Below are 72,089 nucleotides of genomic sequence, written 5' to 3' on the forward strand. Positions count from 1 at the left end.
TCCTTAGGGAGATGGGGAAGGCTAAGTGGCTAACCCCCAAAGTTTGGATAGTTAGCAAACTGAGGTATCGTCTCCTCCCAATCGGACCCCTTCGGTACGCCACTGATTATTTCCATAGAGCATTAAACACTATTCTAACAAAAATTTGGTTTCTTAAAGGGACATGTGTCATAACAGGTGGAATGATTAAAAAGTAAAATGTTTTTCCACTTCCGCAACAGCCATTTCCATAAATTCGCTACGACTGCCCAACTTGTTCTTGAAATTGTGCAGTCAAACCTAAGGACGAATTCATTAGCTCTCTTTAGTAGGAGCGCTGGGAAGCATTGTAGAAGTGAGAGATAAAAAACAGTAAACAAGAGGGCCACGTTAAGTTATAGAAAGGCCTATACAACACCTTCAACCCTTTTCCAGTATAAAACGGTTCTAAAAACCAGTAAGATGTTAGCACGTGCTTCTAGAAGGTTGTGGGAGAATGATAATATTTCTCAGTATCGTTGCCTAGGGAAAGTATCATTTCTCCAACAACAAAATACCCATTACTCCAACTGCTGATTTGTCCAACTGTTCATTACATCAACTCGTCTTGAGGAGTTGCTGTAACGATCAGTTGGAGAAATAACATAACACCAACTCCTCATTTCTCCAACTGTAAATTTTTTGTAGAAATTTTAGTGTATAAAATATCTGAAATACAACTACAAATAGTTCAATATGTACAAATTTACTGTTGACTAGTTGGCGAAATGAAGTGTCAGTGTGTCACACTTGAAGGAATTTCGTTCCGAAACAAATGGGCTGTGGAATATGAAAATGAGTTGCATAGTTTTAGTTTACAGTTTAAATTATGTTTACTTAACCTTTTTAATATCAGACTAGAAAATAATTATGAGTTATTAATAGGTTTAATTGAAGACCAAATAGGGTTTTAAAATTTTTGTCCAAAATCGAAACCCTAATACGTTTTAAATCATACCTTTGTCAGTACTGAAACGTTTAAATGTAAGACATTTGTAGATTTGGACTAATGGAATCCTCTTATAATGTTTAAAATACACCATAAACATAGCCAGGAAAGACCATTAATGGCTGATTTTAAAATATAAAAGTTTCACTTAAAACCATTTTCCGGTCATTAAATGGAAGGATGGTTTATTACTAGACCAACGAAGGGCTGTTTTCAAACTAATTTATGAACATATGGTTTAAATAAAAACTGATATCTAAAATATCTATACGCGTTTTGGTTTAGATCGAGTACATTAAACGACTTGGATAAGACCATTGATGGTATACAAATGGTTTATCTTTATGTCTTGAATAGTTGCAAAGTAAGGCTGAAAATTTTCTTTCGATTACATTTATAGAACATTCCTTTGTTATAAAATATACTTTGTGATTGACGTTTATAGTATTACAGCAAATTGACCAAAATATGTAGTATTAAATCTAACCATTTTATTAAGAGGAACATAATATAAAACAAATCGGCATTATTGGCGCCCGATATAAGCTTCTTTAGAAATTTATTTACTTAAGAATGGTATTTTGTTTCCTGAAGCCCAACAAAACCATATGCTATAAAACAAAATGTTCGAACAAGTGCTGTTAGGTACTCTATATTAAATATAAAGAACACAGAAAAGAGGGCGGCAAAAGCGGATATAAAATCAAACGCTTCTACAAGTTTTCTCCCATCCACGAAAATTTCTAAATCCTCGGAATTTAAAACGTTGTCCTGAATACACCATTACTGGCCCATTTATAATTCTGCTCAGTTCATCCTTTTTCCAAATGAATTTTTTGTAGTTTTCTTTCAATGTCCAAGTATCAATAAGAGTGACAGGGCCTGTTTCAAACCTTTAAAGGTTGTGATAACATATTATAATTTTTTTTTCAAATATTAAAATGCACATGATTTGTTGGCTTTGGGAATCAGGTTTGGAGGTCACCTCTGTCATAATTTCCGACCTTATTTAAATAGTCTCTTTTTTGTTGAAATCCTATATATTTTCGCCATAAAAGGTAAGTCCTTGCAATTTCTCTTCTAAATTTAACAGAATTGATTTAACTTTCTCTTTAGAGTATACATTCCGTATATAAGCAAGAGCAGGGTATTTTTGTAATATTACTTCTAAACTTTCTTTAAGAATTAATGATCTGCGATGAGAAAATTAAAGTTAGAAGAAGCTAGACAAAGAGAAATTGTTCTGAAAAATAAAATTTAAGATATAAAAACTAACCAATAGTATTTCGAATACCAAATAATTCGACGTATTTGTTTTTGAAATAACTAAATAGTTTGCATATTTGTCAAAAAAAACTAAAAAAGTAATTGAAATTACTGTTAATTTTACTTGCAATAGTAAAATACTAAACCAAATGTATAATTTATATTTTATTTTATTTAATAAATTTAAACTATAATACTAAAGTTTTTCAAAAAAAACTTTTACAAACAAAATTTAAAATACACATTTTTAAAATTTAACTACACCAGCTCCAAGTCAGCTAGCGACTTTTTTTTTAAGTAACTACTAACTACAATTAAAATCAAAGGATCTGCTATATTTTTCATGCTTTGAAAACAATTCATTAAAATCTCGAGTTTTTAAATATATGTAAAACACGAAGGAGCAGATCTTTTATCACAAATTTTCAAAAATTATATTTAATTTAGTTTATAATAATATAGGGAACTCAAAAATTAAAAAACGAAAAATCAAAAAAATTACTTACTTCAACCTTTCTCCCAGTTATTAGTTTCGTTTTAGTTTTACTTTGCTATTCTAGAAAATTCCAAAATTCCTTTAGAGTTTATCAGTAAAACCACTTACTTTAAGTATTTTTTTAATCCGTTCGGTCTAATAGTAGATTACGCACCTATAATCCATGATGTTTTCATTTAAATTCAAATTATAACGAATTGAAAGTTTGAAGAAAATATTAATTTAGTTTGTAAATGAAATCCTAAGGGCTCTTAATACGTTTTGAACTTCCAAAATAAATTAATGTACTAAGTTACGTTTAAAAGAACCTTTTGTAACAATTCCGATATGTAAATATAGGTAAAAGAATTGAAAAAATACTTAATTATCCACTCTAAAGTCCATTTTTCAGGTATTAGTAAGTATTTCATACAAATTAACTTCTAAGTTTGAAAAAAAAAATAGATTATATAGTGAATAAAAAATCCTTTTAAAGTACTTTGAAGGACTCTTTATACGTTTTGAACGTTTTGAACTTCTAAAATAAATTAATGTACTAAGTTACGTTTAAAAGAACCTTTTGTAACAATTCCAATATATATATATATATATATACAGGGTCTTTTTTTTTGCTCGGAAAAGTGTTTTTTTTCAAAAACTATTTATAGTACCGATTTCAAATTTGGAAGGTCAATTCTCTATACCGGGGGACATCAGTTTGAGAAATTTGAGCGTTTTCGGTAATGTTTTTCACCAATTTTGAAAAATTATTTTTCGACCACTAGGTGCGAGATAAAAAAATTCTATTATAAAGTTGTAGGCCGTCATCGAAAACCCTTAAAAATTGTTCACTCGACGAAAAACAACTTATTTATCAGTGAAAATTCGAGCTTGAAAAATTTACAAGTTGGTGAAGCCAAATTACGATTGTTTGAAACGATAATTGAAAAGGGAACAAGTCTAATACAAACGTAGTAGAGTTTTCACACTTGAAAAAATGTACACGTTTGGTTTTTAAATGCAGATATTTTATTCACATAAATTTTTACAAAACATTTTCAATAATATCACCATTGGCTGCAACACAGGTTTGTGCGCGGACAATTAAGTTCTCAAACGCTTTCTCTACCATTTCTGGTGTGACGTCTCGGCAAGCACTGATTATTCGTCTAATGAGTTCCTCCCTAGTTTCAATGGGCGTGGCGTATACCTTTGCTTTAACGAATCCCCAGAGAAAATAATCCAGCGGTGTTAGGTCAGGTGACCTTGCTGGCCAATGCACTGGACCATTTCTCCCTATCCACCTTTCAGGAAACTCGTTGTTGAGGTGCTCAGTTACTTGCCGGGAAAAATGCGGAGGGGCGCCATCTTGCTGAAACCACAACTGACGTCTTTCAGCCAATGGAAGGTCGTCGATTGCGTCACTCAGTTCGTTCTGTAGAAAATGTAAATACCTTTGGCCGTTGAGGTTCGTCGGCAGGAAAAAGGGACCAATCAAACGGTTTCCAACAAGTCCAACCCAAACATTGACCCGTTCAAATTGAACCAGGTGATGATATTCAAAACCCCAATGTGGGTTGATGTCAGACCAAAGATGGCTGTTTTGATGATTAAAGGGCCCATCTCTAGAAAATGACGCTTCGTCGGAGAACAAAACATGGCGCAAAAATTGTCTATCTTCTTGGACAGCATTTAGTAACCAGTTGATAAATTCATAACGTCTTTGATGGTCTCCGTCAATTAGTGGAGCGTAGCTCTGTATGGGTGATAGCGATTCTTACGAAGAATTTTCCACACACGATTTGCAGAACAACCCAAATCAGCAGCGGCGTTAGCGCAACTGTGACGAGGATATGCCACAAAGTACGCGAGTACATTGTTCTCGAAGTCTAAATCCGGTTGACCCAATCCGCGAAACCTAGGTTGCAAGTTACCAAATTGATTGAAATCGTGAATTGCTCGTCTTACTGTATTTACAGATGGTGCTCCATTTGGATGTCTTTCTGCGAAGATTTCAGTCACTCTTCTAAGGTTTTGCGCTGCTTCTCCATAGTAAATGGCAACTATCTCGGTACGCTCAGCTACTGAATAACGAGGCATTGTTCGAAATATTATCAAACACTGATAATAATCTCCCAAAGTTTTCCTTTAAATACCCAATGCATGTTTAGGATTGACCTATAGCCTCGTGTTTTTTAAATCCGGTCGTTTTTTTAACCAAAGTTTCAACTGGATTAGGTAATTCGGTTTCAATTATCGTTTCAAACAATCGTAATTTGGCTTCACCAACTTGTAAATTTTTCAAGCTCGAATTTTCACTGATAAATAAATTGTTTTTCGTCGAGTGAACAATTTTTAAGGGTTTTCGATGACGGCCTACAACTTTATAATAGAAATTTTTTATCTCGCACCTAGTGGTCGAAAAATAATTTTTCAAAATTGGTGAAAAACATTACCGAAAACGCTCAAATTTCTCAAACTGATGTCCCCCGGTATAGAGAATTGACCTTCCAAATTTGAAATCGGTACTATAAATAGTTTTTGAAAAAAAACACTTTTCCGAGCAAAAAAAAAGACCCTGTATAAAAATAACCGTGATAAATAGTAAAACCCACTAATTTTTCAATAAATACATTTCAGATACACAAATTAATTAAATAAAAGTATTTAAATAAGAATTGCTTCACTAAATTATGCATTTGTACTTTAAATAATACCTGAATTTGAAATTAAATTAGAATAATTATATTGTTTAACGTCTTTCATTTTTAAAAATGTAGTAGAAAATGAAAGATATTTTAATTAAAACATTTCTTAATTTCTTTATTACCTAAAAATATTTACAATACTTACAAATTTTTATATTGTTTAACTTCTTTCATTTTTAAAAATGTAATTGCTTGACTTAAATAAAGCGTGAAAATTATTAGTTTCAAATGATATTTACAAATCTTATCAACTCTAAAGTCCAAAGTCAGCGTAAATTAGAATGGAAATCGGCACCGGTAACGGTTTGGCAAATTTTAATTATAATCTCAGGTTACGGTTTTTTACAAGATGCAAGTGATTAGCGTTGTTATTAAGCTCCGAGGTATCCAAAATCAAAAAGCAGGCTTTAATTTTCTATTTTTGTTTGAAAATAACCAAAACTATGCAGTTTTTTTTAAAAGAATCTCACAAATTATACTAACTTTTAACAAAATATCCCCAATTATAATAACTTTTAACCAGGGATAAAAATGAAACTATTCAAAATATCTACAAAACTCAATTTTCGTAAATAGACAATAGTTTTAAAATTAAGTTGGCTTATGGCAAAAATTAGAATAATTTAGGAAATTCTGTTAAAAATTAGTAATTTTAATATTTTTATATTTTTATATTTTTTATTTTATTTGATTTTATTTTATATTTTATTTTATTTCATATTTTTATTTTATATTTTATATAACAGGTCTTAAGCCAATCAATGACATACAATATTATCCCTTTACTTCTCTGCTCCCTTCCAACTATCTTGCAATATTTTCAATCCAATTGTATTTGGTTTTATATCTTTAACTTTATTTCTCAGTACAATTTCCCTTTGACAAGCTTCTTCTAACTTCAATTCCCACTTTTTTAAATGCTTTTCCATTTCGTCCAAATGCTCTTTTATTTCTTGCATATATAACCACGTCCTATTATACTCTTCCACTATTTCACTAACTTCCTCGAATGAATGGAAATCCATATGACTATAAGTAACAGAACACAATAAATATAAAACGTCCAGCAATGTTAAAAGTTAGGTCACCAGAAAGACCCTTTCCTCTTGTTGTTTCTATTTCAGTGGAAACGAAACTTGGACTTCAAGACGCCCGCGTCTTTTACGTTTATATGGATTATTCATGACCGTTCAATTTTGATTTTATAAATGGACACGTATAGTAGGGAGCTGGATCAAGAGTGTGGGGGATAAAAAAATTTAATCTAGGTGAAAAAATTATTATAAATAAATACCGATTCAATATACGAACGAAACTTAATTATTAATATAATTAAACTCATTTATAAATTTTATAAATTAACTTGAAATATCGTAAAGCCAATAAAAATAATATAAATTTCCTACAAATCACCCATTTTAGGGATAAAAATGAAACGATTCCAAATACGTACAAAACTCAATTTTCATAAATAGACAATAGTTTTGAAATTAAGTTGGCTTATGTTAAAAATTAGAATAATTTAGGAAATTCGGTTAAAAATTAGTACAATTAGGGAAAATTGGTTAAAAGTTGGTATAATTTGGATACTTGTTAATGTTACTTATAACTATGCCTATGTATAACATTTCCATTGAAAAAATTCAATGAGACCTTGTTTCACGCGGAACATACATTAAGCGGACCCAAAAATGCCAAAATGCTTATAATCCTTGCGCTATTGAAAAGGTTACCAAGGAAACAAAATCTCGTGATCGCGAGACACGAGCTAAACTTGAGATGGATGGAAAAAAAATAAGGCTCTTCGTTTTTCCAAAATAGACCAAAAGTACCCTTAAAACAACCAAAGTCACCATTTTCGGCCCTATGTACCCCATTTCGGACCAAAAGTACCCCAAACTGGACCTATTAGCTTTATTGTCATGTTAAACTCCCATAGAGATTCCCCTAAAAAGAAAAAAACTTGCGGTCGAATTTTGGTTACATGAATTATTTCGGAGAGGGAATCCATGTTTTAAATTCAAATTAACCGCGCCCCCGGGCAATCCGCGCCTCCCAGGTAATCCACGCACGCGCGCGCGAACACTATCTTCCCGCCTAGGTTATCAAGTATCATACAACTTACATAATTTCAACTTATTTCGTACGATAAAATGCGATCGAGATATTCGTTTTAAGAAATACTCGTGAGATAGGTTCAAGTGCCAAGCGTACTACAATGATATTAAAATGAAGTTTAAAAATATTTCCATTCTACTTTAACAACGAATATTCCATGACGTCAAAACACTCTTAAATTCAAATTAACCGCGTCCCCCGGGTAATCCGCGCGCTATCTCCCAGGTTATCACTTTTTACATCATTTCATCTTATTCCGTATGATAAAACGCGATAAGATATACGTTCAAGTGTCACTCGAGATAAGCGTAGATAAATAAACAAGTTGGCCTGGATATAATATGTTGATATATGAGAAAACAAATCGTCGCGAGATATACCCTAAATACATTGACTTTTCGACGATTTTACCCCCATTTCACCCTTTAAATCCTGGATCCTTGATCCTCGATCCTAGGATCGGAGCCTCGCCCTTACTTTCCTTCTACTCATTTAATTTCAAGGATATTAGATTCATACCTGAGCCAAGTAAGAAATTACAAAGAATGAACAAATACCTAATGTGGATAGAGCGAGGTGGAAGGTTGGATAGTTTTAATGTTGAAAGCATAAGGCCTGATTCCTACATCGGCTACGCCAAGCCCCGTCTCACTACGTTTTCTAGCGTTCTTGCTTATCAATGTTAATAAATAAAAGCACTAATAAAGGTTGCCTATTCCGGGAGTTTTGAAATTCGCGTCGTCTGCTTGTCGGCTTACCTAAAATACGAGTGACGTCACTGGGAGACCCTAGAGGCTAAAAGTGGGAAGCGTTTGGAAACAGCGTTGCTATAGAGCTGATTATAAATGGAAACACCGCTCGAATATGTTCCGATCATTTTACGGAAGATGATTATTTTCATGACTTGAAAGCGGAGTTACTTGGAATAGAAGAACGAAAGGTTTTGAAAGAAGGTGCATTGCCTACAAGAAATATTTTAATTACTATTACAAGAACCGTTTTATTTCGTATTAATTAGGTTGAGTAAAGGAAAAAACATACAGTCAAAGGTAGGTCCCCACCTTGGCTACGCCACTGTAATGTTATGTTTTGTACTATCTAAAGTTGAAATGTTCTTATTTTTTTATTAATAAAAGGTGGTTAATAGGAAGGTCTACTTTTGTTCTTGGGAAAAGCTCAATATTAATAATTTAATTTAACACAAAACACGCAATTGGTCATTTGTCAATTACTTAATTATAATATGTTTGCTAAACTCTAATTAAAGGTTTGTTTTAAAAAATATAAAATAAAAATTTTGTTACTAAAAATATTAGAAATGACTATTGATCAAACTACAATTCCAAAGAGTAGCAACTCGAACCTGGCACAGTTTGTCCAATGACATCCGGGAAAAGGCTATTCAGCTATCTATCCCTCAATTTTGTTCGCTAGTTTCGGAATTCTTATTTGCTAATTGGCTCCTTCAAATTTCTTAGTTTAGTTAATTTATTTGTTTTTTTTTTATTTTAAAATTTTAATTTAATTTCAATATAGCTTTGATAATGTTGACTTAAACTTATATTACGGTGATGTGTACCATCCTAGTAATCACCCTGTAAAAGCTTTGCCTCCGTGCTTGCATGCTATGGTTTTTCTTTGCGAATTAAATTAAGTTATTAAATGTAGTTAAATATAAAGATTCAGATCCCAACAATCATTAAATAACTAAAGACTTTAATAATAAAAATTACTAGGGAGCTACATAAATACATGCTTAAATCATTTAATTTGTTTTAAAAATCTTTATTAACAAGCTGGAATCGTCACTGTTTTGGCCTAGGCTAACTACCTCTTGAAATCTTTAAACCAAATGAAAATATATGTAGAATTTATTTAAATGACATTTTTGGATTACTTACTTAAGTTTACATAATTTAGTTATCATAAAATGGTCAAATGGATAATAATTACGTTTAATTAGTAAAACGCGTCAAATATAAGGCGGCAAGACAATATTACAGCATTGATTCCAATGGGAAAATCTAAGCAGCCGATGCCGCTAGCCAATGACAATTTATTTCGCTCAGTAGGCCCCCTTGCTTGCTAATGATATTTCGAGAGAAATAACGTCAGGTTTGTTTACATGGGCTCGAGATACGCGGGAACCCCGAAATTGATGCTCAGAGTTCAGTGGACTTGAAGAACTTTGAGGGGGGAGGCACTTTCAACTCCTCTTTAAATACCTGGCTCCTTGTTTCCCCGCATCGCTCAAATGTTTGTGAGAGGTGAATGAAAACTGGCACTGTCTGGTAGATCGCCAAATGAAGAGCTTCCACTTGCAAGATAATTTGAAAATATACTTCTAATGTTTATTCTTTATTTTAATAATATGAAAGTGGAAAAAATAATTTAATATGTCGCTTTTAACTATGTAAGTATTAAAAATTGAAGCTGATCAAAGTTTAAAGGAAAGGAATGTTTTATAAAATACGATGAAATGTCTGTTTCGTGAGTTATTTAAAAATGAAGTAAAATTGGGCTTTTACTAGAAACTTGAATGAAAGAATAAATATATTTATAAATAGCGTTAAGTTATGCCAATAAAACAGCGTATATAGAAAACTAGGTGGGAAGCTCGTTTGGTTCCCTGCTAGTATTTTTTGCCTGTAACAGTTGAACTAAAATTTAAAATTAAATGTGCGCGTATAATTTCTAAAATTATATGGAAATAAACTGCACGAGGTCTCTCGGCCATTACATGTTATCTAAAAAGAGAGACAAACAAAACCGTTGAAGCACAACTCAGCAACTAAAACCAACCGACTTGAAGATAATATTGAACGTTGACGTAACGAGGTGAAAAATAAGGCAAGAGTCAAATTAACTAGGAGAAATCCCAGTTTTTGGTGCAGTTAAAGAGATGGTGAAACTCCGATATAACCTACTTTCTATCGATTCCTCTTCTATAATTCCTTTCAAAAACGATCGTCATTCAATATTATAGATTAAATTCGAATTTTTATAAATTAATAACTTCGGCGAAATCGACCAAGAAAATGGCTACCATTTTTTACCCGAAATAGTCATGTATTTCAAAAAGGGTGGCGATTTGTTGTAGCGGCCAATGAATGCGCCCCAATAATCCGCGAACGACAGCCAATGAACGGCGAGTTTCTCGGGGTCATGGTTTATTTCTATATCTGTGGTCTGTACCATAGAGATAGAAAAGAAATAGAGGGAAGATTACCGCGTTAAAACACGCCTGTTTTTGACCGGGAAAATTCATCCCCCACGCATGTATGAAAGCGGAGATGGGCAGAACTTGCAACGCCATCTATCCTTCCTTTGTTTACATCAAATGACAGTTGATGTTCCAAAAGGCATAATGTAGTTCATTTCACCGCGCGTCGATGGCGCCACGTAATCTGCCCATCTCATGGCTTCCTACATTGGCGAAAAGGGGGTCGGCACTCGCGGTCAGCTTCGCCAGATACAATAGTGCCTCTATGGTCTGTACATACATATCCGGCTGTTTCGGAAATTGTTTGCTTTGCGTTTGATTCCCGGACACATTTCATATTAAAATCGATTTAAAGTTAACATTGAGGCACTTTGTATAGAGAAGAGCTGCTGGTAACCTTCCGTGCCATTTTCCAACGTTTTAAAAGGTATTTGCTTGCTAAGTCTCTCTTATCTATCCTTCAAGACCAAGGCTTATTATTTATTTTGCCTTGTTTTGCAGTTTCACCAGTAAAATTTTAAAATTTATTATTATTATTATTATTTTATTTTTTGTTGCAGATTACTGCAATAAATAAATAATACATAATAATAATAATAATAATAATACATTTTAAAAATTTTATGTTAAATTTGTAGAGAAGAAAATAAATATCAATATGGATACCTTTGTGGGCAAAATTGGATCAAAGATTTTGTGTTAAAAATTGGAGGAGTAGTGGACTGTGATTTGAAAGGCGGAATGACGTCATTATGTTGTTCACAGGAATATTTTTTAATACTTTAAATGAATTTGACAAATTAATCAACAATAAAAATAATATATATATACTAATGATTGGGTTCCAGCCTCAAATTTAAGAGTTTGCTCAACTCATTTTACAGCAAATTGCTATAATACTAGAAAACCTGACTCTCCATTTAAACGACACTTCCTGAAGAGAAATGCTGTTTCATCTGTACTAGACCCTAAAGAATTTAAAAAAGAAAGGTTAATGGAACCACCTTTAGCAATGAAAGTGTCAGAAATTGACGAAGAATTTTCAAGTGGTAGTAGAACAGGAAGTTCTTCCTTTACTGAGCCTTTATCTGAAATCGCAGGTGTGTCAAATGAAGAAGTGGTTTTTAAAGGGGATCCTCTATTAATGTACACTTACGCTTCAAATGTGCTTAATATTGTTAATATGCCGATGTATAACATTTCCATTGAAAAAATTCAATGAGACCTTGTTTCACGCGGAACATACATTAAGCGGACCCAAAAATGCAAAAATGCTTATAATCCTTGCGCTATTGAAAAGGTTACCAAGGAAACAAAATCTCGTGATCGCGAGACACGAGCTAAACTTGAGATGGATGGAAAAAAAATAAGGCTCTTCGTTTTTCCAACTGCTTTTCTGATGTACCCAAAAATGGACCAAAATAGACCAAAAGTACCCTTAAAACAACCAAAGTCACCATTTTCGGCCCTATGTACCCCATTTCGGACCAAAAGTACCCCAAACTGGACCTATTAGCTTTATTGTCATGTTAAACTCCCATAGAGATTCCCCTAAAAAGAAAAAAACTTGCGGTCCAATTTTGGTTACATGAATTATTTCGGAGAGGGAATCCATGTTTTAAATTCAAATTAACCGCGCCCCCGGGCAATCCGCGCCTCCCAGGTAATCCACGCACGCGCGCGCGAACACTATCTTCCCGCCTAGGTTATCAAGTATCATACAACTTTATATATTTTTATATTTTTTATTTTATTTGATTTTATTTTATATTTTATTTTATTTCATATTTTTATTTTATATTTTATATAACAGGTCTTAAGCCAATCAATGACATACAATATTATCCCTTTACTTCTCTGCTCCCTTCCAACTATCTTGCAATATTTTCAATCCAATTGTATTTGGTTTTATATCTTTAACTTTATTTCTCAGTACAATTTCCCTTTGACAAGCTTCTTCTAACTTCAATTCCCACTTTTTTAAATGCTTTTCCATTTCGTCCAAATGCTCTTTTATTTCTTGCATATATAACCACGTCCTATTATACTCTTCCACTATTTCACTAACTTCCTCGAATGAATGGAAATCCATATGACTATAAGTAACAGAACACAATAAATATAAAACGTCCAGCAATGTTAAAAGTTAGGTCACCAGAAAGACCCTTTCCTCTTGTTGTTTCTATTTCAGTGGAAACGAAACTTGGACTTCAAGACGCCCGCGTCTTTTACGTTTATATGGATTATTCATGACCGTTCAATTTTGATTTTATAAATGGACACGTATAGTAGGGAGCTGGATCAAGAGTGTGGGGGATAAAAAAATTTAATCTAGGTGAAAAAATTATTATAAATAAATACCGATTCAATATACGAACGAAACTTAATTATTAATATAATTAAACTCATTTATAAATTTTATAAATTAACTTGAAATATCGTAAAGCCAATAAAAATAATATAAATTTCCTACAAATCACCCATTTTAGGGATAAAAATGAAACGATTCCAAATACGTACAAAACTCAATTTTCATAAATAGACAATAGTTTTGAAATTAAGTTGGCTTATGTTAAAAATTAGAATAATTTAGGAAATTCGGTTAAAAATTAGTACAATTAGGGAAAATTGGTTAAAAGTTGGTATAATTTGGATACTTGTTAATGTTACTTATAACTATGCCTATGTATAACATTTCCATTGAAAAAATTCAATGAGACCTTGTTTCACGCGGAACATACATTAAGCGGACCCAAAAATGCCAAAATGCTTATAATCCTTGCGCTATTGAAAAGGTTACCAAGGAAACAAAATCTCGTGATCGCGAGACACGAGCTAAACTTGAGATGGATGGAAAAAAAATAAGGCTCTTCGTTTTTCCAAAATAGACCAAAAGTACCCTTAAAACAACCAAAGTCACCATTTTCGGCCCTATGTACCCCATTTCGGACCAAAAGTACCCCAAACTGGACCTATTAGCTTTATTGTCATGTTAAACTCCCATAGAGATTCCCCTAAAAAGAAAAAAACTTGCGGTCGAATTTTGGTTACATGAATTATTTCGGAGAGGGAATCCATGTTTTAAATTCAAATTAACCGCGCCCCCGGGCAATCCGCGCCTCCCAGGTAATCCACGCACGCGCGCGCGAACACTATCTTCCCGCCTAGGTTATCAAGTATCATACAACTTACATAATTTCAACTTATTTCGTACGATAAAATGCGATCGAGATATTCGTTTTAAGAAATACTCGTGAGATAGGTTCAAGTGCCAAGCGTACTACAATGATATTAAAATGAAGTTTAAAAATATTTCCATTCTACTTTAACAACGAATATTCCATGACGTCAAAACACTCTTAAATTCAAATTAACCGCGTCCCCCGGGTAATCCGCGCGCTATCTCCCAGGTTATCACTTTTTACATCATTTCATCTTATTCCGTATGATAAAACGCGATAAGATATACGTTCAAGTGTCACTCGAGATAAGCGTAGATAAATAAACAAGTTGGCCTGGATATAATATGTTGATATATGAGAAAACAAATCGTCGCGAGATATACCCTAAATACATTGACTTTTCGACGATTTTACCCCCATTTCACCCCTTAAATCCTGGATCCTCGATCCTCGATCCTAGGATCGGAGCCTCGCCCTTACTTTCCTTCTACTTAAATGTAGCAGGATATCGCGAATCACTCCTACAGCTACCATAAACACATATTTTTCTTCCCATTTCTAAATGTAACGTTTATATCCATTTTTCAAACAAATGTTAAAAACGAAACTCTAAAACAAAATACTAAATTTACAAGGCTTAGTTCCGAATTGCTATTAGCGAGTCACGACCATCTTTGTTGTTAACATGACGTCCGCGTTTTCCCGAGAGGCTGAAAGAAATCGCGCCCGCAAAAACGGACAAATAGATACTCTCTAACAGCAGAAAAAAAGCTAGAAGGGGGGAGTTACTTTCAACTCCTCTTTAGATAGAAACTACATGGAAACGCCAAACCGGACAAAATTATTACTTCACACTATAGTATACTTTTTTACTATCTCATACTTTTGTCTCACAAGCTAGCATACTTTACGCAAACGAGCATACTTTGTACCCGCGAACTGTCATTCTTGACATTCGCAAACATTTATACTTCTAACGCGGGAACTTGTATACTTTATACTTGCAAACGTTTATACTTTGTACGTGCGAACTTTTATACTTGACACTCTCAAACGTGTATATTCGTACGCGCTAACTAGCATACTTGCGATGCTCAAACATGTTTACTTCATACGCGCACACTTCTGCGCAAGAATTGAGTGGAGCGTTTTCGCCGACTTTCCCCGTCATTCGCTGGTGCGTTATTTGAATCTAACCACTTTACGAGCGGATTTCAAATTTCTGCGGCTTCAATATCCAGAGCCAAAGGAGGATAAAATATTACATGTAATGTTTTGCTAAATAAAACTAATAATAAATAAAAACATTATCCCAATGAACTAGAAAAGTATTTAATATTACGAAAACGTTCGGTTTACCGATTTTTTTACAAAAACTTTAAAATATTTTAAAAAATTAAGCGAATCTTCTTACAAAATTTTCTTAGTAAGTCCCACTTAAAAAATAATTTGAAATTCAGTTTTGGGTACCCTAAGCTTGACCAAAATCGGGACTAGATATAATTACGAATTCCATTGTGGCTCGAAAATCGTCAAGTATTGTGTACAATTGGTAGGTTCAAAATTAACCGGCAAATATTTGCGGTAGGAAAACTACTCGGTTTAAACCAGTTTTCACTATTACCATGTAGAAAAGGAATTCTGGGTTGTGGATCGAAACTTAAAGGGGCTCTCTATCGGCGCCTGTGCAGAAAAGGAGTAGTTTTCCAAATTAAACTTCACTTAGACCATTTTCAATGTCAACTAGATAATTTAAAAATAACTATAAGTGACTTGTTCAACTTGATATTTGTTACTGCCTTTTTCTGAAGAGCTACATTTAATAATAGAAAAAGTTGTTCAAAAACTTCAGGAGAAACCGATAAGGTATCTAATACTCCCAAGGTGCGCAAACCTCTTTTAAACTCTATAATATTTTGAATTTTTTTGGCTTAACTCGTATTTTTATGAAATCTCTAATAATTCCCGAGATTAACATCAATCATTTTGTCAGCATTCTCTATTAGTTCATCTATATTTTGAGAATTTTCTTCTTCTTGTACTCTTTCTCGAAAATCATTATCTGATATATCTGATGTTGGCTTGACCAAATTAGGATTATGGAAGAGACATTCATATAATACTATTTCTAAGGCAGCGGTTCCGTGGAAGCTAGGAGCAACAAACGCAGCACCCCACACAAGGAGAACGCAACCCGTCAAAAGTCGTGGATTTTCTTGTATACGAAGGGGAAAATTCGGAAATTGTCTTTCCCCCGCCCGTAAAACGTTCAGCGTAAAGGCTGGTGACGCCCGTCCAATGAAATTCGTACACAACCCTTCGTTAGCGTGTTTAAAGGCTAGCTGAGTCTTTTTGATAAGTAAAAACAATTAGTTGGGGTTCCACCAGAATTGGGTGGATAATTTAGGGTTCCAAAGCAAATAAAATTGGAACTTCTGTTCTACGGCACTGCGGCCCCCATGAACCAAAGCTAGTGAAATGCACAAACACGACAAGAAATAGGAGTTTTCTATTTTGGTTGCATAGTTCATTGCGATAGCTCTAGCATACTGAGGACCCTCAAAGGCTTTGCTGGCTAAAACTTCGGTTACGAATAATCGGAAGAATTCATGGTACGGCTCCCCCTTTCTGCCGCTCCTTCACAATTGTTTAAGTCATTATTAAACGTAACATTTACGATAGCCAATGGATTGAAAGATTTTCGTGCAAAAGTGAATTTGGTAACATCTAGAACCTTTTCACGTGAAATACAAGAAAATGTAATATCATTTATATCTATATTATTTTGCAAGTTGTGGATGGCTTTGGCAATAGTTAAAAATTAGTTTTTGGCAACATCGCCTCGGATTCATTCTGGATATACATAGAATTATTTTCAGTTACTTCCGTTTTTTCTGCACGTGTTGGGGTTGATGGTGAATAACTATAGTCGTTTTCCAGCGGTAAAACCAAGAGACATAGAAGAAAAAGAGTCTGCCTCGAAAGCTCTTCCCGAGCTTCCACCACAGGTTTCCTAAAAAATTCTAACTTCACCAACGTCCCTCTTACGCCCTATACTAGCGGGAAAAAATATCGCTACAATAGCGACCCTATTAGTAATTCGGCCATTCGGGCGAATTCACGAAACTTCGTCTGCTTTAGTTAACGAGTTTCCAAACTCAGGCTTAAATACGTTATTATCGTTTTTTATTATACTTTTACGTGAAATAAATTTTAAAATGTCGGGAAAGAAAAGTAGGGTGAAGTTGACCAATAAGTCAACGCAGTACAATGCTTTTGCAAAGCTTAAAGATGTTCGGGAAATTGGTGTTCAGTGCCTTATCGAGAGACATGTTAAGAATCAATCAACACAGTACAATGATTATGTAAAGTATAAAGGTGTTCAGGATACCCATGAAATTGGTATTCAATGCTTTATCGATGTTGAAAGCCCAAATCAACAACCTTGCTGAATCTTATCTTTAATCAAGATCCAAGAGTAGTGAATGAAATCCAAACAAGATTAAATGGTGTTAATAGAGAAACACAAACAGAAATTTTTGGATTCGTGGGATGATATCAACCAATTTTCTGCTAGTTTAAATCCACGAAAGCGGAAGATTTCAAGAGTTATAGAAACAGTCAATGACGGCCCTCTTACAAAAAAATAGCGGTTGAGGAAGCTGAGAAATCATCATTAACAGGAGCTACGTTTCCTTCAGCCATCTCAGCGATTTCATATTTTATTGGTTCCTTAAATCAAGATAAATTTTGTTTTCATTTGTACGTTAACTGGTCATAAAAGTTGTCTTTTTCTTTCTTGGTAAGAAATAACAACAACTCTTCTTAAAAGTCACGACTCTCATTTGGAGCACCTTGAGATTATACCACAAAAGGAAATATTGATGGTTTCAAATTATCACGTAATACCAATAGTGTTCGTACGGGGACATCGACCCCGATCCCGACCCCGAAAAACCCCGAAATTTTTCCCCGACCCCGGTACCGAGGATCAAAAATAAAGTCGGGGGTGTTATTTTTCGGGGTTAATATTCGGGAATGTATGTTTGAAGTTTGAGCTTTGGATTTGGAGCCTATTTATTCCCCTATATACTTTTTTATATTTGACTTTATCTCCCTCGCCCCATGTTTTTCGCGTAATGAAAATAGCCCTATTATAAAAGGCGACCTTTGGGAGTTGTGAGCTTGTAATTCGTTTAAGTTGAATTTGGCGAGTTCGCGTCTCCAGTGAGTCCAGTCTCGTCGGAGTCGTCGTTTAGTCATTTTATAAAGCAAGTAATATTTTTTTTAAATGCCTAAGCAATCGGTTATCAATTTTTTTTAATACTGTAACTAGGCAGTTGTAAGTCTGTAATAAATAATATAGAACTTTTTATTTGGTAATTTTTTTTTACTATAAACCTTTTTCCACGAAATAATTTTGTTCTTTTAGTTATAAATAAGCCAGTATAGATGTTTCAGGCGGTGGCCTACTGGCCTTACCTTATCCAAACTTTTTTATCAGGGATAGGTTAACCTTGACCCCGACCCCGACTCAATTTTGACCCCGTACGAACGGTTAATATTTTCATCAAATGGGAAGTTACTAGTTACAAGACTTTTCCGAAAGTCAATGGAAATGGATTATTTCAATTTTGAAACTGGAACTTTAATTACTGATGTTGTAACCAACTCTATGTCTCTCTTAAATAACCACTATACATTTTGTACAGGAGTACCAAAGGTACAGAAGCTCGTTAATAATGTCTTCTTATATGTAATTTATATTGTCTAAACTGATAAAATTTTTATGCTTTGTAACAGGAGGAATGCAATCTTATGGAAAATGTAAAGAACGTCAAAAAGTATGACTACCCGTTTGAGCGGAATGCTTAGCTTGGTTCATACCACCAGTCACAACTCCAAAGATGAAGATCCAATCTAAACTATACCAATGCTCCAATTGCCGAAGTTTAAATAAGTAAATAAATATTCAAAACCTCCAATTCCCCAAGGCCATAAATATTATTTTTTTTTCTTCAGTTATATACGCAGTCTTAAAAGAAACGAGAACAGGTGACTCCAAACACCAAACTGAAGAGGCAGTCTGTGGAATCAAAATGCAGATTTAGCATTTTGACTCCAAAATCTAAAAGAATGCGTGTGCTTAAAAACAAACTAAACTGCTCGTCGCTAGTTCGTAAAGTAAGGCAACTTGGAAAGAGACTGACTGAAACCAATTTAGAATTATCTAAAGACCAGGATAAGCAAATGACTGACATCGTAGCTGAAATTAACTCTAAGGGCAAAAATGATTTAGAACACATTTTCACTGCCGCAATGAAAAAAAAAACAAGCTAATTGGGAAAAAAAAGCATGGGAAACAAATAGTTGAAAATGAATTTTTAAATGACTAGGTGAAGACTACCAAAGGATCTTGTGGAAACAAATGGAGTCCACTCACATATAGGATTGCGTTAAGCGTATTTTATCGATCACCTGCGGCTTAGGAGGCACTTTCATCCTTTGACGTAAGTTACCAAGTATACATACTTTGAGGAGGAAAGTTAGTAAAATAAACATTAAACCAGGACTGAATCTTGTGCACCTAAAAAAAAGAGTCCCAACGTTTTGATACATTCGTCAAAGACCATCCAGAACATAATAATCCACCCAAAGAAGGGGCCTTGATCTTCGATGAAGTAAAAAAAAATAGGAAAATTAATATGGAATTCAAGGAACGGTGAGTTCGTAGGTTGCGCTATGGATCCCGACGAATACGCTTCTTTGGAAGACTTGTTCAAGGCCAAAAAGGTTTCAGAAATTTTAGAAGCAGAGTACTCTTTACAATACCTTTGACGGTGCGCCTTTTCATATTAATGGTCCTTATTTTTTGTTTGCAAACCCAGTTTCGCATTCTAGTATTTCAAGCACTTTAATTAAGACTGCCATTGCATTCCATACAATCGCTTTCAAAATAGGTATCTTAGTATGTGATGGTGGAAGCAGTAACATGGCTGTTTTAAGAGAAAGTTTGGGCATTGATCAAGCGCTTGAACCCTCTGTCACTGATGATTAATCCTTCAATTTCAAATTCCATACAAGAATTCCTAATTGGAATACACCTGGATCCAAAGAAAATATATATTGGATGTTTTTCCCCACCCACCAGTTAAAAAACATGATTAATGCCCTCAATCACTCCCAGGATGACGACACAAAGAATTTTACAAAAGACGATATCCGCTTCGGGTGGAAGCAAATAAAGGATATGAAAAAAGGGAAGATCATTGGAGAGATTCGCAAGAGCTTGTGCAAGTCAAGGGTCTAAACCAGTCTTACATAGACAGGGATTCTTGGACCAAGTTGAACACGACTCCAGCTAGAATAATGCAGAAGACTGAAGTTTTAGGAGAGCTATTTAAGTATGCGAATCCCATGTTTGAAGACCAGCCTGTCGATAGACTACAAGTCATGGCTTGCTATGATTATTTACAGGCATGTCATCAAATATTTGAAGAAGGTTTGCTATCCCAAAAACCAGTGAACAACATCAATTCTGCACCTGTGAAATCAATGTTAAAAGGGTTGATATATTTTGAAAATTGGGCTAGAGAGAATATCAGACAAGGAGAAAAGGCCTACCAACAAAAAGTTTTTGCCATGGCAAACTTTTGAACTCCTAAGAATTGCTATATATGGATTTATTGATTATGCCGTTGATTTTACTGAAAGACATCTAACTAAATATTTATACCCTGTTAGAATTAGAAACCCTCTTCAGTCAAATGAAGTATGTTGTCGCTGGAAAACTTACAAGTTTAAACTATCAAAATGCTAGAAGAACTTTGTTAATCAAGGGACGCACTAAAACAGCCCAAAATGCAGAAGCTTCATATCTCAAAGTGTGACTTGATGTTTGTGAGAAATAAAGCCAAGCCTTTGCTTAAAAACTATTTTTCTTTGAAAAACTGTCCTAAAATCATCTAGCTGAGTAGCAGTAAATTCCTTTTCAGTGACTACTGGAATTCGGCTAACAATATCGTAAAATTGTATTTTTAAATCTTCATTACTCTTTACATGACTAGTTGTTTCCTCTATAAGATAAGATTAATTAGAAAAATTGTGCTTATATTAAAAAATATATATATTTTAGTTACTTATAGTTTGAATAGGATTAGCTCCAACCGACCAAATTTTGTATTGGTCAACAACCATTTTACAAATTTGTTGAAACGTAGGGCAAAAGTGTTGGGTAACAAATGAATAAACCCCCTTTATTAATCTGATTAATAACTTCGAAGAGACAGAGCTATTTTGTATTGAATATGAGCACGACTCCTTTGCTTCTCCGTTAACGGTTTCTTGCCCTTCTTTAATTTGCTAATGACATTCATCCCTTTTTTGTTTACAGACCAAATCTGTGCCAATACACCACCTAAAATTCTGTTCATTGTGTATAAGCGGTCAGTTTTATGTGTCTTAATTTGAATTTCTTCGCTGCCCAACTGTTAATATCCAAATCATATGGCCTTTTATTTAAAATAAAAATTTTCCTTTGTTCATCATTCAAACTTTGTTGTAAAACAGCATTACGGGATACTTTTGCTTTCTCGTCAATTAACCGATACCCAATCCATTGTAATACATTTGATAGTTCACTCGAGTAATCAATATCACACACAACAACAGGGTCTGGCTGGCCATTTTCATTGAAAATCAATTTACTTATCCACCGAGTCCATGCAAAAAGAAAACTTGTATATCCTCTGCGATCATCTTCATGCTTGGATTTTAACAAGTTATACTGAGAACTCATATCTTCTAATATTTCTTTTAGGCATCCGTTGTCTCTTATGCAATTTATTGCCTGTTTTCTTAATCCAGTTTCATCCGTTGTAAAGAAATCCTCCATCTCATAATCTTTCAATATGATTTTCCCAGCCAATTTCAATAGTTTCCATTTCAATTGGTTTTTAAAATTTTCAGTACTTATAATATTAAATAATGCACTAAGCCTTGGTAAATTGCAACTAAGCCATGGTAAAAACGTGTTTGCTAAGTTGCAACTATGCAAGGAGTATAATTTCAGCAGCACCATTTTTTTCAGCCGAATAACGCATTTTCAAAGTGCTACGCCCGTCAAATTTCTAGTAATCTAGCGCCCCCCCCCATGGGGAAAAGAACTTAGGGAGTAGTTGGAAGTTTTCACGGCACGAGGTACGAATCGTAACATTTTAAGAAATAAAATCTTAAATTCCAATAAAGTTATAAGCTTACTTCTAAGAAATAACAATGCATAAAAATATTGTACAGATTTGCTTACTTTCGAGGGCCTGGTGGTTTATTTGGGAACAATTTATCTATTTCATTTCTAACAACCTCTTCCGGCCATTCTTTTCGAAAATTTGCTGACGAAACGACTTTTCTTTTCTTTGCTTCTGGGATCCTTTTTAATTTTATTGCTAGTCAGCAAAATTACAGTCATTTCAAATTTAAAAGCTGAAAAAAGGTTAAAAAAATGAATAAAATGATCTGAAATACAAACTTAAAAGTGACTTACTCTTTCTTTGATTTTCTAGTTTTGTAAAATGAATGCGAGGCGGTCGCGTTTGAAGTCCTATTCTTCTTGAAATGTTTCACCCTTCAGTAAGGAGACATTCGTGTACTATCACAGTCTTTCTCCGGGTAGGCGGAGACAAACTTCCGAACATCATGATACAAGGACTTTATCCGTGGCTACACGTACTCTTTCAACACGAATCTTAAAGTGGTTTTGGCGGTTACCCACTGCACCTTTTCTCCAGCGGAACAAATTGGCCCAAATAAAAATAAATACCTACCAAATCTATTTTTAGTCACCTTGATAATAAGGAAAAGGCTACGTTAGTATTGTTAACACTCGAGTTTTAAAATGAATACTGTTTAACTTGTTGAAGAAAACCAAATAATTTATTTTTCCATTGTATTCGACGCGATAGTCGTTAAAGTTTTCAAGACTAAAAATATATAAAGTTCCTTTTTCTAAAGGCATTCCAAAGATATCAAGAAATCCACCACCTGGGAGTCATTACCCGTTTGTTTTTAGAATAACGATAAGAGTTTCTTATAAATCGTCAAAACAGTAACGCAAAATTAGATAGGACAAAATATGTTAGAAAAATGTTCACTAATTTTTCTTTTACTTAATTTTTTTTTTAAATATCGGTCCTTAAACTCGTTTTATTAAATTAACGATTCTCAGTCGATCATTTTTTGGAAGTAATGAAGTATCTCTAATTTGTATGTAGCTTTTGATCACGTAGAAGTATTAATATTGGGTTATATTTATTTATTCGTAATACCGTGGTAACGAAAATTAAAGATTTGATAATGTAAATTCGGTTAAAATGATGACTGGCATAATATTCTTGTAATTAGATTTAAATCATTATCAGTTATCTTATTTAAAATCCTTTTGAGATTTGGTGGACACTTATATACTAGTTACCTTATAACAGGATAATATCTGCCATTAGGACTGGTATCATAAATTGAAATTCACGGTATGTAATCGACCACTAAAATTCGTCGGTGCTTTTAGCATAATTAAGAGCTGCGAGGAGGGCTTGATAAACACTATTCAGACTATACTTTTTGAATCTATTAACGCTAATGTGGTTATAAACATAAAATTCCAATAGAATGAAAAAAAAACATTAAGTTCGAAGACGGGGCCCCCTAAGCTCAGGGGCCCCTGCGCCATGGCACACCTGGCCAATGCCTTAATAAGACCCTGGATGCGGGATAAAATATCAAATTCTTAAGATATCAATGGGAAATTAACAAGACACTTCGCGCTATGATAAATTTAATGTGACGTAAGCATAAGCAACATAAGAACCAAATTTAGCCTTCTCCACGCATTATGTTTTCATTTCTATCTTTATTAAAAGTTGACAATACTCCAAGCCTAAAATTTATAAGTGTTATTTGTTTCCCAATTATTATTGAACCAGTTCACTGGCATTCGGAAAATGTTCGTGATATGGATAAACTCCACCAGGACTAAACGAGCTTTGATTTCAAGATCAAAAACTATCTCATCTAGATACCTGAGGTACGTTCAGTAACAGCCTACACTGTGAAAAATAATGGTATAAAAATGGTATATTAAGGGTATGAAAAAAAATAATATACCATTAGGGGCTGAAATACAACACGTAGATGGTTTAAAAAGGGTTTAGATATTTTCAGCGACACTTTAGGGTTTTAAAAAAGACCCCCTTGTCCGTTCACGGGTTGAAATAGTATCCATATCCAATATGGTACGGAAATGGTCTATATCTAACACCTTTAGGGGAATGTTTAAGCTTTGAAGAAATCTTTTAAATGTATATTGTTTTCAGCACTTAAATGTTCTCAAAAGTTAATTTGTAAAGGTCGTTGTTTAGTGGCTTAGCTACGAAATCAGATATAAATTGGATATAAATTGAAATACTAAAGTTGATTTAAAGCTAAAAAAATTGTTATATTTAACAATTAATTAAGCGATTAATAACCACTGGCGTAGACTGGCGGTTCTGTGTCCAAACTCCCTCCCCTTTGACTGTACAAAATTTCCACCCCTTCGCGACACTTTCATATCTCGACCCCCCTCTCTTGATGAATGTCTCGCTACACCACTGTTAATACCATATAACAATATTAAAATAAAAATTGTTTAAAAGAAAAAGATCAACAGATCTTTATTTTTTTTTAAACTTTGACAAGCATATTTATTAAAATTTGAAAACATGAAGACAAAGTCACGTAACGCTAGATGGCAATGTATAGCTCCTCAAATTCTGTTTTTGCCGCCGCGAACAAAATAACGTTTTATTAGAGCGCGATATATATATCAAATTCTTAGTCATATTGGATTTTCCAATTTATGTTACTTCGTTGATTTTTTAAAAAAAAATAGACAAACTCGGTACTTCCTCACATTTTTTGTAAAAACATTTTAGTATTTTTATTTCGTAGAAAGAAAAGACTCGCAATGGGTAGTATTGAATAAGTTATCGGACCAAAGTCCAATGACCCCCCTCTAAGATTTTGAAAAGTTATCGGTCATTCGCAAAATGTATCGGACAATGTCTAGTGTCCTGTGCTTATTTCATGCCCTGACTTCCTGCCAAAAGAATCTGCAACGGAAATAAATTTTGCAATTGATGATTCACGGTTTAAAGTAGATTATTATTAATCCAACCATAAGTATATAATTATGTTACATAAGTATATAATAATGTTACATAAGTATATAATAATGTTACATAAGTATATAATAATGTTACATAAGTATATAATAATGTTACATAAGTATATAATAATGTTACATAAGTATATAATAATGTTACATAAGTATATAATAATGTTACATAAGTATATACTAATGTTATATAAGTATATACTAATGTTACATAAGTATATAATAATGTTACATAAGTATATAATAATGTTACATAAGTATATAATAATGTTACATTAGTATATAATAATGTTACAAATCGTTTACTGAGAGCAAGAGAGACTCTACGACGGGCTTTGGCAACGTTATACGTTGGTTCGCTTTCTTGTCTCGCGCCACATTGAACAGTGCCTCGCTAGGGGGCGAATTTCTTACCATGATGACGTCTCTCTATGAATAGCTTTCGGTAAAATATTTCCCAAAGCGACATACAGTACTTATTGAAGAATATTATCAACTTATTATCCAAGATAATTATAAAAATTAGGCTTATAATAAAAACATGGCAACTACAATTCTATTGTTATGTTATTTTTATTACATAATACAAATAAGGTATAGCTTAAAGGGTGTTAATTAGTTTGTGCGTAGCTAACCGATTTTGATCTTAGTGTAATATAATAATTCTGCTCGATTTGGTACGCGTCTAACATTTCGTATTGTTTTTCTTGACCTGCATGAAGGATTTCCCATTTTTCAGGCAGTTCTTTGACCAAATATGCGTGTAAACCTTTGTGAAAACATTCAACCTTGTATATTGTGCCAGCCATTATTAGGGATATATTCCAATAAAAAATGTACTTAATTTTCAAAAATGACTTAAATACATTGTTTTCTATATCATGAACCATAAAACAATTCGTCGAATAAGATACATTAGAAAACGTTGCGTTGGTCATTGAATATACATTTTCCGGGAAGTCTTCACTTAGAACTTGTTTTAAATGAGTGGGTAATTTATCTTTAGAAATAAATTTCCCAACTTTCGTGCTTTGCAAGCCATTTGGTTGTTCATCTAGCATATTATAACACTGCAAATATTGATGTCGTGAGGCCAAAGTTTTAGTTATATTTACACAGTTATTAGAGGCTTTCGCTATTTTCTTAAAGTAACTGTGTTTGCTCTCGAAACGCATACACGAAATACCTTTTAGAGGCCCATATTTTTTATAGGCCTTAGCGTAATGAATTAGGAAGTGAAATTTTGGCGTCATAACTTCACTACCAATTACGCTTGATACCGAACTTAAAAACTGTTCGATAAGGTTTTGAAGTTTAGGGAAAAACGTGACGTGTAAATGCGAGGCGTATACGTAATCTACAATTTCCCTAAGTTGAAGATAAATTTTCCAGTGTAAATCGTTTTCATTTGGCAAATATTCGGCCAACATGAATGGCAGAAGTCTAAACAAGCAAAAGATCTCGCTCGCGGAACCTTTTATATGTCCATTTCCCGTAATTGCCGCTCTTATTTGGGTTTCCGGGCAGCTTGATTCGGTTTTACCAAAATGAAATGTTTTTATAATTTGGTTTAATTTATCTAGAGTCAACTGTGAATTTTTAAACATATAATTCAAAATGTGTTTTAAGATTCTTGGAATAACACCTTCATTTAAATCGTGCATTACATCAGGTGGCAATTGTTGAGTAAGGTCGAATCCCGTGATGTTCATAAGCGGACTTTCACTCCTTACACCGTACAATGATTTTTCATTGGGATCTCTGGAAATGCCTTGTAAGTGGTAAAGGTGACGATCCAAAGTTCGCAGTTGTAACCGATTTTCTATAGTATTCGTTGAAATCTTTTCGTAAGTTATCATGCAAAATCGGCATATCCTCCCCGAACTAAAGCACGAGTTAAATCCAGCAAGTTTGGTGAGTTCTAAATTGTCTCCTGAAAATATTGCAACTGTTGCCGTTAAATGTGTTCCCAGACTTTCGATATATATTCCTTCTCTTGCCATAAGATTTAAATCATAAATAAGAGGCCCAAGAGCTTCATGAAAACCAAAGTTGTCAACGTCTACTGACTTCGCCAAAAAAACAAATTTATATCACTCAATTGAGATTTGAATTTTGAGTCCAAGTTCAAAACTGAAAAGTAACATCCCAGTATTTTCAATTTCCCACGTTTTGAGCCGAGTGGATTTAAAATATCAAAATCATCCAGATATAGTTGCAGTTGAAGCGTGTTTGATGAGAAATTGGAGTTCATTTTTATAAGGTTTTTGGAAATATCACCTTGAAGGAAATGTCCTATACACTGATTAGGTATTTTTGAAAGATCCGCGTGTTTTTCAATCTGAAGATCTGTTGAATAGAATTTTTGAATAACTTTCGAAATAGGAATATAATGAAAATAACTCTTCACTTTCTCGTTCATTGTTTCCGTAAAGGTAAATTGCACAGGTTCTATTAATCCATGGTCGGACTTGCACACGGAATTAATTTTATAGTTGGAAATAATGCTTTCAAAAGCTTCTGTAACATCTACGTTTTTCGAAAATAATTCGTTTTCTTCTATCGTTATATTTTTTGAACGCAAAACTGTTAGAACATTCTCCTTATTTGTTGCCAGAATTTGCTCGCAAAATATTAGTAAATCATTAGTGAGAGATTGTACTACAGTTCGAGGCATATTATGAGCTTCTCGATATTTTAGGATAATTTTGAAAATCGTATCTCGAATTTCTAACGGCTTCAACAATTTTTCATTCCTCCCTTCAGTTTCTGGTTCGCTTTCATTCAGATGCAGTTCTTCGTCACTTTCTTTATTTCCTGAAATTTTGTTTTCTTGAGGATCACCTTGAACGATGGGCGCCGGGCTTTCTACGCTACTCTTATGTTTATATTTCACGTGTCGATGGTAAGGTTTTATACTTGTGAAAGACCTTCCGCAATTATCTAGCCCACAAACTATACTGAAATTGCGATCGTGAGAATGCTTATTTAGCATATGGGTTAGCAGTATGGAAAATTTTTTGGCGTAAAAAGTGCACCTAACGCAACTATACAAACCGGAGGACGACATTTTATCGTATGTATCAAAGTAATAAAATTGCGGATAATTTTTTTCATTCTTATCGCGGTCTTATCAGGGTTAATTAAAAAATGTTGCTATAGCGGATGTTATAATTCCAGTTAAACAAATAATGTATTATTTTTTATAATTTAAAAAAAAATAAGTAAAACCTTTGTGCCGAAAGAAATTCGCGTAGGAGGCTTACGAGATTAGAACTTTAAGAGAGACTTCAGCCTTTGATAATGGTTCCAGGTGAGTGTTTTCGAGCAAAACCTTGGAGGGGGGGGGGGCGTTATCACAAGACTGCGCTACCCTTTTCTCCTCCTTCCAAGGGCAAAACCTATCGAACGCATACATTATTCTTCTTACTATGCTGAAGTTATGATTTAAATTTTTTGGTTAGCTCGACGAACATTTATTTAATTTTATCTAATATGGATCAGAGTGGCATTTTTTTGGTTTTGTGCTTTGGAGAACAGAAAAAAAAATTCTAGTTAAAGATTCCACTTATTCTTCATTGTTGGAACACCTGAAACGTGACGAATCCTTGAAAGATTTCGTAGGGCCAAATATAATTTATCAGGTAAGATACTTTTTTGTAAACTCTATTTATGAATTTATTTAATTAATTAACGGTGTATAAATAAGTTGTTGAAACCTTGGAGTGATAATAGGACCATAGACAAAATATCTACATAGCCTGGAAGGCTATCGATAAAATTTGTTAACAGTTTTCGTACGCTACGTCTTCTTTTCGAGGCGTGAAATAAACAAGCTGACCATCTGGTACTATATCATTTCTAAGACAGAAAAATACTAGGTGTTTCCTAAAGTTGTCTGTCAGGAAATAATAATGAATGAAAAATAATTACCTATTGAATCATAGACGAAATATAGATAGCAAAAATAAATGTCAACAATGTTAATCGATTAAACTAATTTTTTTAATCGAATATTTGATTTCCGGTACAGATAAATCTGATGTCAACAATCTATACACCGTTTATATATACCCTGCTTAGCTTCATTGGTATCCGCAACGTCTTGTTTGAAAATATTCACGCCTCGAATACCAGTCAGCCATTGAAAGTAACTGAAACATTTAGCTCCATAGGGCCTTCGAGTCTATGCATATTTTGTGTATGAATAGGACTACTACTAATACAAGTTGAAATTATGGTGAAAAAGGTATGCCAAAGACGGGGAAGGTTACAGTCGCTGGCTGGCTTTCTATTACGTCGACCGGTGACAGTGACTCACTAAGGTCTGATTTTTTAATGCATTTTTTCCCGTAATTTTTGGACCGAGCAAAATCTCTGTGTGCGCCGGTTTCTTTGCATTCCCCTTCTATTTAATTTAAATACAAATAATATAAATTAAATATTTTAAACGCATTATTGTAGGTGTATGATGAGGACGTTGAAGAATATGTGGACGTAGAGCAAACTACGATATTGAAGAACAAGATGAAAGTGAAAGTTATTTTACAGGTAAAAATGAATTAATATAAAAATATATAAAATATTAAAGGGAAACGATCCGCACAAATATGCTAGGCAGATATTTCAATGTCGAAAAAAGGTTTCGTCAGAAATTTGTGTTAAAAACATAAGTTTGATTCTGAGCGATATCGGTTTTTTATAGACTGCCCCGAGGTTAAGGGGTGTTCACAAATTACGTAACGCAAAAAACGAACATTGTGAACTCTCCCCCTCCCTCTCGCTACAAAAAAATATCAAATGGAAAGACCCCTCTTCCTAATTGATGTAACAAACTTCGAACCCCCTTAAATTATAATAGAATGGAACAGCTGATATGTAACAGATGCAAAATAGAGAGAACAATCTTTGCAAACTCGGTTGCTTAGAATCAGCGTTACGTGATTTATGAACAGCCCACGGCAAAATTGAAGGGTTCTACCCCAAAAAATGCATTTGAAACATTAGCTTTATGGAATTGTATTCGAGGAAAAACGGGTTTGTCTCAAATTTGAACCAAAATGATATTTTAAATGTCTTCCAATTCAACTCACGGAACGTTGTCAGTCCTTAGGGTGTGATGATTTAGATAAATTAGATAGACTATCAATAAAAGATTTAGCGTTGGGAGTAGAGAAAGTGTCATACTTTTGGTGTATTAAGTTACTTATGTTTAAACATATATGCTGTGCTATACCATCTGACCTAACTGAGTACTACATATGATAAAATGCTACTCAAAATAAATCGAAATTTATTAACTTGTTAATCTTTTTTTTTCAATATAGAAAAAGCGATTAAATGACAGTTCAGAATTTTCAACGGAAAAAAGAAGCAAATATTCTGAAATTCAACCTCTAGATGTGCCTTCTACATCGTCAGGCCCAGAATTGGTAAGACTACTTTAATATATTTATAGTAAATATATAGTCATATCATTCATTATACATTAATATTTTCAACAGGTCGACGTCCCTAAGACTGTTCCAGATGAAAGTGAGAATGAGGGTGAATTAATTGCCTGGTAAGCAAAACACTGGCGTATTTAATTATAGACTGAGAAGACTTAAGCTTTGGCAGTGGTGTACCCCTCACGAGCTGGCGGTTATTTATAGTCTTAGTTCTTAAGAGGGGGGCAAGGGTGGAAGACCGGGGTCAAGGCACACATGCCAATCGGCACCTAACACGTTGCCACGACACCACTGAGCCTAGGGCTCATAAGCATCTCCGGATGGGGGGGGGGGGGGGTGGAACCGGGACCGAGCGCTAATGATGGTAACTTGTAAATCGGTTTGAGATAATGTGAGACACACGAAGGAATAACAATTAATTATAATTAAATATCAACGATACGAAATAACAGTTAAATTGCTTAAATCAACTAAACACACTTAGTATAGTTAGTTAACATTTTATTATATTTAGTTTAAATAAATGTTTTGATGGTTTAATTTGTACGCCCTATGAATTGTAAAGTACTTTATTTATTCCATGAATGGGGTTCCTTATTTAAGCTCCGTCAAGTCAAAAAGTTGATTTCATGATTTATAATTTATTCTATAAATATTGTAGGTTTGTAGAAAATAGAACGGAAGATTTTGGAAAGTGTACACCAACTACATTTCTTATGAAGTATACTGTCCCCGAGTTGCCAGAAATATTAAGTAGCGCGGAGAAATATAACGCTCTTTCCGACCTGGAGAAAATTACAATGAACAAAGAACTTAAGAATATTTTGTTCAGTGATTTGATTAAAAGATATGGTTTGTAAGTAACCTAAAGTATATTTCCAACACTATAGTTTCGCACTGTAGGCTATTAAATATCTTTTTCAGGTATCCATACCACAAAATCGTTGCCGAGAAATTGGTTATGAAATATCCGCATTTAAAAACAAAGCCAGGACAAGGGCATGTAAGTTATTTTACATATTTTAAACAGCAAATTGAAATCTACAGTGACTTTTTCAATTTGCAGCAATTTTTAGAGCGCATTTAATTCCATTTTAACTATTATTTTTTTCTGAAATTTCTAAACAGGAAATGCTGTACAGGACTTTGAAAAACAAATTTAAAGGTTTAAGAAAAAATTTACCAAACCTAGCGATTGTGGCCGAACATAAAAAAAATATGGAAAAGAATCTTACAAAAATATATCGGCTGCCAGTGCCGGTTCAGATATTGACACCATCGTCAATGTGGACAGAGCTCAGGTGACTAGTCATTCTGCTATTTAACAGTAACGGTTTTGATTAACTACAAGATATTATTTATTTTCTTTAAAGCTTGTCGATATGGAAATGTTCGAGGACGAGGATAGCATTGCCGCCCACAAATCGTTAATGGCAACAGAATTAAAAAAAAGTCAAATAAACTGGGAGTTAATCGACACCAAAATGGATAAAACCATGGCGTATAGGAGACTGATTTTAAAATATGAAGATGTGTGCAGCGTGTTGCGAGAGTATCCAGCACTTTCGGACTCCCGACAAGTATGAAATAGTGTTGCGCTTTAATAAAATATCACATTTAATATTTTATCATTTAAACAAAGATTTTATTGGAATTTCGACGTATAACCAAAATTAACATCTCAAAAAAACTGGACGAAAAATTAAAACTGTTTTCTGAAAAGATTTGGGTTTTATCCAAAAAACAAGTGACGAATTTAAAAGCTGCAATTTTAGAGGAGCTAAAAAAGGAAACAGTGCCAGAAACGATACAGAGTAATTTTTTTGAATAAAAAAGTCATAGTTTTATAATAATAGTTTTCTTATATAGGTCTTAAGAGATCACTCACAATTTTGCTCATACCATCTCGGTTTAAAGAAAATCACGAGAAGTTTTTTTCCCCAAAGGTGACATCTCAAGATACCCGAAAGTGCCAGTTTTAGTATTTTCCGGGCAAAAAAATATTATCGAATACCGAATACGAACTGTACATCGACCAGTTTAAAGTTACCGATGTTTCTGGTTTTTACACTGCAATAACTTCTCTCGTATCCAGCAATTGGATATTCAATATCCAATATCCAGCTGAGTTATTTAAAACCTACAGTTTTATAGAATCTTTTTTTTAGAACTAAATTTCACGAAGTGCACTGCTCAAGTGAATAGGTTAATCAACACTTTGAAAAAATGATCTTTTGGATTATTTAGCGTTCTGTATTTGTATTTTATTACGGGAATTGAAAATAAAAACAATTATTTATCCTTTAAAAAGCAATCCTTTTCTCTTATTCTTTAAAACATTATACATTAATTTTTTAAACCGAGAAGGGTTTACAACAAGATGAAATGGGAAAGAATTTTATACTCATAATGGTGGCAATTTTAACTTTTACGAATACCATATGTGGTAGTTACATTTACCATATATGGTAGATACGAATACCATATGTGGTAGTTACATTTACCATATATGGTAGATACGAATACCATATGTGGTAGTTACATTTACCATATATGGTAGATACGAATACCATATGTGGTAGTTACATTTACCATATATGGTAGATACGAATACCATATGTGGTAGTTACATTTACCATATATGGTAGATACGAATACCATATGTGGTAGTTACATTTACCATATATGGTAGATACGAATACCATATGTGGTAGTTACATTTACCATATGTGGTAGATACGAATACCATATACGGTAGTTACATTTACCATATATGGTAGATACGAATACCATATGCGGTAGTTACATTTACCATATATGGTAGATACGAATACCATATGTGGTAGTTACATTTACCATATATGGTAGATACGAATACCATATGTGGTAGTTACATTTACCATATATGGTAGATACGAATACCATATGTGGTAGTTACATTTACCATATGTGGTAGATACGAATACCATATACGGTATAAATTTAAACCAGCAAAAAACCCTTAAGGGTCTTAAACGAACCCATTGATGGAGTCATTTTTGGACAAATCTGACCAAACCTTTAGTGGTTGAAAAACACACCATTATTTTTAACAGTGTACGGGAAAAAACCCCATGGATTTATATTTTCCACCGATGAGCTTTTTCGTCATAATAACGTTGTAAGTTGCTGAACGCTTTTATTAAGTCATCGGTGTTTTTTAAAATAGCGTACCATTAATAGTAGTATTGCGTCAGTAATGACGTCAGTCATCGGATAAACCGACTATCTCTTTCGGTGACTTCGGTGTCTCACCGATGACTGTCGTGACGTCAATACCCGAAATTAAAATGCCGTTCAGTAAACACCGGTGTCAGCGGTGACTCAGCGGTGAGCGTTTCTGAACGCAGCCCAGGTTAGTGTTTTTTCATCATAATTTTTATTTCCCGATTCAGTAATTATTAATTATTTTGCCAAGGTACTCATATTCTCAATTTGTAAGCTTGGTTCTAGTAAAGTTAACAAGCTAGCGAAGTCGATTTCATTCCACAAAGAACAGCGCTATTTCAAAAATATCTTTGTGGCGTCATTGCATGAGCATATTGTAAAACATTTACCCAATTGTCATACTTATGGTTTTCAAGTTACTTATGATTTCAGCGATATAAGCTCAATAAAGGTAACCCGAAATGATAAATCCTTTTTCTCAACATCTTTAAAGGGAGTATAATGTAATACGTCCGATTACGGATCATCAAAATTTCGTGTTGATTGACGTTTAGTGGAATAGGTCTGTAGGAGCCTCTGTTCCTACCACATTATTCCAAATGGGGCCGTGTGCGACTTTCTCATCGTAGCTAAGTGGAGGACGATGCTTCGTTCAAAGAAAATTGTGCTAAACAGCGCAAAGCAAAGACTTCTTTTATTACTGTCTCGACAATGAGTACCATTAATGTAAAATATTTCGTTTAAGGATTTTAATAAAAAGTGAGGTGTATTGGTTTTTTACAATTGAATTATTTGAAATTTTCTTGACATTTAATTGAATATACAGGGTGTTTTTTTTGCTCGAAAACGTTATTTGTTTTAAAAACTGTGTTTTCTAGAAAGTTTAAATTTTTATGGTACGTTATAAATGCCGGGGGACACTCGCCGAAAAAATTTCATCGATTTCGGAAATTATTTTCTTGTTTTTCCAAAACTTTATTTTTCACCACTAGGTGCTGGAATTAAATGGTCAATGGAAAACTTGTAGAGCGTCATCGAAAACATAAGAATATCGTTGGTTCGAAAAAATTAAACGAATAGTGTCATAAATTAAATTTACGTTTTTTTGAAAAAAGTCGGATAATTGTTAAGTTAAAGGTTGGGAAGAGACAGTAATTAAAGAAGATATCGTTTTCCATATACGTACAATGAATAATTTCCAAAAAGAATAAGAAAAATCAATTTATTTAACAAAATGCGACGAAAATTATAAGAATGGTTCAAATATTCCACTATACAAGCTTGAGCATGAACATTAAAGTTGTCAAAAGCATGTTGAATCATTTCTGGGGTAATTTCCCGGCAGGCGCTTATAACTCGTTGACGAAGTTCTTCTTGCGTTTCAACGGGAGTGGCGTATACCTTATCCTTAATGTAGCCACAAAAAAAGAAAATCCAACGGCATAAAGTCTGGTGACCTTGGTGGCCAAAGTATCAGTCCGTCTCTCCCTATCCACCGTTGCTGAAACGCGCTCACGTCTTTGAGGTAATGAGGTGGCACTCAGTCTTGTTGAAAAAACAACCTGGCTCGTTGGGCAAATGGAAGTTCGTCGAGCTGCTCTGCTAGTTAATTTTGTAGGAAATGTAAATAATTCTGCCCATTTAGATTTTGTGGCAGAAATACAGGACCAATAAGACGGTTTCCTACTAAACCACCCAAACGTTCAAGCGTCCAAACTGAAATTTATGACGGTGTTCGTCTGTCCAAATGTGGTGATTCTGGTGATTGTAAGGCCCATCTCTCGAAAACGAAGCTTCATCAGAGAATAAAATATTGCGGATAAATTGAGGGTCCCGGTCATTATCCACAGAATTCAGCAGCCAGTTGCAGAAGTTCAGCCGTCTTTGAGCGTCTCCATCTACTAAACCTTGGAGGAGCGTAGCTCTGTAAGTTGGTACTTATGTGCACGCAATATTTTCCATACACGTGTTTTACTACACCCCAAATCAGCACTTGCCGCAGAACAACTTTTACGTGGGTACGCGACAAAGTACGCCAACACCGTGTTCTCCAAGTCGTATTTACGCAGACCAACACCTCGAAATCTAGGTTTTACATGGGATAATTGACAATTTTAATAAATGTTTTAGAAATGGAAAATTATCGAGAAAAAATGACCATAGTACAATTACAAAGTACAAAAATTAAAGGAATAAACATTTAGCTAGCCCAACTTGTCACTTTTTCAAGTCATGTTTTTCAGTGAAAAATTCGTTTAATTTTTTTCGAACCAACGATATTCTTATGTTTTCGATGACGCTCTAAAAGTTCCCTATTGACAAATTAATTCCAGCACCTAGCGGTGAAAAGTTAGTTTTGGAAAAACGTGAAAATAATTTCCAAAATCGATGAAAGTTTGTCAGCGAGTGTCTTTCGGCATGTATAACGTACCATAAAAGTTTCAACTTTCTAGAAAACATAGTTTAAAAAAAACGTTTTCGAGCAATAAAAAACATCCGGTATAATATTTATTGAATAGGCCCATATCGTCACCATTAAATCAATTGAACATTTTTCACAACAGCTTTATTAGGATTTATACATTGTTTGTCATACATGTGAATATTTTCCAAATTGCTTAATAAGAGACCATTATGCTCGTAGATTGGACGTTGTAAAATCTAGCGGCCGAGGACAGAGATGCCCTTAATTCGTTCCCAAATCTAACGACCATCGAGTTCCGTACGGGGTACTTGGTTCCTTTATTGACGAAATAGTCCGCGACTGGTTCGACGCTTTCTCGTCCGGCATAGTTGTAGACGTCAATGACGTATTGCTCAATGTCCGGAGTGGTTTTTACACCGTAAGTAAGATAAACGGTCTTGTCATATTCGGAGACGAGGTGATACGATCCGCTGTTCGCTTTCCCCACGCAACGGTTGCATTTGGTTTCGACGGCTCCGGTCTTGCTGTCGACCTTCTTGTAGATCGCGACACCGAATCCATAGTACCAGTCGTAGGTCTTAGTCAAGTGATCGTGCAGAGCGCTGGCAATCTTGTCGTTAGAGGAAGAGTGGTACGTTGCCATGAAGTTATCGACGTCGTTAACGATGTAATTATTCATAGCTCGATTAGGAATGAAGTCGTAATAAAGATCGCTGGTGATTTTGTGCAAAGATGTTATTAAATCTTGCTGCGATTTTGAGTCCGCTTCCGTGGCATTTTTGTGGAGACCCATACAGTGGACGGCGGCTGAAGCGCCTCGTACGCTACAAACAAATTCGGAAATATAGATTATCGCGGAAGTTAATTATGTTATTAGCATTTAGACACGAGATATCATCGCAATTTTCCAAAAAATAGTAGAAAAGTGGGTCGCTAATCAGTAAGGAAAAAGACTGGTGCTTGAGACTGACTTGATTCATTTTAATCCCGTGAAATTGTGAGTGAATGTTTGAACTTGTATATCTATCTCAATTGCATACATTGACTGTCATAGGTCCAACCATTCGCAGTTATTTTTCCCATTGGTAAAGGGTGAACTTTTAATTAAAAACTAGCTAAAATGCAATTGCGATAGATTGCGCTTCGGAAACTACAATTTTAATAACGTAGCGGGTTGGTAGAGACTCGTTTGAGACGAAACGGAAACTGAACCAAGTTTCTGAGATATTATATTGGCTGCTTTGCTCTATTACACTAATAAGTCTTAAGTATAGTTTCAGCGCGTAATATTTTAATACTATCATCGGCTCCTGCTATCACCCAATGCCTAATTTTGGTGAATTATTAGCCGAAATCAGAAAATCGTCTGACATCACGTGCCACTAGGGTTTTTAACGTTTGTTAACTAACGTAGTGCTAGTTACCCCAAGTCTCTGTAAATCTTGGTGGTTGGAATGTGAAACTATTTGATCAACCGTAAAAATGGAACTATTTTTATGCCAGCGTTGGAAAAATATCGATAAAAAATTAATAGCACATTATCTTTCATATCTGGCCAATCGTATTCTGCGATTTTTCCAAGCATGATTTTTGGACTTGGGATTTTGAAATTTGAATTGTCAGTTTAGAAAATAAAACATGAGTGATAAATGCGCGAATGGGTCAAATCTTTAAAACTCTACCAAATCCTTCATATTTGGGGTATCAAATCAACGAGCTTAATTATAAAGATACATATGAACCCTTGTACTAAGGAATTGATTTACCTGTAGACCAACATGCCCTTCGCAAATTGGTTGCTGAATGAATTACGGTTGTATTTGTATATTTTAGCGATCTCGTGCGATGATTTCGTTCCCATGACGTAGAGCATGTCGGTGACGAACTTATCTCCCGGGAAGAGTCATTCCACGACAAATCAACCAAATTTTTTGAAATTTTCCACTCTACCTTCTTAGATTTGGATAACAATTTGCCTTAAGGGTTATTCTGGTCGAGAAATCCGATTTTCAAATTTTTTTTAATGTGCGATAAGCGGTTTTTGAGATATTCGCTCAGTGCCGTCTTTCCCATTGGGCAAATAGGGCACTGCCCTAGGGCCCCAAGGTTCTGGAGGGCCCCATTTCATTTTTATTTATTAAAAAATATTAAATCTTAAAAATATTGTTTTTCTCATTTTCTGTATTAGTATATTGTCTATTCACATAAAACGCAAATTTTCATCAGGAGCCCAGCTTTATCCTAAAAAGTATATATTTATCTAAAACATGTCTGCTCGTGATATAGACCGTGTTGACCGTAGAATATTCAAGCTCGGAAACGCCTGAAACCAGGACGATCATAAGCTGTCGTGTTTCCTGCTTTACTAAGGAAAACCGAAATTAAACTGTCTGCGACAAAAATACGTGTGGCTGTGAAGTTTGCGGGTTAGTACTACGGAGTTTTTACCTCTCCGAGGGGACAAACAAAGTCCCCTAGGAGGGGTTATACAACCAGCGTGTCTGTCTGTGGGTCTGTGGGTCTGTGGGTCTGTCAGGCCTGCGAACGCGTTCGCATTTTCGGTGCAAAGTGTAATCACTGCGTACGCAGTTTCTCAAAGGGTTGGCAAAACCACCGTGTGACGGTGAGCGTTAACGGATGCATTTGCGGTTTGGTTTGGATGGTGTTTTTTCGCTCACCGTCGTGACGGTTTGGTGTATTACGTTTTTGAAATGTTTATGCGTAGGTTGTGAGTGTTGAATTTGTTGTGTTTGTGTTCTGATGGTTGTGCATGTTGAGTCTGTTGCGTTTATATGGGCGTTTTCTCTCCAACTTCTTCTTAATGACTTTGGGACGGACCGAGTGCTGAGTCTAATGCTACCTCTCAACGTCCAATGGCAGGGTTTCCACCAGTTGTACACGGTATTCGTCTTAGTATCAATTTGCGATCGCATCGGGCGGGATTTGAACCCGAGACCTCCTGATTGACAGGCGGACGTTCTACCACAGAACCACCGACACTTGTTACGCCTTATTGAAAATTAGACCTTCAGCTTTATCGGAAGCGTATTTAATAGAGTACGAAATTTTGGTTTAATTGAAATAGAATTGAAATTGAAATTATTGCATCGAAGAAATTCTAATTTAGCATTTCTCTATTGATTAAAAACAAATGCGCCGCCCAGGTTTCGAACCCAGATCATTCGGCTTGGCAGTCGAGCGCTCTACCACAGAACCACCGATAGCTGCTTAGATTTACTGAAATTAAGACAGGCATCGTAAGCATAATAGGTAATAAAGTCTTTTTTTATTAATGAATTTATGAAGGCCTAATCTGGTTTTTTTTAAAGGTTAAATCTTGTTTTAGCGCAGTCAGCCGAGATTAGAGGGTTAAAGGGTAGACCCTGTGGGTGGTCCACTTTGTTAGTTTTTTTTGTTATTTATTTACGGGTATTATTAACGACCTATATGTAGTTGTGTTAATTCAAAGGAGATGATTTAACGTTAATTGCTTTAAGAGCTGGCGGTTAGTCAAGTGGCTCTCTGTGCTTGGTTTATGGTAGGGTTTTTGCTTCTTGTAAATATATTTGGTGTGGATCTTATTAAGCATTATTTTTATTTTTTATTTAAATTACTGAATGATCTGAATCATCATTACGTAATTTACGTTATTGCCTGAAAGTCCAAAACCTTTTAATCAATCTTAAACTAAGTACAGTAGACGTCGCGAAGAAAGTCTTTTATGTATAGACGAAACTACTTGAAAACCAACAAAATAGTACTCATGACCTAAATTAATTAATTTTTGTTTTGTTTCAAGATTAATTTTTATATAGTAGATACCTTTCTGTGGATAAGTAAAATGAAGCGGACTTATATGAGTGGATATGAAAAAAGGAAAAAAGCCGCCGCGGAGGAGAAGAAAATGAGTAAAATTCCAAAGCTAACATCTTGGCTCAAATCAGATGTAATGACAGTTACCAGTACCAGTACTTCTGAAAACGCAGCATCGCCATGTACATCCGATTCTGCTTCCTATCAAGAATTTAATCTAGTTGAAGAGAATTGTAACGAACCAGACATACCCGCTCCTGCAGATACTGGGGAAGTAATGAGAGTTCTACAACATGAAATAGCCGTGTCGTTTACTACAAAAGGCTTAGAGAGTTTCGTCACAGATATACCTGTTTCTGCAGATTCAAGGGAAATAGATTTTCCGACACCTAATCCTTTAACGGCTACGAAGACGGATTTGAAAAATTACGTCACAGATCCTGGTTTATGGTGTATTAAGGATAACGACACCTTGGAATACTGGATTCGGCAAGGACCAACTTCATGCCAGAACATTGATTGCGACTTTTCTAACTCATGCAGACTATATGTCGAAGTCGGAGGACAGAAAACTATGTCACGCTATTTATCTCAGAAGGTTTTCAATCGTGAATTACGAAATGGCGAGATGGTTAAAAGGGAATGGCTACTTTATTCACCTTTTCAAGGTCGTGTGTACTGCTTTGTGTGTCGTCTTTTGTCCAAGAAAGAATCCCCATTTGCAACATCTGGATTTAATGACTGGAAACACTGCATTTATATAGAGGCACATGAAAATTCAGAAGAACATCGCAACTGCATGACAGCTTATTTGATAAGACATAAAGAAATCGGAACTGTGGATTCCATATTAACTAAACATCATCGTTCAGAACAAGAATACTGGTATAAAGTGCTAACACGTGTGGTTTCTGTCATTCGCTTTCTAGCCTCAAGGGGTTTGCCGTTTCGTGGTGATAACCAAACAATTGGATCAACCAAAAATGGTAACTTTTTAGGTATTCTAGATCTTTTGAGCGAGTTTGACCCATTTTTAAACGAGCTTTTAAAATTGTACGGAAATCCAGGAAAGGGTCATACGTCATATCTTTCAGCAAATATTTGCGAAGAATTTATAGAAATTATGGGGCAAAACGTTCTTAGTGCTATTCTAGATGAATTAAAAATATCGAAGTACTATTCTATAAGTGTTGATTCAACTCCGGATATAACCCATATTGATCAACTTTGTTTTATCGTCCGGTACATGCGAGGAAGTGCAACTGTGGAGCGTTTTCTCAAGTTTATACCTATATTTTCCCATAAATCAAAGGATCTAGCCGACACGGTTGTGGATTTCTTAGACAAGAACGATATACCGTTATCTAACTGCCGTGGTCAATCCTATGACAACGCCTCAAATATGGCTGGGCGATATACTGGTTTACAAGCACGAATACGTCAGTTAAATGAGTACGCCATCTATGTTCCTTGCGCTGGACACAGCTTAAACTTAGTAGGATTAAAAGCAGCAGAGTGTTGTCAACAATCTGTAAAGTTCTTTGACTTTGTTCAACGTTTATATTCATTTTTCTCGGCATCTACACATCGATGGAATATTCTAGTATCATCTTTAGGAAAGAATCTTGTGGTCAAACGTCTGTCGGACACGAGGTGGTCTGCTCACTTTGATGCTGTACATGCCTTGCTTCAAGGTTACGAGAAAATTAGACACGCATTGGGTTCTTTATCAGGTGACATGGACCAAGATGTAAACGCGAGGAGAGAAGCCGTAGGATTACAGAAAAAAATGGATAAATTGGAAAAGATATTTCTAACAATTCTTTGGAACGATATTCTCGAAAAAGTAAACAAAACAAGTAAGGTCTTGCAATCGGAAGATATGAATATACTTACTGCTACAAGTCTTCTTGAGTCTCTGAAATCATATCTCCAAGAAATTAGAGATACATTTATTGAATATGAACTGAAGGCCAAAAATCGGTGTCCAGATTTGGATTACAGTGACGTGAACCGAAGGGAACCAAAACGAAGTGTACGTATAACCGCGTATGATGGACCAGAAAAAGAGACCGTTCTACACAAAAGTGAAAAGTTTAAGGTGGAAAGTTTCCTCCCTGTTCTGGATTCTCTGAAGTATGACCTGGAAAAACGAGCTGAAGCTTATTCAACGATTGGAAATCTGTTTTCGTTCTTTAGCCAATTGAAAACTACAACTTCTGATGAACTGATGGAAAAGTGTAAACATTTGGCTAATGTTTATCATGAAGACATTGAGTATAAAGACCTTTTAAGTGAATGCAATCATTTGAAGCACTACACTGACGAAAATTGTAAGACTATTAATGATTTGTACCGAAAAATAATTTTTGACGACTTACAATCAGTTTTTCCGAATGTTGAAATTGCCCTCAGAATTTTCATGTGACTAACTGTTCTGGCGAACGCTCGTTTTCAAGATTAAAACTTATGAAGACTCCGCTAAGAACTACTATGGGCCAACAGCGTTTGAACTGTCTTGCTCTAATTTGTTTGGAAAGTGACCTTTTAAAATCCATTGACTTTAATCCTATTATACAGTCATTCTTTGCTAAGAAATTTCGCAGATGTCACGTTGATGTAAAATAAAAATGTACTTTCAAAAGTTACTGTACAAGGTGACTCTATTTAAATTGTACCATTAAGATATTAAATTAAGTACCTTCTCTAACCAGGGTAAATATAAAACAAAGACTGTTGGTTGACGATAGACTTCGCACTGGAGGTTAGAACAAGTGAAAAATATCTAAAAATGGTAGAAAAATCCATCTAAGTATGTAGGAGGGGGGAAGCTAAACCCTAACAAATTCAGAAAAATTAAAAACGTCGAGAAGAACTCTGACCGATAGGTCTTCGAGTAGGTTAATTTTCGAATTGGAGGTTAGAAACTTGGTTGGGCTTATTGGGGGGCCCCGCGCACCGCTTTGCCCAGAGGCCCCCAATCATGTAAAGACGGCCCTGTATTCGCTATAGAACTTTACCAAAAAGGGCCAAAAAGGCCTGGACACCGAAAACTTGGAAATTGATATCTCCGTCAATAAAAGTCCGATTGTAATGGGATAAAGCTTATTGTAAAGCATTTTTCATATACAAACCAGCATAAAATTTTAAAAATTCTATATTGAATTTCTCAGTCTCAAAAAACAGTTTAAATTGTATGACCTTTGACCTTTACCTGTGTCCCCAATTTTAGTGAAATAGAAATATTGTTTTTCGAATTCCCCGTTTATGATTTAGTCGAAAAGATCAAAATCCCAAAGTAGTATTTTTAGTTCTTTAGAAATAAATTATTTTGTACAACCCCTCGTGCAGTTTTAGAGATATGGAACTTGGTATACATATCTTGTTAGTCCAGTCGATTTAAATTAAAAAAGGGGTGTAACTAAAAAAAATTTCAAAAGAATTTTTCTCTTTTGCAATGTGTTCCTAAAATCGGTCTGAACAGCCCCTGAAATTAAAAGTTATCCTGACTTCATGCTTTGAGATAAAAGGCTGAAATTTGGTGAATATACTTCACAGCTATAGGGGATAATTATAGGTTAAAGCTTTTCACCGCCGCTATCTTGGATTCAATATGGCGGACGCAAGTTCGGTGTAAATCTCGGAATATCTTATCAAAAAACCTTATAACATATGCAAATACTCTTGATATTGTATATTATCTATATTTCCGGTTTATCACGGGCTTGAACGGTAATAATATTTTCCCGCCATTCGTAAAATACACTATGGCGGCCGTTTCACCCTACAAGAGTGAGAATCACAATTGTTACTGGGACGATTTAGTTTGGACTTATTCTAAAGGAACAGGGTTTATCTGTTTCTGTATCTATTTACGGTACGGGGCTATACAAATCTATTAGTCCATGTTTGGTGGTACATCAACTGATACTTTGACGGTCATTACATAGCCTTTTTTTTCAAAAGTTGCATCTAAGAGTTCACTTGTGAAACCCGAGAGTATTCCCCTAACTATTTGTATTTGTATGGAAATAAAACGTCAAAAATCTGAACCATAGTGACCGGGGATGGATATTAGAGGGTGGTCCGATAACGATGGACTTAACACCAGCTATAATTTGCTTACTAAATTTAGTACGCTGCAAATGTACCAAGAGGTGCTCCGATAAGAGTTGTCGATGCAAAAGCCAAAGCCTTAATTGTTCGTCGGCCTGCGGACCTTGCCAATTAGCTATTTGCGAAAACTCATTGAAACCGGATATTGAACTCTGATACCGAAAATATTTAAGTTTTAAAATTTTTAAAATAAATTATTTAGGTTAATTTCATGTTTCTTTTTTTAAATAGTGTTTATTTTGACGGGAACGCTCCGAGAATGTAGTTTCCTATAGAATAAGCCAAAACTCGGCATAAATCGTCCAAGTAACAATTGTGATTCTCTCTCTTGTAGGTTGAAACGGCTGCCATATTGTATTTTGCGAATGGCGGGAAAATATTATTACCGCGCAAGCCCGTGATAAACCGGAAAAATAGATAATAGACAATATCAAGAGTATTTGCATACGTTATAAGGTTTTTTGATAAGATATTCCGAGATTTAAACCGAACTTGCGTCCGCCATATTGAATCCAAGATGGCGGCGGTAAAAAGCTTTGACCTATAATTATCCCCTATAGCTGTGAAGTATATTCACCAAATTTCAGCCTTTTATCTCAAAGCATGAAGTCAGAATAACTTTTTTAAACTTTCCCCGACCGTATTTTCCAAATAAAATCTACCTTGACCACCTGTGACCACTTTTGACCACTTTCCCATGGTGGGATTCATGGAAATTTTTCAGGGGCTGTTCAGACTGATTTTAGGAACACATTGCAAAAGAGAAAAATTCTATTCAATTTTTTTTTAGTTACACCCCGTTTTTAATTTAAATCGACTGGACTAACAAGATATGTTTACCAAGTTCCATGTCTCTAAAACTGCACGAGGGGTTGTACAAAATAATTTATTTCTAAAGAACTAAAAATACTACTTTGGGATTTTGATCTTTCCGACTAAATCATAAACGGGGAATTCGAAAAAAAATATTTATATTTCACTAAAATTGGGGTAACAGGTAAAGGTCAAAGGTCATACAATTTAAACTGTTTTTTGAGACTAAGAAAATCAATATAGAATTTTTAAAATTTTATGCTGGTTTGTATAAGAAAAATGCTTTACAATAAGCTTTATCCCATTAAAATCAGACTTTTATTGACGGAGATATCAATTTCCAAGTTTTCGGTGTTGAGGCCTTTTTGGCCTTTTTTGCTAAAGTTCTATAGCGAATATCTCAAAAACCGCTTATCGCACATTAAAAATAATTTGTAAATCGGCTTTTACGACCAAAATAACCCTTAAGGCAAATTTTTATCCAAATCTAAAAAGGTAGGGTGGATACCTTTGGACGATTTGTCATGGAATGACCCGGAAGGCTTTGCATGCAGCTTCCACTCGTTTTAAATAGGGGTCAGTCTTTTGGTTCGAGTAATCTTCGATGCATTTTTCTAAGTACATCAAATTTTGAACGGGGTTGTCCATTTTTCCTTCCCACAACAACTTCGTGAACACGTCTTCTAAATGGGATATTTGATTTGAGATTTCCGCAAATTTCATCGTCATTTCCTACAATATGTTCCAGTGCAATATGAAACTGGAGTTAAGCGACGGAACAACTGCTTTTAGTCTTTAGTCCCATTCGACCGAATTCCGCCGAAACGGGGGGTTTTTATGTGTCCCATTCGACCGAACGCTGCTATATAAATTGGCTTTTGCTATGTTTTCAATTTAGTTACTGAAGTTGTTTGCAATGGAGCGGATAGCTAATAAAGGAGGGTATTTATACATCAATAATAATTATTTATTCCGTCTTAATAAAAAGAAAGATACAAATTGCTATTTTTCTTGCCGAAACGCGATGTGTAAAGTAAAAATAGTAACGCATGATGGTGTAATTAGTAAAACGGCTCCTAACCTAACCTAACCTAACCTAAACATGGATCTTCGATAGTACATACCTTATAAATAAAATACCAAATCACCCCGCCAATTGGGCTACATTTTAAAATTCTTTCGGTCGAATGGGATTTCGGTCAAATGGGAATAAACGGCTTTTAGTGCTAGAGCAAAATAGGTTCAGTCTCGGAACAATACATTTCATATCAATGATGTACCATGGAATTTAAAATGACCTTCAAATGTTCAAATCTTATTTATCTCAACTTGACTATTTAAGATACGACAGTTTTATTTTCATTCAACAAGATGGAGGAATAACTGGTTTCAGGGACAAGTTAAAAAATCGTCTAATAATATCTTTGCAGTGATAAAAAGAATTTACTTTTCTCTTACGATTTTACCTGTGAAGAATTATCACAACTTTATAATACTGTTCCATTAGTGTTCAGTTACTAGAAATAATGATTATAAATAGGTCTGAGGTAGAATTAACGTCATACCTAAAAAACTAAGCGCCTTTAGTGTGAAATACGCAAATTAAAAACGCATGCTGACCAGCTTTGTGCACAACCTCACTATGACGACGAAACGAAAAGCGCGCTTTGGGTCTAACGACGTTATCTTCCAAAATAGTTTGGTCATTCTAGAAATGACTCTGGGTAAAAACGCAACAAAAGTACATGGGCATAAATTATCAGTTTTTTCAACGACATTTCGTTTTAGTAAAATTTTGTCCTAATGCATCCGCAGCAGATCGTTAAATGAAACTTAAAACGTACTTTAAATTGTTCCATGATGGCATTGAACTTGGGGTCATGCTCGGGTAAAAAGAAAGCCAAGACTTGGAAAGCGACCCCGATGGGTGCCAAGACGCTTGCCAGTTTCCCCGCGATAGGCAAGAAATCCTTGATGCTGTCCTTAGACAAGAATTTCGAGAGGCCTTCCATCAGCTTAGCTCCGTTCTCGAAAGCCTCTTTGGGGTCGACTTTGGACAATTCGCTTCCGCCTTTACTGGCCAAGGCACGGAATGGCTTCAGCGCTTTTTGGTCATCGAAGTTGCACTGCGATCTAGTCTGTAATTAACAGTTTATTAAGCAATTTTAAAGTAATTTTTACATCTTAGATGACCAACTACTACGTGAGAAATGTTTTATTTATACAACCTTTCTACGCGGTTGTTAATAATTTCATATATCATATATTTTATTGAATGGAAACCACGGAGAAAATAGCAAATATTTCAGAATTAATAGGTTGTTATTTACACTAAGTTCTTCAATGGTGGTAAATAATGGTATTCTGACTGTAGACGCTATTAAACTTATTAAAAGAGCACTAGTATAGTTTTAAATATAAAACAACGAGTTTAAGTATTAGGTTTCAGGGTAAAGGATCTCAATCAATCGGAGTTTTGTCAATATTGGAATTGTTCCTAGAAACAACTAAGAATAACGAGGTAAAGAAACTGAATCATTTGACGGGTGCAACCCATCTGAGGGTGAGTGTGGTTCGTATCTAGCACAACCCCTATCGTCTCACCATTGGGCCTACATACTTTGCAAGGCAAGATATTTAAATGACGAAAATATAAGAATAGATAAATGGAATTTGTTATTAAAAAATCTTAATTTACAAGATATAGACGATTAAAATCCACATTTCAAGAATTGTTGTAAAAAATTATATTATTAAATAATAGGATAATTATGGTATTAATTTCCATATTAATAGGATAAATATAGTAATAAATTACATAATAATAGAATATTTATAGTATTTATTAACATAATTATAAGATATGACTTGTATAGCATTAACTTACATAATTATAGCATATTTATAGTTTTAAATTCCCTATTTATAGGATATATAAAATATGAAATTTCATATTTTAAGGATAGAGTACTATATTACACAATAAAAGATATGTATAGCATAAAATTCCATAATAAAAGTATATGTATAGCATAAAATTCCATAATTTTCGGATATTTAAAGTATAAAATTCCATAATTTTAGGATATTCATACTATTATATTCCATAATTAAAGTATATTTATATTATTAAATTCCGTATTAATAGGATTTTTATAGTTTCAATTTCCATATTTATACGATATATAATGTACTAAATTACATAATTATAGGATATCAATAGTATTAAATTCCATAATTATAGGATATTAATAGATTTCAATTCCATAATGGATTTTTTGAATAAAATTCCTAATTATAGGATATTTATAGATTTAGATTCCATAATTATGTGAGATATATATATAATATATATATATATATATATATATATATATATATATATATATATATATATATATATATATATATATGGTATCATATTCCATAATTATAGGATATTTATAGATAAGGATATATATAGTATCATATTCCATAATTATAGGATATTTATAGATTAGGATATATATAGTATCATATTCCATAATTATTGGATATTTATAGTATCATATTCCATATGTTTATAGGATTAGATTCCATAATTATATTATACTAGCTGGGGTACTCGGTATTTCCCGGGAAACTATGCTAATAATTGTATAAACCAATTATTTATTGGTCCCATTTTAAAATCTTGTACATTTAATATTGGTTTTCATAATAAGCGAACTAGTTGAAATAATCCATTCGATCAATGAGAAGTGATAATGAAGTTAAAAAAATTATATATTTTACAATGGTTTTTTAATATTATTTTGAATATCAAAACTGGAATTTTTCCGTACCTCTTACCTTTTAAAAATTAATAATAATACTTAATAATTAATATTAAATCAAGAATGAATATTTAAGTTATGTTAAAAATATTTTATCACCAGATTCCAATTCTGAACCCTTGTTAACTCTTAAACATGAATTTAATTGCTTCAAAAACCAGAGCTTAAATTATTTAAATAGCAGTTTGAGACTTTGGCTACGTTAATTAAATTTATCGGTAGTCTTAAAACTTATAAACTTTACAAAAATAAAATGCAATGATAAAAGTAATGGTTGGATTTTTTAAATGTTTGTCTTATTTATAGGAAATTTTAGAAATTTCGGATTGCATCTAGAAGACAGGAAAAACATCATTTTAATGTGAATACTTTGTGTTACTTATTTTTAAAATTCAAAATCTCATTTCCTTAAGGGCAGTGGTGCATTAGCCAAAGGCTGAGTAGGCTTAAGACTAGGGCTTGCATGAAGATGCTATTCCGGAAAGACATGTCAGGGGAGGCAAGGTCAGGAGGTCCTTATTCATTATACGCGTTGGGATCCGGTTGGTAGTTAATCCCTCACTGTTTGCGGTCGGAATTTAAATAGAGTTGATATTTATGGGATTTTGTCATTGCTATAGTGGAAGCCTTAATTAGAGTCCTGGTTGTCTTCTTGTAACGGGATACCTATTATAAATATATATATATAACTGGGGCTCACCTTCACGACGGTTCCACTGTAGGAGCAAACAAACAAAATATCTCCTGAGAAAAACTGTCCGAATTCATCGCTGCAGGGCAAAGTCCAGGCTTCTCCAGATTGAACTTGTTTCGATCCACCGGGTGTCGTGGCCCTGCAATACGTGATGTTTCGTTTTGGATCAACGGTTCTCGAGTTCAAGAAAGCGTGCTGAAATATACAAAATAAATTAAAACCCCGGTATTGTGCCGCATATATTTTTAAATTCATTAAGGACAAAGTTTCACATCAATCGCAGCCTCAAAGATAAAATTAAATTAATATGCAGCCGTAGGAAGTGTTGACTGCTTAAAAGCGTCCATACTGAATAGAATCACGGTTAATATGTGAAATAAAAGAATTAAGTTTACGAAGAACCCGTGAGTTAAAGATAAAAATAATGGATATTTTTATTTTTAACTCACGGGTTGTTCTTAGTAAACTTTATTCTTTTATTCATTACATTAATTGCTTTAACAACTTAATTTAAAAACTTTTTTGCGGGATTTTTTAAGGCCTACACTTATGAACTTTTTTAAAGCTGTCGCTGGCTTTTCTGCTTCAACGGCTTCTCTCCATTTCCTTTTTTTATTAAAAGAACCAGAATGCTTCTTTTTCTCGGACATCTTAATTCAATTCAACGTGACTCTAATTAATATCTATCTAACTAAAACTATTTAACTGAAACTAATAAATGGCTTTCTGCGCGTGCGCGTAAAATAGAAGAAACTAATGCAACCACGGACACACGACATCTTAAATCGTACCGATAGACTGCTTTAGAACTAAAAATCGAAAACGATTTAAATGCATTTTAGAATATTAAATGCAGGTTCATTATAGTCTAAGAAACAAATATAATTCTTGAAAATGGCCTGCTAGTTTATTTATCATAAAGCTGGATAAATGACAACGAAATAGCAAGCAAGCACATAGAAGTACTGTATTAGTTTGGGCTTCCTTCTATTCTTCTCACCCTAAATGGGTAAGAGTGTGAAATAATTGGTGGGTTTACCGGGGAGTCAGGGTCCGGCTCTTGTAACCCACTGGGAGATGTTAGCTCTGATCAAATGGTCCTATCTCCACCTCCGACTTCGGCCAGGTTTGGCTGGAAACTGAGCTTCGAGCCTTCGACTTAGGTTCACGTAGAGGGTCCGTGTAAACTGGCCGCCTCGGCGAATTTGGTAGCCTGCTGTGGGGTGGCGGGCCTCCGTATGAGGGCACGTTGGTCCTGTTTCCCGGCCTTTTGGAGTCACACCGGGATCTCAGTGGCCAGCTGTGCCGGGTTATGTGGACCGCTGTGTCCCGTCATTCCCCTTTAGGAGCTCTCTCCAAAGGGTATGACTCTTTACCTACGTTGGTAGGGTGTCGGATGGAGTTGCTATAGCATCCACTCTTAATCCCACGGCTGTGTGCGAAGTGAGAATTGGTCCACCCATTGCTGCACCTTCTGCTGGGGTTGAGTGGTTTGCGTCAAAGGTCCGACCATCAGTAGTAGGGTACTACTTCCCGAGGGGCTAACGACTTCCCGTAATCGGTGTACACCCTAACTGTAATGATTACGTATTCTTTTGTACTCATTTGTAATCCCGTTATCATTTGTAATCTTCGTACTCATCTGTAATCACCCGTAATCATTATGAAATCACCCGTACTCATCTGTAATCACGTGTAATCATTTGTAAAGCGCGTAATCATTGGAATTATCCCGTACTCAATTACTCATCTGTAACAATTTTAAAGTTTTGGGTTGCCTGTGTACTCATCATAATCATTATGTTCTCATCATAATCATTCTGTACTCATCGTAATCATTCTGTACTCATCATAATCATTCTGTACTCATCGTAATCATTCTGTACTCATCATAATAATTCTGTACTCATCGTAATCATTCTGTACTCATCGTAATCATTATGTACTCATCATAATCATGTGTATTCATCGTAATCATCTGAACTCATTAATGATTACGTAATCGGTGTAGAGGCAAATTCTTACTGGCTAGCCCCACGCTACTACCCATGCTGGATTTGTCACCTGTCCGGGCTTGGGGACGCTGGCGTAGGGCACTATGATGATAGTCCTCCGGTGGTATGGCTCCTGTATGGACATTACAATTAATGTACTTTAGGTATACTAGTCTGGCCACCTTACCTAGTGTTTCAAGCTCCATGTAAAATGACCATGTACCATAAAGAAGGTATTAAATATGTTTACACAAAGTATTTATAAAGTTATTAAAGGGATTATTTATTGTTATGAAAACGGTAAATTTATAGCATGGACATGGTAATGTTTTTTACGGGGGGGGGGGGGTAGTTTAATTTAGTCTCAAAACAAGAGGGGCGCCAAAAACCCCTCTTGCCCGGGTGAAAAATATTTCTTGAGCCGGCCCTGGGAATCAACCTCATCGTGACCGGGTCTGAGACAACTCTGCGATATTTCGTCTCGACCGCGCGTTATTATAAAGAAAACTGTTTTGATAAATCGTATAAAACGCTGATTTTATTCTTTGCCTTAAGATGCCAATATACAAGGCCAGGAAAGCGAAATAAGCGGTTCAACTATCGGCCAGAGAACCCTTATCAGGCACTCTGTTCACTTCAGCATAAATATTGCGTAGGCAGATTATTGAAGCACGACCCTGTTTCACGGTGTATTATTATTTTCATACGATGTCCAGTGGAATACAAATGTTCTAAACGTATCACATGACTGAAGTCCGACGCGATTGCAGTCTCCTTAAATGAATCATTCCCCCTTTTATTTTAATATACCCTAGTGTAACAGTTATCAGAAGCTATCCAAATATTAAAATTTACTTGTTCGTGTAAGTAGCCTTGGATTCAACGTACTGACAAGCGATTTGGAAAACCGAAATAAATAAATAAACATTAACCATTGATAAAAATAATTAAATAAATCCAATTGTTTTATAAATCAATTTAATTTAATTCAACTATTTAATTAAATTATTTTTATTAGTTACTTAATAAGAAACATTTACCAAAACCTGTTATCGTATTGTATTCGCAATTGATCGGCTAAACCGTCCTCGAAAACGTGAAAGGGGTACTTGTAGGAGTTTAAATTAAACGCAAAACAGCTACTTCTACACGCTTACAAGTTTCCACTACACGTTTTTTTATAGATGGTTTAACCTCTCTAATAGTAAAATTTATAAATATATAAATATGCAAATAACCGATCGACAAGTAAAAAATTAAACAAGTAAACTAGAGAGCGAGTAAACGAGTAAAAGAATTAACGATTATGCGAATAAACGAATAAATAAAATAAACGAAAAAACCAAATAAACAAATTAACAAATATATAAATAAATGAGAAACAAACAAATAAATGAAAAATAAATTAATACAAATAAATAAATGAAAAATAAATTAATACAAACAAATAAAAAACAAATGAAAAACAAGCAAAAAATAAAAAACCGAACCAATAAATAGATTTCTGTTTACACATTTAATTGTCATATTAACAAGGCTCTTAAAGAAAAGGAACACTTTATCATCCGGGATCAGACGAGGCGAAAATTCGGACCGCTAAGCAACTACGTAATCATTTTCTGTTGATAAGAAACTGCTGCTCGACTTAAAATTATGGGTGAAATCAAGACACTTAATACGTAGTTTGAAAATATAAATTAAGCACTTTTTAAGTTGGCATTTTTAACAATCACTTCAAGTTGACGGGTAGTTTATCTTAGATTTTTAAATTTATTATTGCTGTAAAGATGTATGCAATTTAAAGAATATGCGGTTATAATGGAATCAACCGTTCTTTTAAACTTTATTGTAAGCATTTTTGCCAAAGCTTTTAGATTGAATAAATTTTATTTTATTGCAACATATACGCCTAAAATGTTTATTTATTTTTACGAAAACAGTTTTTGAAATTATTTTGAAATATAATTTTTTAGAAACGTAGCAAAGCTTTTAAATGTCTTTGGTTGAGGATTATTAACATTTTTTATGGTCTCTGGGCTTAATTTTTCTCAGATACTTGATGCTTAAGTTAGGTGAAATATTAATTTAAGGTAAGGTAAGGCTTCGGTAAATCAGGTTTGAAAAAATCATTTCAAACGTAATGCTGGAAATAACGAATGATTTTTTGAGACCGCATATATCGAAATAATAATAATAATCAGCTAGGCACCAGCTTAGGCCTAAGTCATCAAGCGACTTTTAAACAAGGAGGATTAAGGGAAGGGGAGTTGTATTGAGGCGCCTCTTATGGCTGCATCCGTAGTCAGAGAGCGTGAGACGCCCAGTGGGTGGGAGCGGGAGGAAAACGTATGCAAAATACCGACCGGCTCGCGTTCCTGTTTTGAGCGTCCTCTAGTTCAAAACAATTGTTGAAGGTTATTTCGGTTTTATTTGGAGAATTCGGCCGCTCCCACCCACTGGGCGTCTCACGCTCTCTGACTACGGATGCAGCCATAAGAGGAGCCTCAATACAACTCCCCTTCCCTTAATCCTCCTTGTTTTAAAGCCATTAATTCAGGTGGCCGGGTTACAATGCGTAAGAGGTTGGTGGCAAGCCCTTCATGCCAAGCAAGCCAACAGCTCCCTACACTAACTATTACCGTTAACCTCAACAAGTTTTAATGGAAGGGGAAACCAAAGAGCTCGGGGGAAAACCCCTTTAACCAGTGGGGAGAGAACTTGCAAACTCAACGCGGAAGGAGCTGTTCCAAGTTTTCACCCAGTGCCCCAAGCTGGGATCGAACCCAGCGAGGCGAAAGTGCTAACCACTCCGCCACCCCACTTGGGAAGATTGCTTCGGATATCCCGAAAATATATCCAAATCTTACCCCAGAACAACAAGCCATTCTCGGAGGGCCCATTTATAATAATAAGAGGCACGTCTTCGTGTTACTTGAAAAAGATCTACCAGAACGCATTAGTTAAAAATTTGAAGGCCAAAATTGTGTAATATTTTTTTAAAAAGCTAATAGTAAGCAATGCAAGTTTTGTAACAATCGGGGTCATGTCATGGAATATTGCTACAAAAATCAGACATGGGCATTTTCTGATATGGTTCGTTTTGAAAAGATCTCGCTCACTGAATCTGCAGTGCCTTAAAAACAATTCGACAGTCGTTCGCGAGCGAAAAAAGAAATTCTTCCGGGGTATTCTAAAGAAGAGTGAACTTCTCTAGAACGAGTTTTACAAAAAAGTTCGATCAGCAAACTACTCCTTTTGCTAGGGGATCTGATTTAGCTCAAATCCTGAATTTTCGTACGAATCGAGCGACCACCTCGAGAGTTTTGGAGAGCCGCTCGTTCGAGAGTTGTTCGGAACTCACATTTCCCGCGAATCGCTCGCTCTCACTTCTCATCTGAAAAGGCGCTCGCCTAAATGAAGGACGCGTTAGCTATGCCGTTCGGTAACGGTCGCTAAAATATTATTTCCGTCGGAGGTAGAATTTTTCAGCGAATTTACGCAACAGGGAAATGTCAGTCTTAAGCTTTGGCCATAGCCACTATTTTGATGTATGAAATAGCAAAGGTGATGTCTCGCAACGTCACCGTGCCATATTCATATTGCCTGGTGAAGGTCCTCAGCTAAGAAATTCCAAGAAGGGGAATAGCTGAAAGTCTCGCGATATATTTTAGCCGTCCTTAAGTTTTGGTGGCTCTGAGTGATCAGCAGTTTGCAGATTTTGACCACCTTTGAAAAACGAAATTAAAAATAGCCCCCTTCCAACACCATAAATGTACTCTAATACGATGAAAGTGACGGGTTCTGCTACGATAAGTGTCACACTTATTTGTTACTTCTGGTCAGACGTTGAAGGCCACACTTCTTTGTTGTTTCTGATCAGACGTTGAGAGCCACACTTATTTGTTACTTCTGGCCAGACGTTGAGTGGCACACTTATTTGTTACTTCTGGTCAGACGTTGAGTGGCACAGTTATTTGTTACTTCTGGTCTTATGTTGAGTGGCACACTTATTTGTTACTTCTGGTCATATGTTGAAAGTGACAAAGACGCCTTCGATCAGTGTCACACTTATTTGTTACCAAAACGTGCCGCCCTGGGCGGACCGCTCCCTTTAGCTACGCTAGTGCGCTCTTGAATAGGGTCGCCTACCGTCGTCAAAATCATTTTCGTACAGGGCTGCAAAGACCTTAGCACGGGCCTGCCAGTGGGAGTCAGGGTAGCTATATGAACTAAGCGAATAACGTTAAAAGTAGCAGATATACACTCTTTTTTGGGGAATTTTGCGGACCGCGTCCATGTTGAATTTACTCTCATTAAACCATCATCCATATAATAAGGAGCGCTAGGTACGTTGGTCGTTCGTTCGTTCGTTCGAGCTTTTGGTTAGTCAGTAAGGAAGGTGAAGGCTAAGAGAAATCGGTCCGCGGAACAGAGCGAAACCGTGACTGCCTTTCGCTTCGTTACTGCAGTGTCTCGACAGCGCGGCAAATAGAGGCTCAAGGACGAACGTATTTTTTCTGTTCTATCAGCAATTGGATAAAGGGGGTTTTAAGGGTTAAGGGGGGTTTGGGACGAGAGAGAAAGGCGAGTTTTTGAGTTATTTTTCTGGGCGAAAAGGGTACCACGGAAATTCTCGCGTGGGGAAAATTAGGAGGGGATACCACGGAAACTCTCGCATGGGAGAAATGGGTAGGGGGCTACCATGGAAATTATCACGTAGGAAAATGGGGAGGGGGTACCACTTAAATTCTCGCATGGGAAGAATGGGGACGGGGTACCACGAAAGTTTTCGCATGGAGTAAATGGGGAGCGGGTACCACGGAAATGTTCGCATGGGAAAAATGGGTAATGGGGTACCACGGAAATTCTTGCATAGTAAAATTGGGAGGGGGTACCACGGAAATTCTCGGATGGGAAAAATGGGGATGGGGTACCACGGAATTTCTCGAATGGGAAAATGGGGAGGGGGGTACCAGGGAAATTATCGCATGGGGAGAAAGGGGGAGGCAGGCCTTACTTCGAGGTGTTGGGGCGAGAGAGAAAGGAGAGTTTTTGAACTATTTTTCAAAAAGGGGAAATGGGTACCACGGTAACTATCTCAAGGAAAAAAGGGAAGGGGGGCTTCCTCGGGTGGAGTGCCTCGAAACCCACAACTAACGGGGTTCTTGGCTAGTTCTCCATATCCTGGGACCAAAGACCCAAGCCTAGACTCCCAACAAGTGCTTCCAGGTAGTGGCCGACTATCTAAAAGATATGCTTCAATATTCTTTACACTTTTTATTTATCTTTAATTCCAAAATTCCTAAATACAAATTTACTTACTTCATAATTTAATTCTACGTGATAATTAAAATTGATCATCTTTGAAATATCAAAAACTAATGTCCCAACTACCACTGATGTCAACATTGGTAAATTTGTTAGCTTTTGAATCGTTTTCCTCTTTAATTTCCGGCATAAGAAACCGATTTAAAACTTGGTGAAGGCTTAGTATTCTTTGCTGTTGTTGGGTTATTATTTGCCAATTTGTTTATCAAAATTACATGCTACAGACTTATTTTTCGTTTTAGATTCGCGAATAAAATAATAGCTATATTGAGTTGATGCGTCTTTCTCATTTCTAAGCTGTTAATATCCATAATAAAATCGCAAAAACGTTACAGCGGTTATATCGGCTGCCATTTTCCCGTATTTCTCTACATTTCCACGAGGTACTGATCTCGGTCTTACTCCCGTGATAGGGGGGCCAATATTGTCATCTCGCCGAGTCTTCCCATCCTTCTCTGGTAGGTCAAGTGCGCCCGCAGTGGGCTCTATGATAACTTTCCCTAATCAAATTCTGATTAAATGCATATAATAAGAGTACACCTACAAATCAAAGGTACACCGAGTTAAAGAGAATAAGAAAATCATTGAAAAACTCGTGAGACATCCAACTCTTCCTGAAACGGAAAACATTAGCTTCAGTAAAAGGACTCGAGGGAATAGAAAATTTAAAAGCCGAAGGTATGCTTAGAAGGTTAAAAATTGATCAAAATGTCGCTACTAAATATCCTTCTGAAGACTTATTAAGAGAAGAATAAAACAAGATCGTAAACAGCATAAAATGTGTAACAACTAAAAACGGCGACGAAACAAAAACGCAAGGAGCATTATTGACAGAGGTAGTTAATCATTATAAAACATTCTTTGCAGGTGAGATAACAGAAAACTGTCAAGAAAATATAAAATTTTACCGTTATTAACTATCGAAGATACAAATGCATGTAATAGCTCGCTCTTGAAATGAGAATTAGACGAGCTGGTAAAAAAATCTTGCAAAGAATAAATATCCCGTAAAGGAGGATTGGACAAACGATTTTTGGTCAATTATCGGTTCAACTTTTTTTACAAAACATTCCTAGTTCCTTCGCAATGGCTATTATCACACTCATTTATAAGAACGGAGATCCTAAACTACTACAAAATTGGAGGCCAATTTTTCTTTCCAATTCTGACTTTAAAATTATATCAAAATGCCTCGCAAACTTGGTACGAGCAATTAGTAGGTTTTTTTTAATTTTTTTAAATTTCCTCAAAATTGTTTAGGGTTTACCTTTTTTATCCCTTTTCTTTATGGACTAATCTATTTCTTCGCGTACGTTATCATCCTTTGAAATGCAGTCCATAGTCGGTTCCTTTAAACTTAATATTTAAAATAATAAACTGCAATCAAACTGCGAACATTCCTGGCAGAAGCATTACTTCAAATTTGAATATAATGATGGCTGGGCAATTATATCTTTGAACATAATCTTAATTATCTTCTTAGTATTTTAAATCACGTCGGTTTAGGTGCAAAGTGGTTAGGTTTACACAAGCGGGATACTCTTCAGCGGAAGCAGTGGCGCCGATCCCATGGGGGCGGCGGGGCCGAAGCCCCCATTGGTAAAACCACTGATGTTAAAGGCCATTTACTTTTAAGCATCCGTAGCAAGAAAGTGTTGCCAGCAGCGTCATTCCAAGTTTATTAGTGAGCTTCGGCCCCCATTGGGAGAAAAAGCGATCGGCGCCACTGAGCGGAAGCACTTTTTCAGATCAACAATACTTTATCTGTAAAATTTCGAATCGGCCAGGGTATTTGTCAGGGAGACCCCTTATGACGTTTTTGTTCAATCTATCTATTGAGCCTTTCCTGTGCCATTTGCGCTCTAAACTTCATAAATATTCACGATGCCTCTCGTTCATGCCGAAACAGTAATGTCGATGATTAGAATACTTTCATTTCCAATGATCACGGTTTTCCAATCCTCAAAGATGAATGCCTGAAATATAGCATTATAATGAAAGCCAAATTCAACAATAACAAAAGTAATGGTCTCTGCCTAGGTCTTTGGAGAAACAGATCGTAAACATCTGAAGTAATCAAAAGATCAAAATACTAGGTATAACTTTCAACACCTGTAAGAATATTCAAAACGATCAAGTCGTACAGTTGGGTAATGAAACAATCGGGAAACTTGAAAAAGCAGCAAATGTTGCTGTAAATTTATCTTATAACAACAGAGCTCATCTGCGCAACTTCATTCTCAGCCAACTATTTTATATCCTATCGCTAATTAGTCTACCAAAGAAACTCTGGGTCAAACTTCTCAAAACGTGCGTAGATGTCATTTGGTTAACCGAGAAACATTGAAAAACCACTAAGACACACTACAAAGGTCCACTGTAGGTGGTTTTTGCCTCCAAACAATTTCCTCGCGAAGGGAAAATTTTGCCTTTTTCAAATTACAATGTTTGATTGACGGAAAGTCTCACCCAATTGAAGCGGCTCTTATCGAGAGCTATTTAAAAAGCACCAATTACTATCATTTAAGCTACGAAGTTCTCGGCTTTCCGAAGATAGTTCTGAACTATGACAGCTTATCGAAATACTACGCTGAACTCTTTGACTTCTGGAAAACTATTCCAATACGTTTAAAAAAAGTATTAAATTTAAAAGACATATTAAACTTTCCTATTTTGTATAATCCTTTCTTAATACTTGATTTTGGACAAATTATCGTTTTATAAAAGACATTTTTGATTCTGATGATATCGATATCCATTTTTAAATATAGGGCTAAGACCCTAAACTAAAAGATGTTTAACCAATCGATGTAATATATTGTTAAACGTTGTAAAGAACAGTTCGATTTCACCAAAGAAACGGATTTTGAAAAGATGTAAATTTTGGTAAAAAATTAGAGTTCGAAGTTAATAAAAAAATGATTCCAATTGAACAGATAAGTAAGGAAAGCTTCAAAAAATTTATAATCCCGCAATCAATTAATATCTAGAATAAATTCCTCAAAGATTTAAAAAATTGTGAAAATGGTAAAATGAAATGAAATATGGTCCGGTACCCGGATTTCTTTCCTAAAGAAAATGACATTCTTTGGCGGATAATTACTAAAAACATTATAACACCAGTAAAAGCTGTAAGTAAGTAAAGGCTGTTCCTTTTGTGAAAACGACATTGGCGATTTACAGCATGTATTTTGTAACTGTTTTGTAACCAAAGAACTTTTAGACAAAATTGTTGTTTTAATCCAAAATTTTATTTCAAATTTTAAACTTTTCAAAACATTATATTGTTTTAGGGAGAAAAAAGTCAATATTTTAAAATCATTGAGATTTTAAAGGGAGTTCCAAAATTAGCAATCTATTACAGTTATCAGACAAGAATGAATGTTAAAGATCAGAAATCTATATAAATGTGAAAATCTTATTTAATTAAAAGCTTTTGTTATGTTGTTTAAATGAATTTAGAAGCCGGCATATGCGGAGTAGAAAACAAAAACGTTGTTATGTAGATATTGTTATAGGATTGTTTATCCTTTTCTGTTGTAAAAAAACCAAAAATAAATTTATTTTACCTGCGTTGACAGGTAGGCTTAAACAAAAAAATGAATAAATGAATAAATAAACCATCAAATAAATAAATAAATAAAAATTAAATAAATAAATAAATACATAATGAAATAAATAAATACATAACAATGAATCAAATAAATAAATACATAATGAAATAAATAAATACGTAACAATCAAATTAATAAATGCGTAACAATCAAATTAATAAATACGTAACAATCAAATTAATACATACGTAACAATAAAATTAATAAATACGTAACAATGAAATAAAAAATAAATAGATTTCTGTTTATAGATTTATCATCCGGGATCAGACGAGGCGAAAATTCGGACCGCTAAGCAACTACGTAATCATTTTCTGTTGATAAGAAACTGCTGCTCGACTTAAATTTGTTTGTGAAATCAAAACGCTTAATACGTCGTTTGGTAACATAAATTAAGCTCTTTTTCTAATTGGCATTTTTAACAATCACTTCAAGTTGAGGGGTAGTTTATTTTAGATTTTTAAATTTATTATTGCTGTAAAGATGTATGCAATTTAAAGAATATGCGGTTATAATGGAATCAACCGTTCTTTTAGACTTTATTGTAAGCATTTTGCCAAAGCTTTTAGATTTAATAAATTTTATTTTATTTCAACATATACGCCTAAAATGTTTTTTGCTTTTTACGAAAACAATTTTTGAAATTATTTTGAAATATAATTTTACAGTAAATTAATACGACTAAAAGAAGCAAAGCTATCAAATGTCTTTGGTTGATGATTGTTAATATTGTTTTCATGGTCTCTAAAATTATGGAATTGATTTTGGAGCTTAATTTGTGGTTGGTAATTTAAATTTTTATGTTAAAGTAAGGCGAAGGATTAATTTAAGGCAAGGCTTCGGTAAATCAGGTTTTCTTTTTGCTATAATATTACTTTAGGTTTAAAGAACATTTTTGACCAATGAAAATTGAGAGACTTTGCTACATATATTCACAGTTATTTTACTACACATATTGTGTAGCTAAGACCAAATATAATATATACATCGTACCCTTGATTGTAAACCACTGTAGCGTTAAACTTTTTCCTGCAAGAAAACATTAGTTCCATAGTTACCATGGTAACCAAACAATAGGTAGCTACGTACCGCAAACAATGTAGGCTGATTTTTGGAGGTCACGTGGGTAATCGTTTCGTTAGCAAATCGTCAATCGGAAAGCTCGCTGAATTCGTATCCAGGGTTCTATATTATCTTTGCTATGACTAAATTAAAATTAAAACGAGGAATTAATTAATGTTCCAGAAAAGTCTACGGTTTCCATACCCTAATCGTCGTAACCAAGAGCAATAATTGGAAAGACACTGACATCTTTATTAACTTACCACTTCAATTATAATACAAACAAGAACCTATTTAGGCTACTGAGAACACAGGAGTCTTCATTCAGGTTCACTAGCATGAGTAATTACCTCCATTCCTCTATCCAACGGAAATCCTTCATTTTCCCAATCGTATAAAGTATTATCCGTCATCACGGCTGACAAGGATAAAAGCTAGCGGCCCGGAGTCCCAGGTTGTAGTTAAACTGCCTCTGGTCTAACTCTATCAAGAAAACGTCTATAATTAGAGAAAATCAAATTAAGGTGCTTATTTTACAAATGCTAACTTTAACGATTTATTTAATTTACATAAATCCATAAGGTAAGTTAACTTGTATTATTCAATTTATTTATTAAATTATTAAAATAGTTCCCGACAGAACGCTTTACTGATATTTGAATTGATATTTTTCGCTCTCGCCTAGGTAGTATTTTTTTCCCCGGTAAAATGGTGGAAATCGCTTCCTAATAGCACCTTCAATCTTAATATAAATAAATAAATAAAATCAAATTTTATGGCTACGGAAATATTGGTAAGAAACACCGGTAATGAAATGTCAGTGTCTTAAAACATATCAACATGAACGCGGCAAAACAACTTTCATTAATTCAATTAATTTAATAGTTAGTTATATACGCTATATACAAGTACTACACTTTGATCCTAGCTAAAAGACCGAGTTGTTAAATTCGGAGTTTCGTCACTGGCGATTTTTCTTTTTTTATTTAAATAGGCATATTTCCCAGGGAAATTACATTGATAATACTCCCATATCTTAACAAAATATTCTGTAAATGGAGTTAAAAATACCAAATCAATGGTACTTTTATTACTATACCATTTATGCTGCCCACATGTAAATAACCATAGTAGTTTTGCCAGAAATGGTGTGTGCACGATGGCTGCGACTACATTGTGGCATGAGACGAAATCTATACTGTATCTAAAATACGGGCGTATGGATCAGCCTGAATATCGAGAAAATGGTTTAAGTTTAGTAGATTCCAGATTTAAAATAAGATTTATTAAGCTCCATCGCAAAATACCACACCCCCTTTCCCTCTGTTATTTTAGTTTCAAAGTGATGAAAACAGGTTAACACGTCACTTCATCGATTGCAGATTCCTTTCTCTGCCGAACCGCTCGACGGACAAAGATTTTCGATACCAAATTTCAAAAAAGGAAATATCGATATCTTCATAAACGGAAGTTTGTTCATTTTCGTCATAAAAACGATACGTGTGTTTCGCGCGGTTGAGGCTTTTCCAATGGGCGCTAATTTCCTAGTTAAATTCCCAGTCTAATGACGAAAATAATTAATATTTTGCTACTTTTGGAAAATTTCTTTGTATGGAAATTAGCGGAGGTACGTATTTTTATTTAAGTGAATAACATGGATACTTCTCTCTCAAGAGACACCTTATATACTTCAAGTAATACAAATACTTTGAACTACAGTAAGCAAAAGCGGCTATTTCTCGCTAACCTCTTAACAATAGATTTCCACTAATGTTTTCTTTGCACTCGCTCTTTATAAACAATCCGATATTTCTCGCGGCTCTTGTTGTAAGTCGCGATCGAAATACTTTTAAATAGGCGGGTTAAGCCAATTTCCGAAACCCTGTACTGGAAACGGTAGACGTAGTTTTATAATGTACCAACTGCACTCTTACAAGTTCCCTCGTTCACGTTTTCGACGGCTGGCTTAACGTGAAAATGTTAAAGGGAATAGAACCACGGGCTTTAGATATATCTGGCGCTAGTAAGGGAGTTCTTGCTCCAATAGGGGTCACCCATAAAGAATGCTTTGATGTTATATTCTCTTGTATAACGCTATATAAACTCATAGGTTGACGTTATGGTAAAAAAAACTATTTTTTATAAATTACTAGCTGGCGTACCCGGAAAAAGCGCCAGTGACCAAACTCCGAATTAAGAAACTCGGTCTCTTGGCTAAGATCAAAGTGTAGTATCTTGTATATAGCGGATATAAGTAATTAAAATATTAATTCAATTAATTGAAGTTGTTTTGCCGCGTAGCTGGTGTAGCCGGTAATTCTCGGGGAGACATGGCAATTTCTATAGCGTGAGTGACGGAACTCCGTATTGAGTAATACCTTTGATATATCGGATATACCTAATTATGAAACTTGTTTATTCAATTCGAGATGTTAAGACGCGTAAATCCACTAGTATATGCCATGGATATATAGGTATATAAGAAACAAAGAGCGCCAATGACGAATCGCCGTTCCATCCAACCAGTTAATAGAACGCTGCCATAACTGTCTCCACGCATGACACCGTACCCAAAATAACCAACTGGTTAATGACGATTTTAACCAATTATACGTTGATTACATAATAATTTGCGTTTTAATATACGGCCTATTGTCTATAGAAGAGAGATTTTAAACAAATTGCAATAATTTAAGCTTTTTTCGTGTGTATGCTTAAATAATTAAGAAACTCGGTCTTTTGGCTAAGACCAAAGTGTAGTATCTTGTATATAGCGGATATACCTAATTATTAAATTATTTCAATTAATTAAAGTTGTGTTGCCGACCGTAATCGTCGAAAACCACAGTCAGGGTACCTTGAGATAGTATACCAAATGTGGTCGACCTAAGTTGAAAACTGTAGATTCCTATAGCGGACAAACATATACAAACAGTCATCTTTATATATTTTATTATATATAAAGGCTTACTTCCCTTTCATCATAACGTCGCCCCTTCCTCTAAGTAGAATGAGGTGGGAGACGACCCAACAGACGCCGTTAAGGCGTACAGGGGATGTGAGTCTTCAAAAATAGGGTTCACGAAATGTTCACCCACTGTCTCGCGAAATCGACATATTTCACTCACCAAACAATATTTATAAACACCAGCGTATTGAAGAACTAACCATAGAATTGACTATATAATAGAAATGTTTAATGAAACAGCAACAGCCAAAACGCTATATAATTTTCCACAACAATGCGCGGAATAATTATTTCGATTACAACATTTAGATTGCCAGTGAGAGGAAATCAACCTTACACAACTTTAGCTTCTCTCCTGAATATTGATATCGAATCGGGGTTTAAGGGGGCTCCAAAGTTCGGTGGCAAAAAAAAAAGAAAATTGAACATGCTTTTCATCCCTCCCAACCCCTCACTCGGCCTTGGCAGAGGCGGGCAGAGTCAACCGTAATTTTCGCACTTTACTGACTTTATACACATTTTGCCACCGAACTTTGGAGCCCTTGGGTCATTCCATGACAAAACGCCTGCCACAGAACACCCGACCCCTTTCGATTTTGCCCAAATTTTGTATACAGGGTTTTTTGGGCCTAGGAAAACAATTTTGACAGTTTCATAACGATCGGTTCAGCCGTTTACGAGATACAGCATACGCGTTTTTTCAAAAGTACGCCTTGACCCCCTAAATGTTTTCTACTATATCTTAAGACATAATTATCGCAAAATCACATGTAATACCTCATTTTAAAGACAATGCGCACCCTAATATGAATATTTAATCAGAGTTGTCATTTGACGTAAATGTCATTAAAATCTGGGCCTTTAAATAATTTGACCTTTGACCTTGCCCAGACACCTCAGTCGTAGGTCAACGATTTTAGCATTTTTAAAATTCCCACTATCGAATACATAATAATCACTCAAAATCTCAAAGTAATATTTGTAGTTTTCGAGATATTAATTTTTGAAATTTACCCCTCAAATTAATGAAAATGCTATTTTATACACGAAACTAGTTGACCTACTAAATAAATTAAAAATATTATTATTTTGGTAATTTTGAGTTTAGAATATCAAATACACTAATTCTTAAATTAAGTTGAGTTATTTACATATTATTTTTAGTTTTGCATGTTATCTGTAGACAGAAGACATCACTAAATTGCTTGTCCTTAGTATAGTCTGGCGTTCAATATTATTGTAGCGTATCTTACTGCACCCTAAAATGGAAATGTGCTAGATATCTCAAGAAAACCCAATATTGCTCTTAGTCATATCGATTACGTTTTTAATAACGTAAAAATGTTTTAATATCTTTTTAATATATAATAGTTATAATTGAGTAGTTAAATATATTAACAGCGATAATTGAGTAGCGAAATAGAATTTATTTAACTGTATATTCTCGAACAAAGCCCTGAAATGGATCGAAATTGTTCGTTTTGGAGAGACAGTAGTAAATGTCATTTGCAAACACTTTCGAAAACAGTTGGTATCAACAACCATCTGTCCGAGGATGACAAATTAGTTCTTAGCAGCCGAACAGCTATACCTATGTCCAAAATAAGAAACATATGGCGTCACCATGAAGAACTTTTTATGAAAAGGTATTCAACGAGTCAAAAGAAGTGTATGAATCCTTTTGGGACTCACGACGCTGAAAGAAAGAGTGGACTAAAAACTATTTCATTGGATTTGTTCAAAAAATTAAAGTTACGAGGAATTGAAGTTATCGCTGGAAATAAGTTGTGCATCCAGTGTTTTATGTCTGCTGGAAAAAAAGTAAAGGATGAACTCCAAATACAGTTGGACGTTTCAGAAGTTCACACTGCACAAGAATCACAAGAAAGCGATTCTTTTTCATTTAGTCAACCTTGTTCATCGGGAGATGCGACGCAAGACGACAAAGCTATAGCTTTAGTGGCAGTTAACGAAACTCTAATAAACTTGGGAGAATCTCCTGTTAAAAGAAGTAAGAAATATATTCAATTTGAAAGAATTTATATATGTATACATATATAAATACATATATTTTTTAACTTTTGTACAGAAGGTTTGTCATCTCGCCAAAAAACAATTCTAAGCAGGACTAAGTTAAACGCTGTGAACAATTCATTGAAACGCAAATTAGAAGAGTCAATGGAAATTTCTCTTGATGAAACAGACGATAATATGGTTACGGACGATGTTTTTAGAAAGCTCGAAGAACATCGATTATATGAGAATATTTTGAACGAACTGAGAGAGAAATTCAATAACTCCAAGACATCATACGGCGAAAAGCCTCAGATCCTGACCTTGTCACCATTTGGAATACAACGCACAATGGAGGAATTTGGAGCACCAGAATACATGGTCAAACGAAGCCGGAATCTTAAATCTAGTCAAGGAATTCTTTCGCTACCAGAGAAACAATCGAAGGGATTAATATTGACCGAAGACGTTAAATCAAAGGTCGTTGAATTTTACGAAAATGACGATAACAGTCGTATGACACCTGGACAAAAGGAGTTTGTGTCAGTTAGAAACCACGAGACAGGTCAAAAAGAACATCATCAAAAGAGGCTTGTACTGCTGAACCTGAGAGAGCTCTATAACAAATTCAAGGAAGAGCATGATTTGACGTTAGGATTTTCGTCATTTTGTTATCTACGACCACCTTGGTGTGTATTAGCAGGTTCGTCAGGTACACATTCAGTGTGTGTCTGCACCTATCACCAAAATGTCAAGCTAATGATATCAGCTCTACCGTCTCCTTGTCCTTTAAAATGTGATATCGATTTCATGGCGCTCACCGTGTGTGACACTCAAAACAGGAATTGTATGATGAGGGTGTGCAAGGACTGTCCTGGGAAAAATGGTCTACTTGAAAATGAATATTTAACGAACCTTTTAGAAGATTTTGAAAATATAAAGTGCAATGGGTGACAACTGACAGCACAAAGCTCATGACCTTGAGCGAGAGTGTTGAAAACTTTTTCGACTCTTTGGCCATTAAACTACTTGAACTAACGCGTCATCATTACACATCTAAGTCGCAATCTAATTATCTTAAAAACCTCAAAAAAACTCTAAAACCTGGTGACGTAATTGTTCTCGGTGATTTTGCGGAGAACTATTCCTTCGTAATTCAAGACGAAGCACAAGGGTTCCATTGGGACAATTCTCAAGCGACAGTGCATCCCTTCGTAATCTACTTCAGGGTAGTCGAAAACGGAGAACTTAACCACTTAAATTTTTGTATTATCAGTGATACCAGAACACATACAACCAATACTGTTCACAGTTTTTTAACTTATCTAATTCCAAATATAAAAACACATGTTCCTAATGTTAGAAAGCTAATTTATTTTACGGATGGATGTGCTGGACAGTATAAAAACAAATACAACTTTTCTAATCTCTGTTGCCACAAACAAGATTTTGGTTTGGACGCTGAATGGCATTTTTTTGCCACATCTCATGGCAAGGGACCTTGTGACGGAATTGGCGGAACAGTGAAGCGTAAAACAGCAAGAGTCAGTCTTCAGCGACCAGTGACTGGACAGATTTTGACTCCAACAGATATGTTTAATTTCTGCCTATCAAACTTCGAAAATATCAAGTTCATCTATGTTAAAAACGAAGAAATTGAGCGACAAAAGGAACTTTTAAAAGAAAGGTTTTCTAAAGCCATAACAGTAAAAGGAACTCGAGGGTTTCATAAATTCGTTCCGAAATCGTTAAATGAAATCATGGTTTCTCCGTTATCTAATGACGATTCGCTAACCACAGTTAAGGTTTCGACTTTAGAATTGTCAGATACTCGAAATCAAGAGGCTGAAAACTTTAAAGTGGGGAATTTGGTAGCCAGCGTCTACAAAGGCCAACTTTACGTTGGATTAATTGAGGAAGTATCAGAAGAGTTTGGAGACTTCTTTGTAAACTTTTTGCGTCCCCCTGGTATTTCGGACAAATACACATGGCCCAGAAGGATCGATAGCAGTTGGGTGTCAAGTGAAAATGTTCTATGTGCAATTGAAATTCTTGTAGGTTTACCAAATTCGAAAGGCTATCAAATCAAAGAACACGATAAAAATAAAATTACCAAAGCCTTTTCCATGTATAAAGAAGTTTAAGCTGTTTTGTGTAAATAAAAAATTAATTGGTGTGTAAACTATAAAAATAAATGGTTTTGGTATTTCATTTTGTGTGTGGTGGGGTAAATTTCAAAAATTAATATCTCGAAAACTACAAATATTACTTTGAAATTTTGAGTGATTATTATGTATTCGATAGTGGGAATTTTAAAAATGCTAAAATCGTTGACCTACGACTGAGGTGTCTGGGCAAGGTCAAAGGTCAAATTATTTAAAGGCCCAGATTTTAATGACATTTACGTCAAATGACAACTCTGATTAAATATTCATATTAGGGTGCGCATTGTCTTTAAAATGAGGTATTACATGTGATTTTGCGATAATTATGTCATAAGATATACTAGAAAACATTTAGGGGGTCAAGGCGAACTTTTGAAAAAACGCGTATGCTGTATCTCGTAAACGGCTGAACCGATCGTTATGAAACTGTCTGTTTTCCTAGGCCCAAAAAACCTTGTATACAAAATTTTGGCGAAATCGAAAGGGGTCGTGTGTTAAAATTAAAAAAAACTAGGTCGTTTTGTCATGGAATGACCCCCTTTTAAACTCGTCGTTTTTGTCATGACGATTTCAACAGCTCTCAACTATCCGGGTTACTCCTTGTTACGTCAACGGCTGTAAAGGTGTCTGTTCGATTAAGTTTTCTGCTTCAATGTTAATAAAAATTTATTTTAGAGACTTATTTAAATTTAAGGTTTCCATAGTGCAGCTGCTCAGATTCAACTGTAAACTTATTTGGAAAAATTATTTTTAATATATCACATTGATTGCGTTAAAATTCCATTTCTAACTGCGCTATATATTTTGGAAAATACATTATTCATGTAAGCATCATGGCTGGCGATTTAGAAAATATAGAATCAAAGATGCCAACGGTATTATTTAGCATAATTTTCAAGTTTTCCTAGGTTACTTAATATAAGTTAAGAAATTTTGACACTAAAAAAGACAGCGTAAATTCATAAAACATTCCTTTATTTACGTTACAGTCAATTTAAGCTCGAACAAATTAATGGATAATTTTTCTCTTTGGTTTCTTATGGATTTTTGAGCGCTCTTTCACGCGTTCTCTTGTTTTTCGCTGCCATTTCGGATAATGACGGTCAAAATCTATAAAAATAACTATACATCTTTTTCCTATGGTCCTAGAGCTATGGGAGTGCTCTTAACCTATTAAATACGCTCATTTATATTAGGAAAACCCTAAGTCCAAAATAAACAAGAGGTACCATGCATATTACTTACTTGAGAAAATTACCCAATTTGAGGAGCGAAATCACTCAGAAAATATTAAACTCTCGGATATATGAGTCGTGATATCATTATAATAAAACACCTAGTTCCAAGGTACTTGCTTAGCTTAACATTTATTTAATTGACAGGTAACAAGCTTTTATTTTTGATTATCAAAAGGCGCGCGACATAAAAAACCCGGGTCCAATATAATCCCATCCAAAGTTTTAACGCGCGAAACAGCAACGTACGTAATTCAGAATGCAAATTCATTAGGCCTTATTTACGCCTTGCTACGGGAAGAAGCAATGCGTACGGCGACTGTCATGCAGCTGTGAAAACAGCCTACGAAAGCTGAAATTCCAGCACTGAGCAATAAACAGATTCTGTGAGGAGACAAGCAATTTTAAAACTTTTGTAAGGTAATTACACAACATTACTTTTAATAACCTTTCAGCATAAACCCCTTGCTTAAACTAAATTTAGGATCAAACTGTTCAGTATGAAGCATTTCCTGTTCTCAGTGCATATACATGTATATAATTTGCGGTTATGTGGGATATCATTAACCAGCAAGGCTAATACCCAAGGCCCAAGATATCTAGCGACTTTTTATTGCGTTTTATAGACGAAGTGCTTCCAAGAAATGTGCACCTACCACCCTCATACCGGTTTCAGACTATCATAAAACAAGGCTCTCTCACTCTCCTGCAAGCTCACGAATCTCTGGGCGCCGCGACATGTGCAGGCATACCGGGCCTACTATTTAAAAAATTTCAAGTAATATGTTAGTATCAAAAGTGACTTAACAACTATGGTAACGTAAGAACAGGGGTGGATTAACTCTTTCGCGCCTATAGGCACAGAAAGAATTGGCACCCCTTGGCATTGCCTAAAGGGTTAGTAAACTATATGTAAGAAGGGGCAAACCAAGTACTTCAACCGTGTGTCTTTATCAGAGTTTTGGCGCCTCTAGAAAAATGCCACCCTAGGCCTACTTTTCATAATGGTTATTACACCCCTGGGTAAGAATAGTTAATAGTTTGTTTAATACGCGTTTAAATGAACGTTTTTCGTTGTAGTGATTGTAAATCTTACGCCCAGTAGCGGCGCTAAGGTTTTTTCACAGGTGGGCTAATTATTTTGTGGCCCCTAAGAATTTTGTGGCCCTTAGCGGGAACCTTTGATTGACCATATTTCGCAAAAGTGGTGAAATCGAATAAACCCACAATTTTCCAGGAAGCGAGAAGAGCATGGGCGTTTTATTGTTGCGGCTCTCGTCGCGTTTTCTGGACCCCCTACTGACCTTGTATCTGACCTGGAGGGGACACGTGCATGCCTGGGGTATTTCCCTAAATTCCCATAAGCCCCTTTCTTTTCAACTTTCTCTCAATTTCCGCTACCTTCCTCCCGAATCTATACGTTTATGGTCTACTACCTTTTTGAGTAAACAAATTGATTTTGAAAGATTTTTTCCAGAAAAACGTTTCTTCGCAATAAAACAAATTTCTAGAGATAATGAAAATTCATAAATTAAAATATGTGGCCTCTTAATTATGAATATGTGGCCCTTTCAATATAAATATGTGGCTATGTGGCCCCTCTCAGAAATGCAGGGGGGCTAAAGCCCACTTCAGCCCACCCTTAGCGCCGCTACTGCTTACGTCACGACTCTTAATGGACAGGATGATTGAGTTAGTTATTCATATTTAACTTTAATACTCCGCGAAGTGAACAAATCGTGGGGATTTTTCGTATTATGACCATTAGGGCGTGGTTTTCTGTCCCCTCTCCTCTCGTGCGCAGCGGCGCGGGGCAAAAAGGACTATTACTCGCAAATTTCGTTCGAGGTTATATTCCTTTTAAATGTTAAAGATTTTTTAGCGAGTTCACTCATCATAGGTCTATTTTAACGAAAATTAAATAGCTTTAGCCAAGTAGATGTATAGGAATTGTAAGTAATAAAATGGGAACTATACTGAGCCGCCAACCGGCCCGACGCTTTTCAGAAACACTTGCCTGATGGCTCCAACATTTGCAAATTGCTGATGATAAAGTGTATCATGTCATGAAAATGTAAATTAAGATTGGAAGCGCGAAAGACATTTTACTCTTCCACGATACAGCTTCAGCGTTTCACCGTCAGGGCAAAGAGATGCCATGAATATAGTACAAAAAGATAAGACACTGCAAAATAATGTTTCCGTTTAATGGCGCAAATTTATGAGGAA

General features: G+C 35.0%; 3 protein-coding genes across 3 annotated transcripts; 2 read left to right on the top strand and 1 right to left on the bottom strand.

The window, feature by feature from the left end:
• Positions 1 to 28,391: 28,391 nt before the first annotated feature.
• On the top strand, positions 28,392 to 32,661 carry LOC149946385 (uncharacterized). The gene is made up of 11 exons (XM_090172878.1): positions 28,392 to 28,461; positions 28,613 to 28,792; positions 29,613 to 29,699; positions 30,476 to 30,580; positions 30,653 to 30,711; positions 31,260 to 31,454; positions 31,523 to 31,601; positions 31,727 to 31,899; positions 31,972 to 32,178; positions 32,241 to 32,412; positions 32,468 to 32,661. The coding sequence occupies exons 3-9, from the start codon at positions 29,676 to 29,678 to the stop codon at positions 32,027 to 32,029; spliced, it is 693 nt and encodes a 230-aa protein (XP_090029004.1). The 5' UTR covers positions 28,392 to 28,461; positions 28,613 to 28,792; positions 29,613 to 29,675; the 3' UTR covers positions 32,030 to 32,178; positions 32,241 to 32,412; positions 32,468 to 32,661.
• Positions 32,662 to 36,402: 3,741 nt separating this feature from the next.
• On the bottom strand, positions 36,403 to 38,126 carry LOC149946386 (uncharacterized). The gene is made up of 2 exons (XM_090173038.1): positions 37,997 to 38,126; positions 36,403 to 37,054 (listed from the first exon to the last, which is right to left on the bottom strand). The coding sequence occupies exons 1-2, from the start codon at positions 38,101 to 38,103 to the stop codon at positions 36,424 to 36,426; spliced, it is 738 nt and encodes a 245-aa protein (XP_090029164.1). The 5' UTR covers positions 38,104 to 38,126; the 3' UTR covers positions 36,403 to 36,423.
• Positions 38,127 to 40,071: 1,945 nt separating this feature from the next.
• Positions 40,072 to 42,471, top strand: LOC149946387 (zinc finger MYM-type protein 1-like). Its single transcript, XM_090170720.1, has one exon. The coding sequence runs from the start codon at positions 40,072 to 40,074 to the stop codon at positions 42,469 to 42,471; it is 2,400 nt and encodes a 799-aa protein (XP_090026846.1).
• Positions 42,472 to 72,089: the final 29,618 nt, after the last annotated feature.

This window comes from Leiobunum rupestre, chromosome 4, assembly GCF_980474605.1.
Source record: "Leiobunum rupestre chromosome 4, qqLeiRupe1.1.hap1, whole genome shotgun sequence".
NCBI lineage: Eukaryota > Metazoa > Arthropoda > Arachnida > Opiliones > Sclerosomatidae > Leiobunum > Leiobunum rupestre.

Excerpts from the sequence above, each read along its gene's own strand:
- LOC149946385 (XM_090172878.1), top strand. The coding sequence starts at position 29,676 with ATGAAAGTGAAAGTTATTTTACAG. Across the intron at positions 29,700-30,475 it reads AAGTGAAAGTTATTTTACAG|AAAAAGCGATTAAATGACAG; the intron begins GTAAAAATGAAT and ends TTTTCAATATAG. Across the intron at positions 30,581-30,652 it reads CATCGTCAGGCCCAGAATTG|GTCGACGTCCCTAAGACTGT; the intron begins GTAAGACTACTT and ends TATTTTCAACAG.
- LOC149946386 (XM_090173038.1), bottom strand. The coding sequence starts at position 38,103 with ATGCTCTACGTCATGGGAACGAAATCATCGCACGAGATCGCTAAAATA. Across the intron at positions 37,055-37,996 it reads AAGGGCATGTTGGTCTACAG|CGTACGAGGCGCTTCAGCCG; the intron begins GTAAATCAATTC and ends ATTTGTTTGTAG.
- LOC149946387 (XM_090170720.1), top strand. The coding sequence starts at position 40,072 with ATGAAGCGGACTTATATGAGTGGATATGAAAAAAGGAAAAAAGCCGCC.